Raw genomic sequence first — 72,089 nt, 5'->3', positions numbered from 1 at the left:
CAGTTATCCTGTTCGCAGCAGTTTTGGAGCCCTTCCTAGCTCAGAATTCTAACTTTTTCTCTTACTCCGACGATTTGAAGTTCTATATGAGCTCAGATCATCCTCATCAGATTCATGATATCAACAAACAAGCTCCTAGGTAGATATCGAGCTTTGAAAATTATCTGGCAAAAATTGGGTTGCATCTGAACCCTTCCAAATCAGCTCAACTACCGAAAATCAAAAAGAGGGTTAAAAATGATCTCCAAATCTTTGTTAGTGGGGAGCCAGTGCAAAAAGTGACCTCCCATACTGACCTTGGCCTCACCTAGGATGTTGGGCTCACCTTTCAGTCTCACTTTGTCAGGATGAGGCAAAAGTACGCGGCTCTTTGACCAATGCGTCAGGAGCTCGTGGGTGTGCATCAGCCAGCATTGCTTGCTGAGTACAGAGGCTCCCTGTTCCTCTTTATGTCATCTGCCCTTGCCTCATACCTAAACACCTACCTAAGTTTGGAATACTGGTTGCTCAGATGAATGAACAAGGTGGAGGGCCACTCTCTTACTATCTCCAGATCTATCCACCAAGCAAACTTTGGCACCACTTTTTGAGACATCTCATCATGACAAGAAATGCCCTCACGCTTGCACTGCTTATAACGGGGCGAATTGATGCTCCACTGGTGTCCACATTAATCTCTGGCCCAAAGAAGGTAAAAAAGGAACATCCCGACTGCTGTCACCCTCTGCAGCTTTCGCTGACAAATATTGATCCTCTGAAAGACATATTTCTAGCAGATCGCCGTAGGATCTTTAATAAATTTGGCATTCACCCCGATAAGTTCTGTGAAGACAAGCTCTTTAGAAACGAAACCCTGAAGAAATGTTATCAGATAATGAATCTATGATGTTCACCTGATCCTGGACACGACAAACTACTGCGTTTTTCTTCCTTTACTTGCCTAACTGTATATAACAAAAGAGACTGTGTTTTCTTTCTTGTTTGTAGCTACAACAACGATGTTGGCAAGATGTTTTGCAGAGGGCAACGTTTCAAATGAAAGAGAAGATACAGCTAGGGAAAATAGACTAAATAATTTCAAGGGATGTGATAACGTAGTAAACCATATAGCCTTGACTGGTCTGTAATAATTGTCAATAAAATGGGTGAACAGGCAACGAACTCATGGCTCAAACCGGGAATGTCCTTCGAAGATATATGAAAATTGAATCTTCTAACAACCCTTATTTCGTAAAATTTGAAAATAAGAAAGATTGCAAAATTTAAAGTTACAATTTATTACAGAATTTAAATTAGCAAAGTATCACATAAAACTAAACAAATATTAATCAGAATCTAAATGTGTCACTTTGACAATACTTTTTTCTTCCAGATGTGTGTAGATGACTGTAAGAGACAAAGCTCTTTGACTTCGTGCAAATGTGTTGATAGAACCATTTCGTTATCCTTGACGAATGATGAGTACTGTTCATTTGGTAAGTTTCCGCTTGTCAAACTTCTTAATCCTTTAGAGAATTGCTAAACGAAATTTAAAATAACCTAAACGGTATAGTAATTTACCACTTCACAAAAATACCGTTTTAAGGGTAATAAAAATTGGCCAGGTGGATGGCACAGTTGGTATAATCACCGTCCTCCACACACCGGTCGGAAAAGACCTGAATTAGAACCCCTTCAATGAGGCGAAGAATTCTTATGGGTCTTTTTCCCAACATGGCCCAGTTAGTCGATCTCAGGAGAGGGTACCTTAGTATTTATTCCAAAAATTCAGGTGTTTCTTTCAGCAAAGAGCAAATCGGCAGCAACTGTTGCAATTTACAGACATGCTATATGTGGCTGAGTCACATCACCCGGATATGCATATCCGGGTGATGGTTAGTTGTATTAGTTGGATGTAATTTGGTGAAAACCAAACCAAATGTCCACAATGCAGTCAGATGGTGACAGTACAATGGAATGTGAATTTGGTGATGCATATCCGGGTATTGATACATATGGATGCCATATTTGCCACTGGTTATGCGGAAGTTGTTTTGGACTCGTTTCATTCCTTCATAGCAGGAGTGTAGTCATCTAAGAATAGGCTCTTCCAACAGTTAATGCGCCATGCTACAAGGTCAAAGTTGTGAGAACTGCTTCCAGGAATGTGAAAATGAATTCAGCCTACTGCTTCATCAGTCACTAAATGGGTGCATTTGTGGATTTAGATGGAATGTGCTCTTCGGAGCAGAGAATCTCTCAATCCAATTTGCAACAACTGTGGATAGCAAATGAATCGAATGGATTAGAATGCCTGTAACATGCTTTCAATGCTTCGTATAGTCCAATAAAGTGGCCCCTCAATTAAGTAGAATCCAAAAGTTAAGTGGAATAGAATATTTTCCCAATTCTAGGTCTAGAATCGACTTCATGTTCAGTTATTATTTCCAGAATGTTTCCGGACATTTATTGTAATCCACGTTATCCGAATTCCATGGAAAAACATTTAAATGCAGAGGTTCTAATTTGGTACTAGATTCAGTTCTTTCTTTCAAGAAAGGCGCAAATATTATTTTAATCTTCCATAGGAAGTTTAAAATATTTGCCGCCACCAAAAAGGATGGTTAAGGGAAATTTCTCTTTATATGCCAAACCCTCACATTATTTTTTCTGGAGGTAATGTGTGGAATTAAGACTTGTACAGAAAGTCACTTCTACCCCTAACTCAGTCCGCAAGGTATTGAGTTGACACGTGAGATCACTAACCATCAACACTTAGGTGGTGAGCGATATATTGTAAATTTTGCATTCTCTTTAAAAAGAAATGGACTGAAAATATTCGCAATACGAGTATATTCAAGGATACTGAGAGGTAATTATCTCTTCTCTCTCTTGTCAGTTCCTGCATATTTATTAGATATGCAGGAACCTTGTCAGTAGGAACAAGGAGGTGATTATTCTGTTGTGTAAGGCAATAGTGAGGGCGGAGCAATGCATTCAGGCCTGGAAACTTCATTTCGAAATGAAGGTAGAGTGTAGAGGAAGGTGCAGAGAAGTGCAATAATATTGGTTGAGGGCAAAAGTGGTTCTCTTCCCAAGAAAGACTTCAGTTCGACAAATTATTGGAATAAGATGGATTATGTAGATGATATTTTTCACACTGTTTTAAAGGTTACTCCCTTGTATCATTCTGTTCTGTACTACTCCTCCCATGGTTAATCTCGTGTATTTGTGGTATAAAATCTTAACATTTTTCACAACTTTATGGTTATTCCTTTATGAAATGCATTCTTTGTATTTTTGATTTGCCTGTTCTATTCCCTTGCAGAGTCAGAGTGCCTGACAGCAGAAATGAATGATCATTGTGCATCTGTTTGCCAGCAATCGTGCCAGTAAGTAAACAATGTGCAACATTCTCGTAAATTTAATAATTTCAAAATTAAAATTATACAGTTAATGAAAGTGGCTTTTATGTTATTATCATAAAGAACGATGACTCAGATCACAGACAGAATAACCTTGTGGGACTGTCATCCTCCCTAATTTATATTCGCTGAATTATGCAGTACATATTCTTCCCTCATTTTAGACACTTATGATCTCAGGATTATGTAAAATAAAATACAGTATGAACCAAAAGTCAGGTTGTCCTCTCTTTTAGTTCAAGATAAGATTTATACACATAATGAGTTTCTGTCATCACAGAACAACAACAATTAGCCACTACCAGAATCCTGCCTGTTATGGACCATTGTCTCTCACGGGCCATGAAAGAAATCACCATCACTAAGGAACAGACAATTAATGTTATCGACACCTTATCAATTAAAGCTACTGTTGTGCCAGACGGTTCCCCCTATTTGCGATTAAAATATCCTCAATTTATATTGTTGAACTCCTTTTACATATTTTCCAACGCACACTGCAAAGTGAGACTGTCCCATCTCTTTGGAGGACATACTATGTCAAACCAGTTCCAAAAATGAAACATCCAAAGTTAGCGACTGATTTCCGTCCTATATCCATCGGATGCTCCCTCCCGAAAATCTTTGAAAAGCTGTTACTCCCTGCAATAATTGACCACTGCCTCGGTGACAGACCATCACATCTACACACCTCGCTGCACCACCTGTCTACAATAACAAACCTGCTTGACACGTTGGTCGGATTCAACATGCCATCAATAACAGATCTCAAATAGACATCATCTTCCTTAACATAAAATCAGCTTTCCACAATGTGTAAATTCAAACACTGCTTCATTTATTAAAGAGCTACTGCAAGGCAACCGCCTCACTAATCTCCATCCTTCGCAACCTCCTTAACGAAAGGATTCTGCTGATATCCCATAGTCGATACCAGGCTATGACAATGTTAAGAAGAGGAGTGCCACAAGGTGGGGTGTTATCTACCACACTCTTTGCACTTATCTTACAACCATTTCTAGCAAGGTTTACAAACTTCAGCTCTTACGGTGATGATTTGAAGTTGTTCGTCATCTCTGATGACATTAAAAGCGTTCAGGAAATAATTCAAAACACTTCTGAACAAATTAATCTACTTGTTGACTACTTAGATATGGCAGGGCTCCAACTAAATCAGAAAAAATCCTCCCAAATATCTGTCACCAAGAAGCGGAACAAAAATGATATCCAAGCTCTAATAAATGGCAATAAAGTCACAAAAGTTTCATCCTACACGGATCTTGGTCTCACCTGGGACGAAACCTAATCTTTGTCTCACCTGTTTTCCTTTTTGTCTATATTTCATATACACAAAAAGGAAAACATATGCAGCTTTCTGGGCGATCAGGCAGGAGCTTGTTGGCTGCCAAAATACGTCGTAATATGCAAATATATTGAAAGGTGCCTCACATCCATCGCTTTGTACGTGTCTGAGCTATGGTCCTCAGCCCCATCAAGTATCGTAAAAAATACCTGGAAATTGAATAGTGGGTTCTGAGGTGGTTGAACAAGATCCATGGGGAACCTGTTCACCATCTCTAGGTCTATTCTACATACAAACATGAACATGACACTGTGGAAAATCAAAATTCTGGAAAAGAACCTCATCACTCTTGCCAAACTGTTAACTAATAGGATTGATTCTCCCAACGTGCAAGAAATAATCTTAGCCTCAAGCACCCACCCAAGAGAGCGACATAAACAACGGTATAGATCGACTCTCACCAACCTTGTCCGCCTTAGAAATATGTTCCAAGCAAACATTATGGAACATTTCAACAAGCTGCAAATTGACCCCAACAAAATTGATCCCAACTATTGGATGACAAAAATTACAGAAAGAATATCCTGGAAAAATTGCATAGAGGCACCGAACCTCCAGTGAATCCTGACAAACACGATCAAGTCACTCCATCTACCAGTCCCTCACTTTCCATTGACAGACGCATAAAATTCTGTGAAGTTCAAGACTTTGGCTATCTTTTGATAGACTGTAAACTGAATTTCTATTGTAAACTTAGCGTTATTCAATGTCTAGTGGACCACGTTGTTCCCAGGCAGCTGTTTGACCACGCTGTCAATATGTTGTTGATGTTACTGCCCATATGTTATTGATGCTCAGATTCAGCTACATCATAACCTTTAAATGGTTAGTTCAAGTTCAAACAAATAAAACATAATGACTTAGGAAGCAACGACCTTTGACCGCGCGGCTGGGACAGCATCTCCGCCCCCACCACGAGGACGTAGGTCATCCCATCCAGGAAACCGTTTTCCAAAACGATCAACAACTAGTTGATCAACAAAAGTCAACCGTAAGAGCATATAGTGTGCATAGTGTATGCTCTTACGGTTGACTTTTGTTGGCTAACTAGTTGTTGATCGTTTGTTTGACTGTATGTTGGTTGTTGATCGTTTGTTGACCAACTAGTTGCTGACTTAGGAAGCAACGACCTTTGACCGCGCGACTGGGACAGTATCTCCTCCCCCACCACGAGTTACAGTCTCCACCACAAGGACGTAGGTCACCCCATCCAGAAAACCGTTTTCCAAAACGATCAACAACTAGATGGTCAACAAAAGTCAACCGTAAGAGCATACGAGTAAGAGCCATCTCATTAATCACCCACAAAGCAAGGGATCCCGTCACCGACCAATATCTGCTACTGGCTACATCCGGGCGCAGCCATCCCCAAGTCATGCAGCAATTACACGGGATATTCTTCCTACATACCAAAGGTAGAAGGTCTCTTCAATCTGTGACAACTCAGGTATCGTAATCCGTGCTTCGTCTCACGATATAAATTGCTCTGGAATAGTCTGGACACTTCTTATCCACAGCGGAGTGCCCAGAAGAACATTTTTACCTCACACAATTCATACACTTTGGTGACTCGTCCTTTTCGCTGCACTCCTTAAAAAAATGTCCACTCCTAGCGCAGTGACCACACTTAACATAAACTACACAGTACCTCGCCACATGGCCGTAATTAGTACATTTGTAGCATTGAGTTAGTTGGTCTCAGGTGAGGGTAACATGGTTTTTTTCTATAGGAAACGCGGTTTTTTCGTCCAGAAAACAGAAAATCGACTCGGAAGCACACGCAATTTACAGACATTATACACGGAACAATACGGATCCAATTTAGCCATCTCAGACTATAAACAGAACAAAATTATATCAGCTAACTGTTTCCTTCTATTGCTGGAAGAAATTAGAATCTTTGGGACAGAGAAAGTGAATTCTTCGATTGAAAATTTGGTGAAATCATGATAGCATTGGAGTCAATGAGTTTTGTAAACCAGCTACTGGTAAAACGATTAAATTGAGATGACCATAAAGCTCATTACAAACGAAGGATTCAATTTTTTTTCAGCCCTTAAAATTTCATTTTCATCAACAAGTAAATGCAAGGGAAAGAACTGATAATGATAGGAAAATTGAAAGATTCCAGACAGGATGCCTTTTCGGGAAAGCTTGGAAAGTCTGCATTGGTAGAAGTCCCACAGTCTGGATTATGTTATGTGACTTCAGCAATATATCTGAGTAGTAGTAATCTTTGAAACCCATGTTTCTTTCTCAATCTTCTGCGATCACCTGATTTAGGCAATCCGTTATTGACAAAGATACCTCAGGTTTTGAGTACACCAATTGTCTCTTCTGTATGGTATGTAAAGATAGTTTTTTCTGCAAACCTTTATATTAAATTAACTGAAGGAAAAAAATAGAACTGTTCTATTGGTCTTTCATTTCAGCTCAATCACTACTGCTTAAAAATTTACTGTTTTTCTTTTTTTTTTTCTTCAGCTCAAAGAAATATGATTTAATGATCCAGGCTACTCCAGTGAAAGGACTTATGGTAAGCAAACAAAATTTGTTTGCAATTATATAAAATGTTTTCTTTTTCAAAAGACATGCTCACTCCCTTGATATTCAATTAAAGGTTTTCTTAGCTCAGATCTATTATATTAAAACCTCTTCTCATATCACATATACTACACTGGACGTCCACTTTATTATTTTCACCCACTTAATAGCCCTCATTCTCAGAATTCTCGCGTCTAGCACAGTGCTAAGGGCGTAGAATATTAGACATCGAATACAGGTAACGCTATCCTCCAAAAAGTATCAGGACACATGTCGGTTTCGCATTGAGTTCACTCTTACCCTTTTCAATAGGGTGTCGGTTCCCTTTTGGCCACTATGACACACTCCATCGTCCTGGACAGTCTTTCCACTAAATAACGATAGACTGTTATAGGTTTAGGCCTATATTCCTCCTACAGAATAGTGGCCAATTGAGCTTCTAATATGAGACGAGTTAATTCGGCCCTCGTCCAGTTCCAGATCATTCCACAAGTGTTCCATAGAGTTCAAATAGGAATTGTGGCCGAAACCACCACTATGGAACCGAAACGTTTGGTTTCGGTTCCATAGGATTGAATTGTTCAAAATATTAAGGTAGATGCCACTTCGAGAGCAGACATTGTCGAGGCACCCTCCGCACCACAATCTGATTGGAACTGGGCGAAGAGAGATTCGTCGCTCCAGAGAACTGATCCACACTGCTCTAGGCACCAATTATGGATTTCTTTGTGTTATGCGAGGCGAGACCTCTTGGTTTGTGATATTTGGCTGATGCGCTCCCTGCTGTGCGTTCGTACAGACTACAGGTTCCTACTTTCTTAATCTCCTACTTTTGCAGAGATATCTAATGACATTGTCGCAATACGCTTCCGAGTACCCTCTGGTCACTTCAACTGAATTTCTGTCATGTTCCTGTGTGTGTTGCTGGATTGTGCATCGCCGATAGTCGACTTTAAGTTGTTGGAAATGGCACGAATCGACAAGGCAACAAAGTGCCATCCGGCAGTAAGACAACGCCCATCTCAAAATCAGCCAGGTCCGCTGTATAAGCCATGACGAGAACAACTTTTGTATCTCATACGCCTTCTTTATATAACAATCTGAGAATGAAGGACGAGTGTCTAGATACATTTTAGAAGGTGGTGTATACGCTTTAGAAAATTAAGATTTATTATGTTTACATATTTCACTCTTAATTAGTTTTACTTCATTTTCAGTTTTCTGATCTGAATGTAGATCGCGTCTTTAGATTGTAAGTATATAATTTTACTTTATTTCTTTCAATCTCTCGCAATTTGTTTAAAATCACTTTATTTTGAAATAATTCTCAGCCAACCTTAGGGGACAGATCAAATCAAATCAAATTATTAAATTAGGGCCACCCATTATTTCTAATATATGTATTTTGTCTATAAAAATTGGGTGTGTTCTCTGGTCGATTTGTCTGTTTCGCTGGACGAAAAAACCTTACTATCTACGCCTGAGACAGACTAACTCAGAACCTTAAGGGACAATATAGTCACCCCCATTCCGCATTATTTAGAAAAGGCCTCAGTTCGAACTTCATCGTAGAATATTTGTGAGTTATTTCAAATAGTAACCGGGTTTGTTGGTTTCGTCAGCTGTTTCCCAATTTCCCCATAAAAAATGGAGTTTTTCATCCAGTAAGCAGACAGACTGCCCACAGAATGTGTCCAATTTAGTAACATAACAAACCGATGCCTCATAGCCTTACTTGTTCTTGCGAAAACAAACAGAAAAACTATTTTTAAATAAATTTACAACGAATCCTCAGATATCCACCTGAATTATCTTATTTTCTGTAAGTTAACTGCACGAGGATTATATTTTCCTCGTTCACTGGTACTACTATTGTAGAAAGAGTTTTAAAAGTATTATAAAATGTATTTTTCAGAACGAGTTTGCCCACCATCCGGTTGTCCTTCAAGGATTTCGAACACGTGCTGTACTCCTATCAACCAAAGTATCCGGTAAGGTTCATGTTTGGGTGTTCTATGGAGGAATCTCATGGAATGTTTTTCTGTCTGTCCATGTGTCTGTTTGTGTGTGCCAGAAAGCGAATCCCAAGATTGATATCATCTTTTGTCTTTACATTTTTATGGAGTGAACACATTTAGTGGCCACTTTATTAGGTGCACTACCCTTGTCGTGAAATGTGGAACACAATATTCCAGTTGAAGTGAAACAGCTTAAAACTCGGCACACGGGCTACTCCTCATTCCTAGTAATATGTTCACCCTCTGCCTACCAAAAAGTTCTTGATCCTGACTTCTGGCCCACAGGCATATTTATCAGACCTTTCTCCGATGAAAAATTACCATCCCGCTGGAAACCCCCAATTACTCGTCCTCTACGATAGCAATCACCGAGTCCAAAAACCCACCATTTATGTCCCACAGTCAGGGTTTTCTCACAAAAATGTACGCAGTATTGTCAAAAATTAGCTCCTCTGCAGAACCTCCTCCTTTTCGATGAATACGATATCATTTTTTAACCAGGAAACTTGGCTTAACTATGGAAGACAACTTACTCACAAGGCCGCTCCTCACCGTTACAGAAATATTTGCAATGGACATCAACCATCTTGTGAGTACACAAATCAGTGACTCACCAGCATTTGAAGTCATCTCTGCCATGTTTGTAGTCCATGGTGTGAGGACTCAGGTTGTGGCTGTTTATTTACCTCCAGATCATAAACCCGATACAAGGGATGAACTTACTACCTGGATTATAACAGATCACAGGCCTCACACGTACACCTTCGTTTTAGGAGACTTCAACCTGCCCTCCTCAAAGCATGATGTGGCTATGAGTGACCTCGTACGCTCCTTTTCATCTCTATGCCTCTCTCTGACCCATACGCGACCTACAAGACGACATCAAAACCTCGACCTTCTATTCCATAACCTGGACAATCTCACTCTCACAACGTCGGTTTTTAAGTTCATCAGATAATCTTCCAATTGCCTTTGATTGCGAAAACCTTTGCTATCCCCAACAACTAGGACAATATAACCATAAATAAACTCAACTGAGGATCTTCTCAATAAAGGATATAAAACCACATATCATCATACAAAGATTAAGATCTACAGATTGGATCCCAAGTCGTCGCTAACCATCCTGATCGAACACTCGCCAATTTAGCTCACTTGTTAAAAGACATCACCAGTGAAGGGGCTTCCAAATCCGTCCGCTTGTCCTCCAGGACCAAGATCAGGTTCACCAGTGACGCGAAATGCGCCTTCATCATGAAACAGAAACTATACTGGAAATGGAAAAAGACGCAAGACCCAGCCCACTACCAGCTCTATAAAAAAACACAAAGCACATTTCCTACGCATACGGAGAAAAGCAGAGAATGATTGGATCTCCTTTAGAAGAAAACTAGGGAAAAGAATCTACACCAACAGTTCCCCATGACCACCGACGTCTTCCTCGAGTGGATCAAGTCACTCGAAACCAAAGCCCTGCCTGCCCCCATCCCTTAATACAGATTAATCCACCATGAAACCAAACACCACTGGATAAAATAGCCATCTCCGGGGAACGCCTGATTGAAGTCATCAACAGTCTTCCCAACAAGTCCACCACTGGCCCTGATGGGTTCCCTGTTTTTATGATCAAATTATGCAGCACAAACATCATCGACCTTCTGCTTAATGCATACAACTCCATCCTCGCAACAGGAGCTTACCCTTCCATCTGGAACACATATTATGTTTCTCCCATCCCTAATTCAAAAACGCCCAACGATTACAGACCAATTACTGTAGAATGTACCTTTCTCAAAATCATGGAAAAAGCCATCCTTCCTATTCTTACCCAAGGAGGGTGAGACATCAAGAGACTCCTCGACATCAAGGAGGCTTTCGGCAATCTGTCCATCCACGCACTATGCGCCATACTGGGTGATTACTTCAAAATCTCTAGTTATCTATTAGATCTTCTTAAGAAGCTCTTACAGACCAGGACCCTATGGATAAGAGATTATAATAATCATCATCAAATTATATGCTCCAGAGGACTCCCCAAGGGAGTGTCCTCTCTGCCGCCCTCTTTGACGCATCGTTAGAACCATTCCTTGCAAAGCACGCTAACTTTACCACGTATGCCGATGATATAAAGTTCTTTGTTGTTACAAAATGCCACCAGTCACTCCAGTCTACCACACTGATCTCCAACCGACAGTTACAACAACTTTAAAATTAGAAATGCTACATTATCCATATTGTGAGATGCAACAACTTGAGATGCTACATTATCCATATTGTTGTATTTATGTATCTACGATTATGTATTTATGTACTCAGATGCTGTTTTAGGCCACTCAACTCATCTGAGTACTCTGTACATGGATTGTAAATAATATGGCAATATTTATTTATTCATTATTATCATGTAGCCCGTGTCCTCTAGCTGGATAGCTGCAAAGGGACATTTCTTTGGAAATAAATTGATAAATAAAGAGCTCCCTCAGTACTACCATCAAGTGTTCGTGCTGTGCCACCTACATGGTAGGTGGGAAGATACTTTTAGGGATGCTGCGTGTGTGCAGTTTAGTACGCAAATGGGCAAGACGAAAGATTTAAATTATTTTGAATGTGGCGTGATAGTCAGCGACTAAAACCAGTTAAATAAGAACCGATTACAACGTTGAACCAACTAAGCATTAAAGTACGCACAACGTGTCGTGCCTTGTCATAGATTGGGTATAACATCTGACGCTGGAACCGAGTTCAACCGCTGTAAACAAAAACAAGAAAGTACGGTTGCAATAATTACAAGAACTGCAAAGCTAGACAGTAGATGGCTGGAAAAATGTTGCCTGGTCTGACGAATCCCAGTTTCCGCTGTTTCACGCTGTTGAGAGCACCAGAATATGGCAGAAAACAGCATGAGTAATGGACCTATTATGCCAGGTAGAATGCAGGATGCTCTTTGTGGTGCAATAATGTGAGAATAGTTTAGTGGTGTTCATTGTCCCTTTTAAGAAGAGTGGAGGAACATTTGTTTGCCACATATTATCTGAAATGATTCCGCTCAGGGCATTCGTGGTTGCGAACAGGTTCTTTTGACAGGACAATCGCCATATCTCAAGGCAAGTGTTTTACAAACAGGTTCCAGGAACATGAATCTAGCTTATGTTCCAGATTCATGTTCCAAATAAGATGGAACGAGCCCTTTGGAATAGAAATCGGAACCAACCAACTTCCCAACTTGCAATAATTGTGTAAAGTAGTTGGGTCAACATGGACCGGTAATCCCTATAGTAAGCTTTCGACAAGTTCTGGAATCCATGCCACTACAAAACAACGTGTTCTGTGGGCTAAAGGGGGGAGGGGAGGGTTCTATTGCTATTAGGTAGATGTGTTTAATAAAGAGCCACTCAGTGTACATTTGTGAGAAAAATGAAACCGAATTACTTTCAATCAATCCAAAATGAAATGCGATTGATAAATATGATTATTGTTTATTGATAAATGCTAATAAAGTATTATTAACCATGGGTTTCATTAAGAAAATGTGGTGATTGATAAACATAGCATTTGCATTTCTCTGATAGAATATCTTTTGTTACAGAGCGTGGAGATCTTCAGCTACCTTGGTGGATACATTGGCATATGGCTAGGAATGTCCCTGCTCAGCGTGTATAATGTCGTTGAAGATTTTTTCTTAACATGGAGAAGACGTTCGTCAGAGAAGAAAAGAATTAGAAGCACGAAGACATTCGTCAGAGTACAAAAGATTTAGTATTAATATCAGTATTGGTATTAGTATTAAATCAAGCAAGGAAAAGGCATTTCTCTGTATCTATATAAAAAAAATAGATTTGAATATAAAATCTTTTGTTCGAAGAGCTTGAAAAGACGAGGATTTCGCCTACCTGACATCATTAGTGGTTTCGTTTCTCTTAAAACACTCACATAATTCAGTGTCTCGCGATAATGTAATTATTCCATGCTTTTTTCTTTGCTCAATCAATCCGTTAACCTCTATTGTCATCCTTTTCCTTTCACTACAGAAATCTCTTTGAACACCATCCATTTCAGGACATTGAGGTAACTATCGTTATTGATTCTTATTTTGCCAAATTTGGGATGTGGTTTGGGTCTTTGTTCAGAACCAAGTCGAGGATGAGTCTCTGCTGCTTTAATAGTAATAGTAATAGAGGCGCGTGATGCAAGAAAGCAAGCGTATGAGCTTATGTAGCATCAGCCAAAAAAAAAAAAAAAAAGATTCACACAACCATTCCCTCTAAACGTTTGTCCAGTTCCTCCTCGAATTTATTTAAGCTATCAACTTCCACAACGGCAAATTTCCTTAAGGCAAATTGCCGCACATCTATTCTATATCTGTCTTTCCTTAATTTGAATTTATGCCCCCTTAGGTTTGTAATCCGAACAAGTGGAAAAATCCCATCAGAATTCAGCGTGCTCAGCCCATTCAAGGCCGTATACACCTCAATCAGATCACCGCGCAGGTGCCTAGTCTCCAGCCACTGCAATTTGTAGAACTTAAGCCTCTCTTGGTAAGAGGATTCCTCCATTCACCTCACCAATATTGTTGCCCTTCTCTGTACACGCTCAAGCAAATCTACATCCTTCCTAAAATGAGGCCTCCAGACCTGTACGCAGTACTCAAGGCATGGCTTCACCATTGCCTTATAAAAATATTGGTTTCCTCGAGGCATATTGCCAGTCTATAATGCCTCATGACTCCCTCTCCCAACTGAACAAGTTTTTCCCTTGGTATCTGACTATTGATAGCTTTTGCAGCTAATTCAATATTAATTTCTGTGTATAATACATTTACAAATATTGTTGTATTATGGTTGAATTACAGTAATACAACCACAGTGAGGGTGCATTGTGCTTTTTCCCTTGTCACCAATCAGCATAGTTCCAATACCTCTCCAAGAATCGTCATTCGCAATTCTCTGAATCTTTAATCACCTCAAGGACATTAGCAAAAACCCACCTCCTGTGTTCAAATGAATTCCATCTTTACGAAAGAAATTTCTCTTATTAACTAAGACAAGCCATGCTGGCAAAAATTCCTACCCACAAGCTTTGCGTAGCCTCAGTCCGGAATTAATCCAAAAGGCTAATCACTTATTCCCTCCTATCATGTCTTGGCAGAATTGCAGACACAAAATCATTTTGTGTCTTCTCTTTCCAGCATGACCTCATACTTCGGGGAGATGGGGGAAACCCCTGATGCCGTCAGACAATTAACTTCATGACGAAGTGATCAGTTCGATTATGTTTTAAGTCAATAGTACCCACATGGATCGAATAAAGATCCCCTCAGTACCACCATCAAGTGTTCGTGCTAATAGCTAATTAAAAGCTAATAGCTGGTTGGTCACATCATCCATTTTTGCACCGAGCAGACATACTCTAGTTCTGTTCCATCTATCTTTTCTGTTCCACCATAAAATATTTCCGGTTTCTCTTAAAATTGACTTCCCTAATAACACTAACTCCTGTGGAACCAGTGTTATGTATTGAAAGATCACATCCTCGGGCTGGACTCGAGAGAGAGAGAGATCCCTCGATACAGAATCAGCCAATTAGGTGTCTATCGAGCTCTCTCGGTTCGATTTTTCTCTAGTCATCAACTCGTGTTCTAGGAGACTCAATCTCGCTAACGGTACACCACTTTTTGATTCTTTTTATTATTTATTAATAAATTGTTAAAATCTTTTAAAGAATAAGTGAACGTTCGCATGATCTAGCAACGTGGCCCTGCCCCATCAACTAAAATATCGATGTAATTTATATACATTCCAGCACGGATAAGGAAAATGTGAATTTGTAATCTGTATTTAAGTGATATCCAATATGATGTAGAAAATCACTAGTTGTTTAAGATTCAATAAAAAAGAGCACTTTTGTCAGTCATATTATAAATATATATTGAATCTACATGCACGAGAAGAAAGACTCAACATTTGGGTTCGCGCTACGAAATACACTCACCAAGTATTTACATGCACACGAATCAATTCTCCAGTTGAACAACCTACAGCCTTTTAACTTTATATTCATCTGAGGATTATATTAATTAATTTTCCATGGGCCAGGATGACCACAATCTCTCATTGAAATAAATGTCATCTGTGAGTTGCATCATGTTTCTCAGCATGCAAGAAATTATCTGAGTATTCGATGGAAGAAATCAAATTGGATAAATGGATATTCTTGTGGATGGATCATCCATAAGGCTTTCCTCAGTTACCAGCCGAAATATTTGTTTCATCTAACAAACAACTGAAAGAACGTCATTAATCGTAAATTAGTATTACATTGGTGTGCAAAACTTAAGGACCAACACTATTTCTACAGGTTACAACCACAAAATCTTTACTTAAAGTACTCTTTACTGATGAGAGTAGATTCAGACTCAGCAGGGATTCTGGATATCACTGAAAGGGTTCGATATGGCGGTCAAGGTGTTCTCGTCTGGGGAGGCGTTATCTTGGATGGATGTACACAACTCCAGATACTGGAAGGCGGTACTGTACTGAGGTAATCCTTCCCCATGTGCGTCTGTTCCGAGGTGCCATTGGCCCCGAGTTCGTGTTTATGGATGATAACGCCATACCCCATCGCACTGCAGCTGTTGATATGCTTTTGGAAAGTGAGGACATTGTTCGTATGGATTGGCCTGTCCGTTCCCCTCGATCTAAATCCCATCCAACACATGTGGGACGCTCTAGAGAGACGCCTAGCGGTACGTCCACACCCACCAGAAAATGTTCACCAGCTGACGATGGCGCTGACAGAGGAATGGACGATGTTACCGCAAAAATTTATCAACAATGTTCTAAGTGTGAACAGGCGGTGCATCGACATTAGAGGTACCCATATCTCCTACTGAGGACCACCAATTCTCTTTGTTCCATCTTTGGCAGTGATGCATCTGTATCATGGCAGCCAGTGCTATGTTGCCATTTTTGAATAAAGTCCCTCTGTACCGTTTTGTTTCCGTTGTTGTTTCCTTCATTATTTCTGTACCTCAAGGTTCCTTTGGTATGCTTTTTCCATATCCAGGCCACTCCTATGAGAAGCTACAATTGAAAACCTGACTGGTCCTTAAATTTTGCACACCATACAGTATTAGCAAGGGCCACATGGTGCAAGAAAGCCCATGGCTTATGCTGCAAAGTTAAAAAAAGAAAAAAAAAAGAAAATAATAATAAGAACGGAATTTTTAAAAAAATAATGAATAATAAAATAAAAGAAAATACAAAACCATGCCCCTCCTCCCGTAGTAAACTATCCAGCTGACCTCTGAATTTCCCCAGACTGTCAGCCTCTACCACCGATGTAGGTAACTTGTTCCAGTAATTTATAACTCGCTGGCTAAAATAAAACTTCCTGCAATCCAGTCTAAATATCTCCCCCCCCCCGTAATTTGAAATTATGGCCCCTTAGTTCTAGAGTCATTTATAACCGTGAAAATTTCGTCCTCATTCATTTTACTGATGCCTCTCAGAGCCTTAAACACCTCAATCAAATCTCCTCTAAGGTGTCTAGTTTCCAAACTCTGCAACCCACATATTCGAAGTCTTTCTTCATAAGGATGCCCTTTTGCCGATCTCACCAGGCGAGTTACCCGCCTTTGGACCCTTTCAAGAAGCTCGATGTCTTTCTTTAGGTGCGGTCTCCATACTTGAACACAGAATTCGAAGTGCGGTCTAACAACAGCCTTATATAATGGGATTACGACGTCCTTATCTCCACTAGCAATTGTTCAATAGGAAACCATGAGCCTTCCTTGCAAGCTGTCTACAATGCTCGAAGAACTTCATGTCTGACCGTATTATATCACCCAAGCCCTTTCCTCCACTACCGGCTTTAGTTCAGCTCAACCAGGTGTATAAGTTATTTTGGGATTACCGTTCCCCAAGTGCAATACCTTACACTTTGCTGGATTAAAGCATAGCTGCCACTTTTCTGACCATCCCTGAAGTCTATCTAGATTACTCTGAAGAAGCTCTGCTTCGCGGTGATCATTAACTACTCTACCAATCTTTATATCATCTTCAAATTTAGACAACACACCCTCTATCCCTTCATCGATGTCATTTATGAAAATCAAAAACAACAGTGGTCCTAATACTGATCCTTGGGGAACCCCACTTCTTATGTCAACCCAATCTGAGGAATAACCTTTTATCACAACCCTCTGCCTCCTGCTCTCAAGCCGTTCAGTTATCCATCTAGGGATGGATTTTCCCTTTGATTCCCACCTGTTCCAGCTTATAAAGTAACCGCGCATGTGGAACTGAGTCAAATGCTTTGCTGAAATCAAAATAAACTATATCGAAATTATTCCCTATGTCCAGGTCTTGAGTGACCCTGTCAAAATAGTTAACTAGATTAGTTAAATATGAATTTCCCTTTCAACACTGTGCTGAGTATCCTTCAGAATTCCTTTTCTATCTAAATGATCCTGAATTCCACCCTTGATCATTGCCTCCACGATTTTCTCTACTACTGAAGTTAGACTAACCGGCCATCAATTTCCCATTTGACTCTTAGAACCGCCCTTATGTATTGGAGATACATTTGCACTTATTTGTTCTGTCATTTTGTATTACATGAATTTTGAATCACTCCGCAGAGCTCTTAGCATATTGGTTCATTTGTTCATTAAGGGGAGGACGGCAATCCTATCAACTACGATGCAAACCGATTAAAGTTTCTTTGGCCACATCAATATTAATCACACCCATTATAAGAGACCTGTCAGGACGAAATCCGTTGTGGGATTAGTGGAAGATTCATATCAATCACCAAATTCTTTCGTTGCAGGTAACAGGTAGACCGTCGCTTTGTCTGACCAATTTCACTGGACACTATGAGGCAGTGACAAAGGAACTGGATGCAAAAAATTATTTTGATGTCATGTACTTGGATTTCAGCAAAGCTTTTGATACTCTTGCACACCAAAGACTGTTGTACAAATTGGAGCAGTATAGCATTGGGGGATTACTGCAATGGGATGGTTGAATGGGAGAAGACAGAGTGGTAATCAATGGACGCTTCTCCTCGTGGACTAATGTTATTAGTGGGGTCCCTCAGGGTTCCGTGTTGGTCCATTGTTGTTTTCTATATTCATTAATGATATTGATGAAGGTATATCAGGACTAATATCCAAGTTTGCAGATGATACAAAGGTTGACAGGGCGGTTAATGACAGTAATTACAGTGTGACAATTCAGCAGTATCAAGAAAAATATTTTAGGATGGATGTAAAGTTGGTGGAACGAGCACAGAGAAGGGATGTGAGTTGGTGAGGGGAATAAAAGGGAGTGGTCTTACCAAGAAAGGCTTCAGTTCTACAAATTGCAGTGTCTAGAGACTAGGCACCTGCTGGGTAGCTTTATTGAGGTGCTTAAGGCTTTGAATGGTTTGAACAGACTCAAAGCTGAGATTCTTCCTCTTGCTCAGCCTACGCACAAATTCAAATTGAAGCACAGATTCAAATTGAAGAAGGATGTGCAGATTTTTTCCTTCATTCAGCTGGTGGTTGATTGCTGGAAGAAACTTCCATTCATTGTTGTTGAATTGGCTGGTTTAAATAAATTCAAGGAAAAACCAAACAAACGTTTTGAAGGGATGGATAGATGAATGTTGCAGGTTTTTTTTGTAGGATATGAAGATATTATCACCATTGAGAATGATGAAAGTGGCGTCATTATTTTGCCAGTGGCATTGATAACAGGTGTGAACAGGTGCAAGCGAAATTCCAAGTGGAGAGATGCAGTTCCCTGAAGTTGCCCTGAATCACTTCGTGGAATGCTTTTCCGAAGTGGACAAAGAAAAGTTGAATCACAAACGTGATGAATGAGCATTTTTCTAGAAAAGTGTCCGAACCAGATCAAACAAAAGAAAATTGCCTGTAAACCCCACCCAATAAAATCATTCGTGAGGTCCAGGATCGTGGAGGAAAGATTGTGGTGAATGCCAAAATATGATGGTTCAATCAGGTGGGAGAACCTGGTTCTGGTAGTGGCTAAGAATTCTTTCCAACTGTTAAGTACGGTACGGTACGTGTGAAGTAAGGTTCTGGGAAAGTGATGGTGTAGGTTTGATTTTCAAGAAATAGTGTTGGATCGCTTTTTTGTAGATGATACCAATGACTGGATTGCCTTACTGCGTTATTTTTGACACCTCCTGTGCTGATGGAATATCGTGTATCATAGGACATTGAGCTCTGTCATGAATGGCAATGTGTATGTCTCATTAAAAAGATACAACAAATGTAAAAGTGCAGAAAAGAATTTATTGAGAAATGCCATTAAACTAAACAAGGGTTTATTATTATCATTACAATCTTATAAATCGTTAGTATAATTGCCAAGAGAAGGCTTCTATGCAGCAGAGATGGTATAGAGACAACAGATTTGTATCATCAGTTATACATATTTAGTTTAGAGGTTTTGAACATCAAGTTGATTGGAAAAAAAATATAAAAAAGTTGGAGAAACTCAAAATTACTTCCTACAAGTGGTGAATTGTTGAATTTCCAACAGCTCGAACTTTTACTGTTTTACTTCGTTTCCGTGACCATAGTCTGTTCCATGCTATGATCGCGAAATTCTCCAAGATGTCATACACGCTGAGCAAAGAGAGACCTAACCATATGCCGATGTACCCCCCGACGTAGCTGAAGATTTCAACGTCCTAAAACAAATAATATTTTCATAAAAATGGCAGATATTAATATTCTGATTAATGTATACAGTAAGATAGAAATTTACAAAAAAAAAGGAAATAATATAGCAAATAACCACACTTTTCAACTGGACTTCCGGTGATATGATACGAGGGACTTCAAGATGTTTGTGGTATTGCAGTTTGGTTCAAAAAATCCTCCTCGATCTATGTGGTTGTAGAACTTCGGGTTAAAGAGTTTTTCAGCATCGCTGGAACATGTGGTCCGATTAGTTTAATTAAGAAAATTATCGTTGCAGATTTTGGAGGATTTGTTTGCGAATCAAAGATAAGCAAATATTGAGCGAGATGCTGGAGTTTTAAATTAATGGCTTTAGTGATTTGTTGCTGGTTATCTCTTGGGTGGACTGTTAAAAGTTTTGTCACATTTATAGTAAAGTATGTCCGGTCTAGTGGTGATGAATGGAATTATCTCCTGATCTCTGACCTTGCATCCGGACATTTCTGTCAGTTTTTAATACAAATGCAATTTTCACAAACTGAATCCTTGAACCTTGATCAATTGAATCGATAATGGATTCAAGGATTGAATCAGTTATCTAGCTTTCACTCGCAAAATCCCTCTACTTCCTGTCATACAGCCGTTCTTTTCCTTCTGCATTCCTTTTCTACAGATATGGAGACGATGTTCTTTTGAACGACCAAAGTTGAATTCCAAGCTCTTTTTTTATTTCGTCATTTCTTTGCTCAATGTTCGTTTTTGAAACCACCTTCTCAAAGAAAAAGGGATAAAAATGTTTTATAGTTTTGTACCAAGTTTAACGATGCAGAAGGTAGAACCGAAAGAGATAATCAACTGAAAAATATTGATACGATCCTTACCGAATACTTTGGCTGATAAGAATACTGCACGTGCTCGGAATCTTTGAAAGACACTCGGATGAGGGGTGGTTTCTGCCTGAAAAATGCAACAAAATGTCAGCATCGAGCATAAATTGTATCTAAATGAGGTTTGATTGAAAATAAGGAAACGTAATTTACTTACAATCTGTTGAAATCCAAAGCATTCGTCTTAGAAAACTGAAATTAAAACCAAAATTAATGAAACAGTAAATATTTTTCTCATTTCTTATTAATAATTTGTCTTACTGATTTGCTAAGTTGGAGGAAGACACGCTCGTTTTAATACATTTTTCAAATATACTCAACTCTTAAGGTACACATCAATGTGACATGCAGTTGCTTGGGATGATCGTTGGGTCAAAAGAGGAGCATCTCTGGAAGCGAGGATGAAGAAGACAATATAATGGACAAATTACATGACCTCTGCGGTTTGAGATTATTCGGTGTCAAGGTGCTTGAATCGTGTATTGGTTTGAGAAACATAATACAGTTACCCCCTGCTGTTGCTGAATCTGGAACCTGTAGATCAAGTGAAGATGGTACAGAGAGGATTATGAAACAATTGATCAGCAACTACTCCCAACCACCCTCGGGAATTCTAAGTCATTATCCACGGTGGGTGCGACCAAAAGCAGCAAGTAAAATGTGTAGGGAAGTCCTACCTCTTGTTCTTCTTGAGAATTGTGTGACTTAGGAGTACCGCAATGGTGGTAATTTTTAACGAAATAATCCGGGAGTTACAAAAAGCTGAAAGAGTTCATTATTGCAATATTAAGATGATTTAAATGGTATTTTTTGTCTTTTGAGAAAAATAACACCAATTTCCATAATTGAATTCTTAATTTTTTACCTCTATTCCTTTCGTCACAGTTGCCTGGATGAGCAGATCGTATCTCACTGAGCTGAAATTTGAAAAGATACGTCTCAGTTATTTCATTTAATAATGTTTCTGAGCAGAAGCAAAAGTTAAAGAGAACGTAATACGAGCAGAACCATTAAATTTTTAGTTTAATCTATTTTATTTTAATAGATTTTAAGATTTTAATCCAATTCTTGAAAATAAAAGTTCCCCATTTTCTAATCAGCCTTCAAAAAATAAGGTAAAATTTGAAGGATTCGTAACCTTTCATTTCTTAAATTGACGTCACCAAAACAGAAAAGAAATATTTTCAAGGTCTCTCACAAATTGAAATCAAAATAAAAGATGGCAGGAAAGATATTGAAAGGTGACAATTGCAGTTTAACATTGAAATATGGGCTGATAAATGGCAACAGGTTCCAGTTAGGTTTTTTCTACTTACTGGCAGGATTGCTGACAAGTAGTTGCACACTGTTGGTTCTTTTCAGTTGTCAAACAAGTGGTATCTGCAAGTAAACAATCTGTTCTTTTTTAAATACTGCAACAATTTCAAATTTATATACAGATGTCAGTAAATATTTTTAAAAAATCATTTGCAATTAGCATCAACAGATAATTAAACAGAAGGTATGCAAATATAAGTTGTCGCATAGTGTGAACTCAAGATCCTTACTATCAAATAAATTTACTCGAAGATGTTTGGGCCAAACCTTAACCGTCTAAATCTTCAATAATAATTTTTCCCTCAAATAGCGACCAGCAGTAATTTAGCCATCAGTTTGCGGCACTCTCATCCCAGTTGTTACCAGCTATAAAGACCTCTGCTTCCATTTTGATCCAATCTGAGATTTGATGCTCACACAGAGTACCTCCGTAAGCGATTTAAAACCTAATGCTGAAGAGCAAAATAGCACTTGCTCGATATCCTACTGTGGCCATATCCTGTTGAAGATGCTGCAACCACTATCAGATATCTACAAACTACAGTGTACCCGGCTGCTAAAACCTGCTTCGCCCTCGCTTCAGACCTCGTATGTGAATACTGGATCCTGAAATGGGCCACAAAGTAGCATCGCCGCTCTCCTCAATCGAGAACCACGGACATAGCTGAACAATTAAATGTACCCAGGGTCCCAAAGCTAATTGACATCAGGAGCTTAATGACTACTGTAAAAATGTCCACAGGAGTGATAGATCCCCCGAACATCTGGAACTTTCGTCAGTTGCAGAATCCTTCGCTATCCTTGAGGTCTAACCCCACACTAATCCTGAAATACAATAGTCTGAAACTTTGTGATAGTTTCCTACCTGCCCAGGCACTCCTGCGTTTTGGTGTCAACCTGTAGAAAATGGCCACCGATTACAAATACTGTCGAATTCTCCTAGAGTGAGTCGCTTCTGTTCAACTGGAATAACTCCTGCCTAATCTTGTGGCTGAAACTGTTCCCGAGTTCTAAATGATGGCATCTGCCATCTACATCGCTAATGCGTGCCAAGCTGTGCTTTTAACAGCAATAAAGATAATTCATGTTATTTTAAATATTGTACACTTTCTTGGGATTTCTTAGTCAGCGCTGTCATGGAGAAGACAGGTGATATTGCCATTTTCAGAAAGATTTGGAGAACGTTTAGAAAGAGCCACAGTGGAGAAGATATCTTTCTGTCGTATAGAACCAACTTCACCCGAATGCTCCATTTTTGGCCAGATTACGATGGATTCTTGAAAGAATCCATCGTAATCTGGAGAGTTTCCTCGCGTAAATTCTCCAGATTTTTTTCCATCTGAGAATGTCTGGGATACATTGGAAAGGGCAGTTCGACTTCGTAGTTCTCTACCGACCACAATACAGCAGCTGGAACTAGACTTCTTCAGACACTTAGTGGAATTCACGCCACGACATGTACAGACAGTAATTCGGATAAATGGTGGCCCTACTAATTTTTAATAAAGTGCATACACTGTAATCAGAATAAAAAATTATTTATATTTTGTAAAATAATAAATAAAAAAATTTAAATTTTTACATTTGTCTTAAATTGTCTTAAATTTACCCTGCAAGCGTTATTTTTAAGTAAAAATTGGAACGAGGGACTTCCCTCTTTGTCAGTGTTTAATAAACTGAAGAGAAACTTACCAAAAGGACAATATTCGTCAGGTGTAATGTATAAAGAAATAGTTCTGTCAACACATCCACATGACTCCAAAGATTTCTTTCTTTTACAGTCATCAATGCACATCTGAAACGAAATTAAATAACATTCATCACTCGAAACGTCCGAGGTTTGGGATTTTTAATCTCCCCATGAACATCTGGAAAAGGGACCGCTAGAGGGGAAGTGTCTGATGGTCTGGAGAGGTATAATGCGAAATACATGAACAAACTGCCAAAATGGAAACTGTGATAGCCGTGAGATTCTCTGAGAATTCCTTAAAACCGTCTATCAGGAATTTCATAGGTGAATTGGGTCTCTAGACCGGAATCCAATTGAGAATGTTTAAGGCGCTCTGAGAAGACGTATTTTGAGTCTTTAACCATACCCAGAATCTTATATGAGTTACAAACTGATCTTTTGGGAGAGAACTCTGGCATTAATGGAACAGAGTCATTACAAAGAGTTCAAGGATTCACCGCGAAGAGAGGATGAGATCAGAAAATGGCGCAGAATACTCTTTCTGCAGACCTGGTCACTGTAAATTTTATGAGATTAGCAACTAGTGGAAACATGCATCCGGAGAATTTGTTGTAAAAGAGCAGATCAGCGAGATGAAAGTGCTTTTGAGCAACAGAGTTTGGGGGAGGTGGCTCTGTTTTACTGTAGTGGTAGCCTCCTAGCACTATTAAGTTCAAACAGTCGACGACAGAGATTGGGCGATAGCAGTTCTGATTTAAGGTGTGAGTTGCCCATTTGAGGAGCCAAACTGCTGAAAAATAGGTTTTATCAGAGGAATTTAGTGTGATAATTGCCCTGGCACTTTCAGAACCAACTCGGCTGTTGAACATTCACTTCAACGTCACCTTTAGCGATTTATAGATTGAGATTTTAATGCGTATCCACATCATTTTTTGCCCAAAATAAATCTAGAGAACTTCCACTACCCTCTTATACTCCATAGATGGTGTTCTGTACCCTTTCGCTGACGAATGATACACTTTTGAATTGGCACGGCTTCTGAAGTAGGCCAAGCAACCTTGTTGGTTGCTTCTAGAAAAATCAAACAAAATCCAAAATATACAGGAAAATGCTTGTGAATTAATTTTTGGACTGCCATTCCAACGGATCCCCATTTATATGGTGATCATCCCACTTTCCATCAAAAGATTGGCAACATCGATTATTAACGGTCCAAAATACAACACAATTGCCTAAAATTATAAAGAGGTTTTTGACACAGTAATGTAACTCATTTACCTGTTGTGTGGGGACACCACTTGGGTCCTTGTGAAGCGAACTGTAGTCAGAACAGTTGGTGTCATAGGGAAAAGGAAGGAGCTGCTTTTCTGTCTGAGAAATAAAGAAAATTAAATTTTCAAACTTTCTCATTTTATTACTACAAACAAAAAGTATTAAGTCAACAAACCAAAATGTCTGCTTTACCATTTCTGATAAACATGATCAAGAATCTAGTTTTCACTCACCACCCTTGGCATGACCCTGTAGGTCCTTTCGGGTTGCACAGAGAATCCATCTTGGAAGGGATTTGCAAGAATTCTCGCGTCATGGATAGATACGTAGCCGGTAATAGGTTTGTTTAGAAAATCAGCATATTCACCCGGTTCCAAATTCACTTTTAATTCGATTTCTAGAAAAAGGAAAAATTATGCCAGTAATGGGGATCCTTATTGCAATATCTTCTGGTCTACAATAACCATTACATGTATTGACGGTGTATTTGGCTTGGCCAAGGGTATGGTCAATTGACTGAATTACCGTTTCGACAAAGAAAATGTAATAATCGAGACAACTGTTAAAATTATAAACACCTACAAACAACCCAATATATGTGACATCAATGATTAAATTAACTCACCTGTGGATGTCGGTATAACCTCTGGTACCGCATCTTCTTGTTCCATCAAAGAAAACAACGTATAGCAGTTGTGGTGAAGTTTGGACTGCACGATGGGAACGTACCTTATCTTCGTCAAACTACACCAATGACATATTTAATTGCATAATTATATGTACATTTAAAAGAAATCTGTGGAAGGAAATATAGTAATTTTGTTAAGTTTCTTTTCCTCTTATAACAGAAGTCGTGTACCCCAAATACAACCAGGTAACTAACTGCTTAAACATCGAATTGGAACTGGATGAAATACCACCGGAACCAGGGTCTGCTAAGTTGTTGTAGGGTTTTAGGAGCATCAGAAACTGTGGTCGATTTTCTGTTTAGTGCAACATAAAACCCGAGTTTCCGGTATAAAAAAAAACCATGCCCCCTCGCCTGAGACCAACTAACTCAGCCACGTAGTCGAGGAACTGTTCAGGATCGTGGCTTTCTGGAGTTCCGTGTGTGTTCTCTGGGATGCCTATTGTTGCTAGGTTCTTACGGAGGTTCTTTGGCACCATGCCTGTTGTTGACACGATCAGCATGGTCATAACTTGTTCCATATGCCACATATCTTTGACTTCCTGTCTTAGGTCTAAGTACTTTCTGATCTTTTCCTCCTATATTTCTGGAGGTTGCTGGTGTTGAGCACTGCTGTGTCGATCAGGTAGGTAGCCCTTCTTTCTTGTCGATGAGGGTTATGTCTGGTCTGTTGTGCGGGATCGTCTTCCCCGTTATGATGGCACAGTCCCACTACTTACTCGTACTTGTAATACGGTAAACTAGCTTTGATCAGCTGGTGTTTTTGCCCTGGCCTCTAACGTATTGTCTTGGCCACCTGATCGAGTCTGTGAGTGTACTGTGTCTGGGTGATCAAACTGTATCCTGCGGTGATGTGATAGATTGTTTTTCTGTGACCAAGTGGCATCGTCGACATGCGTCATCTCTTGCTCATGGATTCATGGTGATGTATTTCCTGTAGTTCCTGATGTTGATTGCCTGTCCTTGAATAGCGACCATGATCCTTCATCCTCCGTGAAGGGCATTCAGTTCGTGAGCCAAGCGTTTAAAGCCATCTTATCAATGTAGTGGTGGAGGTCATTGCAGTTCTTGCCATTGGACGTCTTCTTTGCCAATTTTTCTGTCTTTGTTTCTTCTATCTCTGTGAGTGTGATACCCTTGTTGAGGTTGAGTATTATTGTTCTGTCTTTCTTATGGCTACGTACAGTTGATTGGTGCTGTTTTCCTAGAGGTAATCCCGTATGTTCTTAAATGCCTTTTTCTCTTGTTCACTAAGAGAAACTAAGGTCAGTTAATCCCCTCCTTCTTTTTTACTTGCTATGGCCAGTCTCTCTCTCTATTTCGAACACCACCCGGAGTCGCCAACTCGATCTCTTAATCTCCTTCAGCTCGATGTTTGTCCTATCTATGATCCTGAAGGATTACGTTAGTACTGGGACTGTGTCTGCGCGGTAGCACAGTGGTATCGTCACCGGGTGGAAAAGGCACGGTTTCGAATCCCGTCGATGACGCGAGGAACTTTAATGGACTTTATCACTCCGCGGCATAGATAGCAAGGTTTTTTCCCCAGAAACTGGGGGTTTTTTCGTCAAGCAAAACAGGCAAATCGACCAAAGAACACACGCAATTTACAGACATAAGACACACAGCATGGCATATGAATTTAAATATTCGGGTGGCTTAATATAATAGTTTGGTTTCGGACATATATAAGAAATTATGGGTGGCCCTAACAATATAGTTTGAGTTTTTTCAGTACTGGGACTGCATAAGTGTTTATGGCTGTAACCATGTTCCCGCCATTCGGCTTTGATTTTAGTGGGCTTCTCAGTCTCTGATGGTATTTCGCAGTGAGGTAGGCTTTGATCTCCTTGTGTTCTTATTCATGGGCCTGCCTATCCCTAGATATTTGTTGTCTCTCCCTCTGTAATGGCTTTAATCTCTTCACCGGTCTTAAGCTGGTAGTTTCGTCCAGATGGATGCTCTTGACGAAATCCATGGATTTTGCATTTGTCTAGGCAGCCAAATTCTATCCTGATGTCAAAGTGCTGAACTCTTCGATGATCTGGAGGAGCTGTCGAGATGATTCTCAGTTGCGGCATAGAGTTTGATATCATTCATGTACATCAGGTAAGAGAGAGAGGTTGTACAGGTTTGCCTTCCCTTCTTCTTGGGTATATCCGTACTTGCTGTTATTGAGTATGGTGGACGGTGGATTGAGTGCTAGACAGAACCATAGTAGGCTCAGGGCATCTCCCAGGATGACTGCCCTTCTGATGGGTATCAGTTTGGTCGTGCTGTTCTCGACCTTCATAGTGATCCTCCATTATTCCATGGTTGCTTCTAGGAAGTGTGTCAGTGTCGTGTTGACTTTGTCGATCTGCAGGGAGTCGAAGGCCTTGCGGTAGTCAATATAGGCCGTGTTCATGTTGCGGTGCGTTTTGTAGGCTTGCACCCTAACTGCAGCGTCAATGGTCAATTGCTCTTTGCATCCTCTGCTCATCTGATTACATCCTTTCTGCTGCGCCGCCATGATGTTCTGGAGCTCCAGGTGGTCTGATATCTTCTTAGTTATGCAACTGGTCACCGAACTTATTCATTGTTGGAAGACAAGTGATTGGTCTGTACATTCTGCGTTTGTGGTGCCCTTGGCCCTCAGGTAGGTGATTCCTTGAATCAGAGACTCTGCGATTGTGCCAGATTGCATTATTCTCTGGGTGAAGTGCTCTTCTATGTACCTGTGTGTTTAACTGAACTTTTTATACGACTAGTTGAGGATATTATCATTTCCTGGGGTTCGCTAGTTGTGGGACTTCTTGATAAACTGTTGTATATCTTCCTCCCGAATCTTCCATTCTGTCATCTCTCGCATATTCTTGGATTTCTTCCTTTCTAGATCAATTCAGGGTGCACGGCCGTTCTGACTAACTTCAATGCTCCACAGGTTTTTCCAAAACTCATCGAGTACATTCTGGTTGGGGTCCGTTGCCTTCCTTCTCCTCTTGTTCGACTTTTCTGTAGAAGGCTGTTCGGCTGTCATCAAATGTCCTGTTGTCTGCTTTTCTCTGAACACTCTCCCTGTAACGGTGAAGTCTCTTGCTAAGTGTGAGGAATTTTTGCTTGAGGATGTCAAGGTATTCTTCGATTCTCTGATTGTAGATCTCGTGTTTGCTGTGGATGTTGTCTGTCTGCGCGGTTAACACAGTGGTATCGTCACCGTCCTCCTTTTCCGGGTGGAAAAGGCCTGGGTTCGAATCCCGTTGATGTCGCGAGGAACTTTAATGGGCTTTTTTCACTCCGTGGCTGAGTTAGTCGGTCTCAGGCATAGATAGCAAGGTTTCCCCACTCCCAGAAACTGGGGTTTTTTCGTCCAGCAGAACAGGCAAATCGACCATAGAACACACTCAATTTACAGACACAAATACGGGTTAATGTATTCACATACGGGCAACCCTAAAATAATAATTTGAATTCGATTTGTAGGTGTTGTCTTGCTTGCCTTCACTTTTTGATCAGCTTCTTACTTCTGTTGGTATTGGTCAGATATCTTCACCCTTATCTCTTCTACCTTCTGCTGTAGCCTTTTTTCATAGGTTTGTGGTTCCTTATCTTTTCATTTTGTGTCATGTTATTCTCTGGTTGCCTTCCGTTCATCCTAGTGGCTGCTGGAGTGGCACAGTAAATGGCTGCGCCGATGGTGTCTAGTAATACTTCCTTTTATTGAGATAATCTGGTATTATTCGCGTATTGAGGTAGTCTGTGACTTGTCAAAGAATTCTGTTGGGTCTCTGTGAGGTCCATTTCCTCGAATTCTGCTAGGGCTTACTTCCACTCTTCTTCTATTCTGATATTGTGATCTCCTCTGTTTCCACCTTAGCTGCTCCGGATTGTAGTTCTTGGACTTGCTGTTCCTCCTGCAATTCTTGTGTTCATATTCGTTGGTGTTTGTTGTTCTTCACTGACACTCTGCTTAATTTTTTCCAAGATTGCAGGAGTGATCACGTTCTTCTTGACGATGGTCCAGCTCTGGTCTGCTGTTCGGTGACCTAAATGATCGGGAATCGTTCCAACCGCTAGGTGTGTAGTTTCGATCTGTACATTGTCATGTCTGCCTCTCTCTTCGTTGCTGCGTAGTATATTCGCATAAACGTATTCATTTAAATGCTGCACTTCATGCGTTGGCTTTTACTTTTACTTCACTAGCATAGTTGAAGTGGAAGTACTTCCAGTTGGTTGGGCTGGAGAGTTTTGCCCTACAGTTGTGGTAGCCATACTGGGGCAGCGCCACTCGCTCCACTGTCGTCCACAGGAGATTGTCTCTTACATCTCACAACGACCCCTGTGCCTAAGTCCTGAACGCGAGTGACTTTATACACACACACACAATGCAGTATATTCAATATTTCTACAACGCATCTTCATCTAGCTATGGCAGTGGGCCTGTTTAAGTTTGACATTCACTAACATCCACCATTGGTGGTGGATGTTAGTGAATGCCAAACCATAATCTGGTGCCATTCTCTTCCTCTGCCATCACTTCGACGTTGGAGGAAGACGCTCCAATGACGCAGCTTTCGCGAGTTTGTTCTGTCCTCCGCGATTTTTTTTCCCGCGATGGGATTCAAACCGGGGTCCCTTTGTAGAAAAAGTTCGCTTCCCCCCATGAATCAGGCTTACTAATAATCAATAATAATACGGATTTCGACATTTTGATTGATTTCGAATTTTATTAAAAAGATGCACATCTTTGTGTTAAGATCATTTTAAAAATAAATAAACAATAGGTCCAGAATTAGATAGCACACGCTTACTTGCAATGTTCCTGTTCCTGAGATTTTATAAATGTGCATTTTTCTATCATGGGCGTCTTCTGATGGCCAAACGTCTTCATTTCTTTTCTGGTTATCCCTTTTGCAAATTCGTTCAATATCGAATAGTTATATGTGAACTGCAGTAGATAAAATTAATGTAAATTATAATTATAATTATAAATGCCTCTGATATAAATACATCTGAATGATTACCTCAAGAATTATTCTAAAAGGTTACCAAAACACATCAAAAAGGCTTCTTAATTTTTAAAATTGAAAGAAAGAGAAACAGCAGAGTTTGTAACTTCTTACCTTTTGGTGTCCTGTACAGAACGAAGGTAGAATTTTGCAGGCTCGATCGTTCCATGCAAATGAATTATGGCATACATCAGGGAATCTGTTACAATACGCAGATCTTCGTAGTCTTTAATACAACGTCAAAAGAGCACTTATTTAGTAAGGAATTCATTTCACTTATTTGCATATCTTAATAAATAATTTAAGCATAGCTCACCGAAATACACAGTAATGGAATATAAACATTTCAATATACCCCGAGTAACCACTTTAGCCACGCTATTAACTACTTAATAACTTGTAGATCCTTCTTTAGCCCTCTGAACAACCTGGATTCGTCGTGGCATGCACTCATAAAGTGTTTAAAGCGTTTCACAGGATACCTTCCGCAATCAGTTTTTTCAAATTGGATCGTTGCAAATCTCCACTTCGAAATGCTCGTTCCACCACAGTTACTCAATTGGATCAATATCTGGTGACTGGGGAGGCAGTTCAGTAGATGGAATTCACTTTTCTCTTCTTGGATCCAATTCTGGTCTTGTGACATATTTCATTGTCCTGTTGGAAGGATCTATTAACACATGGATACGTTTAAACCTGCTGATAATGTGGCATGAAGGGATGCTCCTAGTCAGAAACAGTTTCCAGATAACTTGTGGCATATAAATGTTGTCGCACTGGCATCAAGGAGACCAACGTACACCACGAAAACGCTCTCCACATCGTTAAACCGCTGTCACTGTGATGGCGGTTTATCTAAGGATTACGGACTAGGGATGAGCCCACGGACTCATGCTGATTTTGCCATATTCTGGTTATCTCATCAAGGAACCATAATTCGTCTGAGCAGGCATTTTTTAGTCCTCCGCTGTCCAATGTTGCTGCTCTGATCTCACTGTAACCTACCTACTTTTGATTTGCTGAAAGAAAAAGGACCCGGTTGGTTGTCGGCTGAAAAGTGAAAAGTCCTGCTGGGTTGCTGTTTTTGCGCCTACTACCATGCTACATTCAAAATCATTTAAGCCTCTCGTCTTGCCCATTGTGACTAATGAACCTCGAAGAACATTGTAGACTCTGTGAAAAGATGTGGAAGAGCAATAGTCACCAACTTGCTGATAAAGTAGCCATCTTTTTATCCGTATATCTTCCCTTCTCCCAGTTTAATTATCCTAATTCTTAAATCTGACTCAACAATTTTACCTGTCGATATAATTCTTGAAATCTTTAGATTAATAAAGAAAAAACACAATATATTTTAATAAGTTAAATGAAAACTTCTTCGCCATCAACCATCTTGTAATACCGAAGTAACTGAATGGTGAATCACTTAGAATTGGTGAATGGGTGATATCGATCGATACACTTAGAAAACGAAGTTTTCTAAGTGTATCGATCGTGGCTGAGATAGTCGATCTCAGGCAAGGGTAACATGGTTTTTTCTCCCGAAAACTTGGATTTTTGTCGAGCAAACAAAAAACTGACCACACAACATGCAATTTACAGATAGTACACAGGAAGCAAAATGGCCTTAGTCACCGATTCTCCTAAAACCCCTCTACTACTACAACAGTCTTCATGTGTGTGTTGCAAGTAGCATGAGTTCATTGCCTCTTCATGTACAGTGTCCACTATCCAGGCAGGTGGCGCAGGTTGCTTAATATGGAACATATTTGGCTGGCAAAAACTATAACCCCTATGGACCAACGTATCACTGGTGGGGTCTTGCTGCAGCTCTTAGGAGACCATGTGTTCCCTGCCATGTTGCATTGTTTCAAGGACAGAAATCAAACCTTCGAAGACGATAATACGCGCTGCCTTCAGGCCCGCACTGTGCACCAGTAGTTCAAAGAACATAGTGAAGATATCACCCATCTTGATTGGCCTCCAAAGACACCTGACCTCAATCCAACTGAACACCTGTGGGATATTTTGGAACGGGAAGTGAGGCGTATTGACATGCAACCGTCACCTATTCCTGCAATGTGGAATGGCTTTCTGGCTCCATGTCTGAAGATCCGGGAACCCTCAGATACCTAGTGGGGGGCCAATGCCTAGGCGAATAGCAGCTATTATCCGTGCGAATGGTAAATCGATTTGGTATTAAGTGGTGGTGATTATTCTGTGATAACTGTGTATATTACAAGAGAAGTAGTTTCTTTCTAAGTTCCTTACCTCCTTTCAAAGTAAAACAATTCATTTCGATGATCAAATTAGAAAATAGTTTTAAATCCTCCTTTTAGAAGACGTATAAGTGTAGTTTTCGGGTAAGTCGATTTTACAATTTTAAAAGTTCATAGGCATCATAACCGAGAAATTATTCTGGGTATTCATACTAGGTATTCTGAGTATGCACTCGGGTCAAAAAAAGTAGACGAATTATTTTAAAATAGGATTTCTCACAAATTACTTTAAATCACAAAAAATATCCTAATCTAATATACTTGGTACGTAAACTTACACGTTTGCATTGCACACAGTGATTGCAGGGAGAGCTACCTCCGTGGGTTTGGATATACCCACAGTCATCACACTGGGATAATCCAAGTATGTGTCCAGGAACTTCGAAATTTGATAAAAGAATCCCGAGAAGCAGGTCAGAAAAAACATCAGTTTAAAGACTTTCTTCGGATCATTTGGGATTAACTTCATTTTCTTCTTTAAGTGACATCTGAAATATTAATTATAATTATCGCTCGTGCCCAGAATTCATTGAATACCTGTCAGCACAAATTTTAAAAGACTTACGTGGCAGAGGTGTGCCTGAGGCTGATGACACAACAGGATGGTCTTCTCTTCCTTACATCATCTGAATTAAACTGGTCGCTCAAAGTGGTGGTGGGGCAACAAGAGACCGTTCTCATTTACATAACTGATAGATAAAATCATTCGGCTGAGAGAAAGCGCGAGAGATCTGATGTCTGTAAACACCATCACCAAGGAGACGACTGCGTTGGAAATAACAGTGGCCAATATATCGCCTCAATATTAGTAACTTTCGTAACGTACCCGGGAAGATGTGAATTCATTAAAACTGAACGATTTAATGTTTTAAACCTTTGTTTTATGTTTGTGCAAGCCTTAATGTGATTTCAGAGAAATGACGACTGTGACTTAATGGAATATCAAACCAAAAAGGTCTATTGATTAAACCTCACGATGTTTCATGGAAACAATTCATCAGTCGAGACCATACCCAATGGAACAACAAATACAAGTTTACAATTCGTTATTGTTTCTGAAGAAACGCTTCTGTAAATGCTTCCATGCAAAATATTTGTTAAAATATTTTCCATTTTGGGCAGGATATTAATTTGGAAACGTTGATTAGAGAAGCAGCAGTCAGTCCTTTGCAAGTGATTCTCAAGACCCAGATGGCAAAGTTTCTGTTACAAACTCAGGTCTTTTCCACCTGGTTTCGGGAGGACGGTGATTCTACTAACTGTGCTACATATGAGGGCTGCTCCTGTTAGAGAATGTTTCACGATCATGAATGTGCCTAAGTTAGAATGGCCGTTGGTAAGTTTCGATTTGAACCCCTGTATGAAACACCTGTAGGATTAACTAGACCGTCGGGTGACGAAAGGAGCACGTTCCATATCGATACTTAACTGATCACACTATTCTGAAGAAATCCTGGACTATTCCTTGTGCAGTCTATCACTCCACCATCCTGGGAATGAAGATAGAGAATGTCGTAGCGTACAAACGGGAACCGCATTAAAAGGAGTAGCATAAAAAAGGGATATGTTATTGCAGTTAGTTAAAGAGAAGTCAATATGAAACCGACTGGTGTCCGGATACATTTTGGAGAGCAGTGTTTGGACGTATTTGGCCAAAATCTCTTTATATGTTAATGCACAGGGCTCGTATCAGGTTGCTGTCAAGGTCTTTTAGTCTTACTAGCATTAGTTGAGGCATATGAGGCAAGAAAGCAAGCTTATACAGCACCAGCCAAAAAAAAAAAAAAAAAACCCCTTCCCATTCCACCCATCCAGTCACTCCAAATATTTGTCTAGTTCAACTTTAAATTTATTTAGGCTATCCACTTCCACAACGAAAGATGGAAGTCTGTTCCACCAATCAACTACCCGCTTGCTAAAGGCAAACTTCCACACATCTATTCTACAACTGTCTTTCCTCAGTTTGAATCTATGCCCCCTTGGGTTTGTAATCTGAGCAAGAGGAAGAATCCCATCAGCCTTCAATGGATTGAGCCTGCTCAATCCATTCAAGGCTTTATACACCACAATGAGATCGACTCGCAGGTACCTAGTCTCCAGAAGCTGCAATTTGCAACCAGCCTTTCTTCATAAGAGCACCCCCTTTGTTCCCTTCACCAGGTTTGTTGGCCTTCTCTGTAATCGTTCTAGAAACTCTACATCGTTTCTAAAATGAGGCTTCCAGACCTGTATACAGTACTCAAGGTGTGGCCTGACCATTGCCTTATATAGAGGGATAATCACCTCCTTTTCCCTGCTAGCAAAATCCCTACAAATATATATCACACCTGCTCTGGCAGCCCGTCTGCACTGTTCAGAGAACTTCATATCTGATTGCATAAATCACCCCATGTCTTTTTCATTCTTCACCTCCCTGAGTGTAGTACCACACAGTTGGTAGTACGTTTCTGTTGGGTTATTGCTACCCATATGCAGCACTTTGCATTTGTTAATGCTAAACTTTAGTTGCCACTTCTCAGCCCATCTGCCTAACTTTTCTAGATCCTGTTGCAGTAGTATACTGTCTTTAGTGTCATTAACAACCCTGCCAACTTTGTATCATCTGCAAACTTGGACATTAAACCTGATATACCTTCTTCAATATCATTGATAAATAACAAAACAACAATGAGCCCAGCACCGAACTCTGGGGGACTCCAATTACATCATTAGGCCGCGTAGAGCAGTGTCTATTTATTACCACTCTCTGCCGTCTCCCACTCAACCATCCCTTTATCCATTGCAGTGCCCTTAATTCCCAAGGTAATGGGAGTGCTGTGGCTCAGGGGAGAACTGAGGGGGGCAGTTGCCCTCTGAATCACAGCCTTTTAAGATGCACTGTTTGCTGGATGTTTGCGGAGCAATCGGGTACGGGACATGATACTGCCATGGGGGATGTCTTTGTGTGTGCACGATGCAAGGAGTGCAAGGAAATTAGGCGACAACTCAGTGTTGTTATGGGCCTATATGAGACCTTGAAGGACAGGGTGGATGCCCTCCAAGGAAATAAATTGAGGGGCCCATCAAGCTCTCAGCTGCCCACGTCAACGCCAGAGCTTGCACTTGGTCATCTTGCAACACAGAGGCAGCCCCCAAGGCAGAATGCGCTGGTCCCACAGGAACTAGTAGTTGTTGGTGACTCTATTGTCAGGGAAACGGGGAACATGCTTTGTAAAAAGGACAGGTGGAACAGGACCAGGATATGTCTGCCAGGGGCAAAGGTTGATGACGTTGTAGAGCGGATATCATCTTTTAAGGGCACAAAAGTTGATATAGTGGTACACGTTGGCACTAATGATATTAAGAGTAGGAGACCAGCGGAATTACTTAACAAGTACCGGTCACTGTTGAAAAAAAGCCGTGAATTAGGGTTGAATTTGAAAGTGTGTGCAATTCTGTCCAGACACGATAGGAGGGAGTATATGATGAGAGCCCTGTCGATCAATTCGGCCCTGGAAAGATTGTGCAAGGCTCAAGGGGTAGAATTTTTTTCAGCCTGGTCTGTACTTGTTAACAGGAGAGATTGCTTCTACAGGGATGGGATACACTTAAATAGAAAGGGTGCAAGAATATTTGCTGATGCTATCGAGGCAGTGTTAGGTGGGTCGGAAAACTGCTAGCTTGGGGGGGGGAGACAAAGACTAATAGATTAACAGTAGCCACTGGCAGAGGTGAAAGAGATTCTTGCACTGCTTCTATTGGAATGAGCAGAAGCCTGAAAAACAAGATGCAGGATATTTCAGAGACTGCTGGAAGTCATTGCGGTACAAGTAAACACATGGGTTGTGTTAGGGTGGCTAAGAGGAAGAACAGGTGCATGTATACTTGCGTGTACACCAATGCCAGGAGTTTGGTAAATAAATTTGATGAATTTGAGGTATTGCTCAAAACATCAAACGCAGATATTGTTGGGATATCAGAGATGTGGTGTCACACAGATATAAGGGATGCAGAACTGCAATTTGGGGAGTACAACGTCTACAGCAAGGCAACGGCTACAGCAAGGAAGTAAGACAGGATAGGAAGGGAGGAGGGGTTATGCTATTAGTTAAAAAACACATAAAATCCAAGGAAGTGAAGCCAGTCGACATCGCTGGACAGTGCAGTGTCGAGTCAGTTTGGTGTGACATAAGCATTGGGAGATCAAAATTGAGAGTAGGAGTGTGCTATAGGCCTAATGACTCTGATCAGTATAATAAGAAACTGTTCGGAGAAATAGAGTGGGCCAGTAAATCAGAGAGTCTTATAATGGGAGATTTTAATTTCCCAGATATTGACTGGAATTTGTGGGTTGGTCACTCACACACTAGCAAGGCTTTTGTGGATTTATTGGATGATTGTTTTCTACATCAGCATGTTCAGGAGGCAACTAGAGGGAGTAATACTCTTGACCTGATTATCAGTAGTGATTCTTCATGCATTAAGAATCTGCAGATAAAGGAACCACTAGGTGGCAGTGATCACAGTGTGCTGAAGTGGGATTTACTCAAGGAGGTAACTACCATCAGAGGCAAAGGGAAGGGTTTTTGCTTTCGTAAAGGCGACTATGATGGTCTGAGACAGTATTTAAATTCTATACAGTGGGACCAACTGATGATGTTACCAACAGCAAATTCAAAATGGGAAGCATTCAAGGAACTAATCTTGGAAGCTACTAGGCTTTACATACCAACTAAGAAATATTGTTCAAGGTTTAGGCCTAAATGGTTGTCAGATGAACTAATGAGACATGGCAGAGAAGAAAAATGCATGGGATACATACAAATTAATGGGTGACATGGAAGCCTATGATAGATATAAGTTGGTCTGTAACCAAGTCACAAAGCAGATTAGGCAAGCAAAGGCAGATTATGAGAAATCCTTGGCAAAGGATGCAAAGAAAAACAGAAAAGAGTTCTTTACATATTTAAACTCAAGAAGGAAAGGGATGAATCAGATTGGTCCACTGGATGTTGATGGTTCAACAGTTGAGGATCCTGCTCAGGTGGCTAACAATCTAAACGAGTATTTTGCATCTACATTCACACATGAGGAGTTATTCAGGAAGGGGAATGTCATAGGTGAAGTAAACATTGACAGTGAGCTAGATGATTTTCTAATAACTGAGAGTAAAGTGGAGGAAAAATTGTTGAGGATAAACATAAAAAAGGCACCTGGGGTGGATGGGATCTATCCAGTTATATTAAAGGAGGCAGCAAAGGAAGTAAGCAAACACTTAGCCATAATTATGAGAGCTTCTTTGGACTCAGGGGAGGTACCCATGGACTGGAGATGTGCAAATGTAACCCCAATTCACAAAGGAGGATCAAAGGCTGACACAAGTAATTATAGACCTGTTAGTTTAACTTCGGTTCCAGGAAAATTAATGGAGGTACTGGTTAAAGAAGCACTGCAGGATCATCTGGACAAGAATTCAGTTATAGCTCAGACACAGCATGGTTTTGTTAAGGGCAGGTCTTGTCTGACCAATTTGATTGGATACTATGATGTAGTCACAAAAGAACTGGATGCAGGGAATAACTTTGATATTATATATTTGGATCTTAGAAAGGTTTTGATACTGTTGCGCATGGAAGACTGCTGCACAAATTGGAGCAGTGTGGCATTGGAGGCAAATTGCTGCTATGGATAAAGGGATGGTTGAGTGGCAGAAGACAGAGTGTGGTAATCAATGGACACTGCTCAACGTGGACTAATGTTATTAGTGGAGTCCCTCAGGGCTCAGTGTTGGGTCCATTGTTGTTTTCTGTATTTATAAATGATATTGATGATGGTGTATCAGGCTTAATGTCCAAGTTTGCAGACGATACAAAGGTTGGCAGGGTTGTTAAGGACACTACTGATGCTATGCTGCTGCAACAGGATCTGGAAAGGTTGAGCAGATGGGCTGAGAGGTGGCAAATGAAGTTTAACATTGACAAATGTAAAGTACTACATATGGGAAACAGTAACCCCAGATCAACGTATCAACTCTGTGGTACTACGCTGACAATGGTAGAGAATGAAAAGGATCTGGGGATAATTGTGCAGGCAGATATGAAATTTTCTGAGCAGTGCAGACGGGCTGCAAGAGTAGCTCATGGTGTTTTGTCAATGATATACAGGAATTTTTCTAGCAGGGACAGGGATGTGATTATTCCCTTGTATAAGGCATTGGTCAGGCCACACCTTGAGTACTGTATACAGGTCTGGAGGCCTCATTTCAAGAAGGATGTAGAGCTGCTGGAACGAGTACAGAGAAGGGCAACAAGATTAGTGAATGGAACAAAGGGTTGCTCTTACGAAGAAAGGCTTAAGTTTTGCAAATTACAGTGTCTGGAGACTAGGCACCAGCGAGGTGATCTGATAGAGGTGTATAAAGCCTTGAATGGTTTGAGCATGCTCAATGCTGATGGGATTCTTACTCTCGCTCAGAATAATCACCTGAGAGGGCATAAATTCAAATTGAGAAAAGACAGATGTAGGATAGACGTGAGGAAATTTGCCTTTAGCCAGCGGGTGGTTGGTTGGTGGAACAGAGACTTCCATCCCTTGTAGTGGAGGTTTATAGCCTAAATAAGTTTAAGGCTCAACCGGACAGGTATTTTGAACGAACAGAGGGGTGAAGTGGAAGTGGTTTTTTTTTTTTTTTTTTTTTTTGGCTGATGCTGAATAAGGTTGCTTTCTTGCATCATATGCCTCTACTAATGCTAATGCTAATTCCATACCGCTCCGATTTGTGCAGCAGCCTTTCATGCGCAACAATATCAAAAGCTTTCCTGAAATCCAAGTATATGATATCAAAATAATTTTTGCATCCAGTTCCTTTGTGAGCACATCGCTGTCTTGTCTATGTGATCCTGTATTAACCTTTCTAACTAGTGACTCCATTATTTTCCTCCGAACAGAAGTTAAACTAATAGGTCTATAATTATTTGTGTCACCCTTTGAACCCCCTTTGTGAACTGGGGATACATTTGCACATCTCCAGTCCAGGGGGACCTTCCCTGACTCTAAAGATGCTCTCATAATTATGGCTAAGAGTGTGCTTACTTCCCTTGCTGCCTCGTTCATTATAACTGGATAGATTTCATCTGCCCCGGGTGCCTTTCTTATGTTTAACTTCAACAATTTGTCCTCCACTTTGCTGTCAGTTATTACAAAATCTCTTAGCTCCCTGTTAGCGTTTGATAAACTTCTGGCATTCCTCTCCTTGAATAAATCCTCATGTGTAAATGTAGATGCAAAATACTCATTCAGTTTATCAGCTACTTGAGCAGGGTCATCTATAGTCCATCCATCTATGTTAAATGGTCCTATTTGATTCATCCGTTTCCTTCTAGAGTTTACATAACTAAAGAACTCTGCTATTTTTCTTTGCGTCCTTTGCCAAAGTTTACTCGTAATCTGCCTTCGCCTGCCTAACCTCCTTTGAGACTTGATTACAGACTAGTTTATATTTGCCATAGGCTTCTGTGTCACCTGATAATTTATATGCATCCCACACATTTTTCTTCTCTGTCACAAGCCTCATCAATTCATCCGACATTCGTTTAGTCCTAAACCTTGAATAGTATTTCTTAGTTGGTATGTAAAGCCTAGTAGCTTCCAAGATTAATTCTTTGAATGCCTCCCATTTTGAATTTGCTGTTGGTAACATCATCAGTTGATCCAACTGTACAGAATTTAAAAATTTTCTGAGACCTCTGTAGTCACCTTTACGAAAGCAATAACCCTTCCCTTTACCCCTAATGGTAGTTACCTCTTTGAAGAAATCCCACTTCAGCACACTGTGATTACTGCCACCTAGTGCTTCCTTTATCTGCAGATTCTTAATGCATGAAGAATCACTACTGATAATCAAATCAAGAGTATTACTCCCTCTAGTTGCCTCTCGAACATGCTGATGTAGAAAACAATCATCCAATAAATCCACAAAAGCCTTGCTAGCGAGTGACCAACCCACAAGTTCCAGTCAATATCTGCGAAATTAAAATTCCCCATTATAAGACATTCTGACTGACTTGCCCACTCTATTTCTCTGCACAATTGTTCATTATACTCATTAGATTCATTAGGCCTATAAAACGCATCTACTCTCATTTTTCCTGTCCCAGTTCTTATGTCACACCAAACAGACTCAACATTGCATTGTCCACCAACATCAATTGGATGCACTTCCTTAGATTTTATGTATTTCTTAACTAACAGCATAACCCCTACTCCCTTCCTATCCTGTCTATCCTTTCTGTAGACATTGTACTCCCAAAATTCCAGTTCTGCATTCCTTATATCTGTGTTACACCACGTCTCTGACATCCCAACAATATCTGCCTTTGATGTCTTGAGTAGCACTTCAAGCTCATCAAATTTATTAACTATACTCCTAGCATTGGTGTACATGCAAGTATACATGCACCTACTCTTAGTTGCCTTAACACAACCCATGTATTTACTTGTTCCATGATGACTCCCAGCAGCTCTTGAAATCCCCAGAAACCTGCTCTCTAGGCTGCTGCTCATTCGAATAGAAGCAGTGCAAGAATCACTTTCGCATCTGTCAGCGGCTACCGTTAATCTTTTAGTCTGTAAATCCCCCCTCCCCACTAGCAGTTTTCCGACCGCCCTAACACTGCCTGGATTACATTAAATTAATGCTTCTGATAGAATAAGCATCGTCCCATGTCAGCTCTGTCCCATGATATTTTACTTTGCTTTGAATTTTTGATTCGAATGTGTAGATTTGAATTTTTGACTACTATTTTGTAACAGTTGATTTGGATAGTCATAACTTGCCTCATTCACAGATTTTCAAGGAAATTAACTGCTTCGGTACTTCTCCTTATTTTTTTTTAAAAACCCCTTCGATATGTTGACCTCCACTGCCTGCTTTGGAAAACCAATGTCTGATTATCTCTTTCTTCACCTTTCGTCCAATTGAAAGCGCGGTCTTTGAACAACTTATTCAGAAACACGAATATGCGATAGTTGTGGGCTGCATGCCAATGGTTAGAGCTCGGTGTTGCAACTCTTTCCACCCATAGCTTCACCTGGATATCAAGGATAGAGTGATTTCTTTGGCTTTGTCCTGTAGCAGAACAATCGCTGAGCTGTGGGCCCATCGTAATAACTCTGTTCTTTCACTGCAGAGATGAAAGTTGCTGTGGCTCCGAGTGGGAAAGGGACCATCCTTGTCATCAACAAAAATTGAACATAAATTTTGCCTGCGCATTGCATCAAGCGAATCTCTTTAGTGAAAGGGGTGTTGGGATGCTCTTCAGGTCCTAGTAAGTATAATAAGCACACAGGGTGCATGGTTTCTTGTCAAATGAGACAAGAAACCATGCTTCTTGCATTCTTTCTTAGAAATTTACTCATATCCAGTTTCTAAAAAAGAGTGAAAAATCCCTCTCTTTCAATTATCGCCCATTGAACTTACTGTACTCTTGAAATAGTGGAAAAATCCTTCAAGCTCCAACTCTTAAGCTATCCCGAAACCTTCCAGCAGCAGCTCAGTAATCGTTAAAACGGATGCCATCAGTGTAGATCCACTGGTGATATACAATGGAAAAGTTTCTTGATATTCAAGAGTTCTAAACAGGCCCCCATCTCACGGATTGCTGACTATTTTTTGCAAATGAAATATTTGCATTTCATTTGCATACCACTCGAAATGCATGGAATATTTTTCCTGCATCCCGGGTGGTGCGCCCGAACCTCTCTCAACCTTTTTAACGCCATTCAAAAGAGGGAATGAAAGTTAATTGATGATCTATCTGTTACAGACTCTCTCCATCTCCTACAATCGTTTCAGTGTCTGCCTGAAAAAAGTTCAGTTTTCTCCTCCATGCCTTTTCAATAGATACTTCTGTGGACACTGCTCTTCTGAATTACATCTGCAATTTTGATACTATTATAAACCAATCTGAACACGTGCCTCCAGCTGTTCGAGTGGCGTGCACGAGGCAATGTGTATGCATGGTGTCATGAGGTTTACACCACACTTTCAACTTACCATTGGTGCAAAAAGTCTAAATCGAGACTTGACAGACTACATGACCTTGTTCCACTATTCTGCAGTCCAGTCTTGGCGTTAGCGGCTCTAACCAGTCGAATATTTCGATTTTTTACAGAAAGAAATAATACGAACAATCCAGGTTCTTTTTCTATCAAATACAGAGAGAAAAAAAAATCTTTATTGCAACTTAATGAATAGAATGTACATACATAGACTTAAGTGAAGTTGCAATTGTCCCATCACGGCCAACAGCCAGGGGCTCACATCAGAATAGACAATTAGTTAATAGATAAAAGATAATGCACATAGATAATAGATAATAGATAATAGATAATGCTCACATCAGAATTGATGTGATGGGGAGACAAGCTTTCCAGTTAGCCCATTTAAGTAGACAGAATTCTGCAGCGAGGATTGGTTTCTTCGTTGTAGTAGTTTTTGTGATGCCCACACTTCAGCAGCATAGAGGAGTGGAGAATAGATTACTGTTCTGATGAATTTCTTAATTAAACGAGGCTCCATAAATTAGTTGTTGTTCAGATGCCCATCGGAGAGAGGCTGCTCTGGAAGTGAGCTTGTCTAATGAACATGAAACTGGAGTTTTGGGTCAAATACTATTCCCAAATCCGCTTGTGTAGGAGTGGCAGATATTACAATTCCATCGAATGTTGGGGCTATTATTGTAGGGGGTTTGTCTGAGAGAGAGAACACCGTTAGTTTTGTTTTTTGTGGGTTCATCGAGAGTCCATACTGTTTGAGGTAAGAGGCGACGTTGATGAGACTATCATTAATGCTTGCTGTAGCTTCAAGGTGATTGTTGGAAGCAATAGGCGTTTGAATCTTTATATCATCTCCATAGGTGATGATCTTCTCATTGTTACGGACAAAAGGCGCAATGATGGCTGTAAATAATAAGCCAGATAGGGCTCCTCCTTGCGGAACACCAGCAGAAATTGCATTCTTGTGTGATTGTGCATAAGCATCGACTTGTAGTACCCTATCATAGAGGAGTGATGCTATGAACCAGAGGATATTACCTTGGATTAGATAGTGGTCTTCCAATAAGCGGAGGAGCGCCGACACGTTGATGGCGTCAAAGCCAGCTTCAATATCCAGGTACGTGATTGCGAGTTCCTCTTGCTGGTCAAAGGCGGACAATACGTTGCATATGGTTGCTAGGAGGTTCGTCACTGTGGATCGTTCGTCACTGTGGCGCCACAGATCCACATGGCGTAGTGGATCTGTGGCGCCTTATCTCTAAGAATCTGATTCATTAAGGTGGGCAGCATGGTTTTTTTCCAGTATTTTCAGGAGCGTTGAGGAGTTAGATATCGGCCGAAAGTGCCTGGGTACAGTGGGGTTTCGAAGTTTCGGATGTGGTCTAACAAGGTAGCTATTCCGGGCTTTAGGAAAATTTCTTGTGGTTAGAATTCCGTTGAAGATGGACTTGAGCGGTTGGAGGATGAACGGACTGAGGCATTTTACCATGAATTGTGGCACTTTGTCGGCCCCGCAGTTGCAGTCGCTGAAAAGGAGTTTATCGCTGCTGTCAGCTGGTGTGTAGAAATGGTGATGGAAGGATACCACAACCATAAAACCACCACCACATAATCCAGTTGGAAATGGATCTTTCTTGCTAAAATTTTATTTTTCAGTCTCTACACACTGACCGTTTTATTCTGATGTACTGTAAATTCTTGAGGTCCAGTTCTTGTGCGCCAACTTTCTGCCGCGTTCCTTCCTTTCAGTACAGCATTCTCTTTTTGTCTTCCACTCATTGTGTACTTTTGAGATGGTTTCTTTCGATACACCAGTGATTTATTTCCTTTTCTCATTTGTGGCATCCCTAAACATGCTCGAACAATAACATCCATCTGAAAATGGGAAAGATCACCTGTCCTCTCCACAACCGAAACAAAGAGCAAACGAAAATAATTAAATCCTCTGAACTAGGGGGTCACTTATTTGGATTAAGCGTTTGCCCCTCAGATTCCTCCAGAACTGTATCCTATGAACTCGCCGAAGTTCCTCTTCAGAATTGGATCCTATGAACCAGGGTGTCACTTATTTGGATTAAGAGTTGGCTCGTCAGATTTCTCCACCGTCTTGAAAAATGTCATTATTCCGAGTAAGTTGACATGGTGGGACCATTCTAATTTTGTTGCATCTGGCACCATCACCAAAACAAAGCACCTGTGTCCAACTGACCTTAGTAAATGAGAATCTACTGTTATTTCAGAAACAGCTTTTTTTATTCACTAAAAACTTATATGAACTTGCTAGAAGAAGTAATCTCTCAAAAACTCCAAACTTATCAATAATAGTGGAATCAATTTCGTGGTACCTAAATCCAATCAAACTGAATGCATCCATTCAGTTTGATGGTTCGGTGATGAAAATACATACGCGTTAAAATAATTGCCTTTTCGACTAATGCAACTTGTGTTTAGAAAAAAATAAATTGATTTTACTCTTTGGGTACACGCACCACAACTATTAATGACTTCTTATTCGTTTTAAAGAACTGCCAACTACTCGTTTTCCCATTCACAAAATTCATCTGATGATGAAACCATTTCTGTTGATTGATATTCTCTAAACTTCGGTCGATTTTTAACTTTTAGGGCATTGAATCTTCGATTTTAACTGAAAATGTAAACAGACCTTTAATGTCTTAATGCAGTTATTTTCACCACAACAGCAACCTCCCAAGTGAGTTATCGAAATGATTGGCTGTTGATGGCAATCTCTTCTAAAGAATGTCCATAAAACTTTCTGCCATCAATACAATCCGAACGGAGATTAATAATTATTAAACTATATCATATTAATTGAATTATTAAATTATATGAACTAAGGACTATCCTCTGTTTTTAGCTCGCAAAAGTGGAACAGATTTGAGCAAATTCAATGGAAAAGTTTGGTGAAACTCTAGTTCTTTTGATATTTCGAAGGCTCTTCATCGTGTTTGCCATAAATTTTCTAAATAAGTTCACATTAATGGGTTGCAACTGTTTTTTGCAATTAGGTATCCAGTTTTCTTTCTGACCGCTCAAGATAGCCAACTAATCACAGATATGCACTACTCTCCACAAGTTAGAGGGCACCTATTCATAACAGACCAACGGTACTACCAAGCTTTTACCAATTTCGCCCAGAAGCTTTTCATCCGCAGAAGAGCAATAATAGCCATAAAAAACCAAACTTCTCCTGATGATGACTAATGTCTCCCTGTGCACCTTTCTCCTAACCTGAGGATCAAACTGGGCATCCTCAAACTGGGCAAACTGGGCTTTTGCCAACTGAACCTGAAATTGACTTAAACCGGACACGACTCTACCGATTGTGATTCTACTATTATCCCTAACTAGGACTTATAGCGTCTTGAAGTATTGCCCTGGACTAACCTTCTTCTTCGTCCACCTAAATAGACTGCTAACCCTGGAACATCCAGGGTAGGATTCCCTTGCTAACCCAGCCACATGACTGGATAGGATTTCACCTGACCTGGGTAGGATGGTGCTAACCCAATCATCGGATTGGGTAGGATCCAATAGTTTAAGACCACTACAATGCCAATAGGCGATCATGGCTTTTCTTCCCTCTCCCCCTTTCGCCTGGTGGAGCTAATGTTCCACCGATAACTAGGGGATGCCTTCATCAACATCCGCTCACCCTTATTCTTTCTCCCTCTTTTTTTTCTCTCTCTCTCTCTCTCTTTTCCAGGCAGAGAATAATGGACATCCTGACTCACCTCCTAGCGGTGTGTATGGGCAATGGGGCTCTGCGGCCAAAAAATCAGAACACCACAACAGAACCCAACATAATACTATTCACATATAAATATGAGCTTTATTGTATGATTCACCAGTACACGCAGGTACCACGACTTTACAATCCCTTCAGAGTAGTGCACAAACCTTGACTTGACTATACTTCACAGGAGTACTTATGGCGCAGTTGTGGGAAAACACCGGTGGCGCCCCCTCACGAAACACTATGTATTCCCATGTTTTTCATATTAGAAAACTTTATATTAAAATTTATATTGCTTCTCAATTATTGGTCTAAAGTAAAGACCAATTTTCAAGGTCTCATAGTCCAATATTGGCTTGCTGATTGTGTAAAATCAGATCGACAGCAGGCTGCCCTATAGGGACATTATTTAGGAGGCTGTTTGAGAAATCTTTTATGTTTTTTCAGTTAGGTTTCATTTATATATTTTAGTGAAATTTATTTTTTCCAATATTTGTTCGTTGATGCAAAATATTGCCACTTGAACTTCGAAAATTTTACAGGGTTAATAACAAGAGTGGTAAATAAAATCATTTGGCAGATTTTCACCATCAATAAGAGTATCGATATAATTAAGCGCCAAATATCTAGTGCCGTGAAGCATCAATACATGTGGTGTCCCTAAATTGCATGATCGATTTACCTGGATGAAAAACCAGAGCTTCATTCTTTGGGTTTTTAATGTATTCCTGAGAAAAAAAACAACGAAACAAAGAAGGGTTTAAAATACTGTGGACACTCTGGACATATTTGTCCAGGGTATCCATAATATTCTTTCTTTCTATTGCGGATTATATAGATTTGTAATAATTCATTTCTTGATGAAACTGGCCTTTCGAACAGCAATTAAAGAAACCTTTCCACGCGACTATTTACAATATTTGCTGACTTTTTGTTAGAACTCTTTTTTATTTGTTTTCATCAACAATTCATACATTGGGCCTGATGTAGTCCCGTTGATCCACAACAAGGTTAGCTGGCATATCAGACGTTGTTGCAGATTAAGTGTACCTTCAATAATAACAAACTCTCTGCAAAATGCACTTCCTTATATATTCGCATTCCTGACATCGTGATATCGCCCTTCAAAGTCCACATCTACGATTTCGTTGTTCTAAGGTACACCGAGGGCCATTGCAAGAGCCCTAAAACGAGATAGCTGGCATCTTGAGTCGTCCTAGGATCAACATCTCGGAAAAAGCCAGTGATTTTGAGTACACAGTGATTTTGAGTTGCCTTATAGTAGGATTATGACCTCCCTATCTCTACTGGAGAGAGTTCGATGAATCATCGATAGGATCGATGAATCACCGGGCTTTCCTGACTGCCTGTTTACACTGTTCAGAAAACTTCATATCTGTTTGGTTCACGTTATGTTTAAATGGCCGAATTATGGTGATCTCAGATTTAATCTTAATATGATGGTCAAGAGTATTATAGAGTATCGAGTAATTTTTAAATTTGTAGACAGAGTTTTCAAAAGAAGGAAATCTACACGATGTACACTGAAAGGAGAGAATTCATGGGATCCCTGGTTCCTGGGCAACGTGACGCTGTCACCCCTCTCGCTAGTGTACTAATCCACCGCTTGTCGGGTATATAGGTACACTGCATTCATGTAGATGCTAATTCGATGTCAGTACGGATAAATATTGTGAGTTAACCGACTTTGAAAGAAAGATGATAGTGGGTGCCCGGGTCACTCTATCGCGGATGTGGTGCAGAAATTGCACTGTCCCCATTCGACTGTATCAAGAGTGTATCGTGAATACGCCATTTCCGGAATAACATTTCATCGTGGACAGCGCTGTGGGCGGAGAAAGGTGGTGAATGAACGTGGCCATCTGTCTCGCATTGTTTTAGCCAACCGGAGAGCGACAGTGGCACAAATCACCGCCGACTTCAACCAGGGAGGTGTCAGCAACGTCTGCTCCAAGACCATTAGGCGATCATTGGCTGCAATAGGTTATGGGAGCCGCCGACCCACACGACACAGGACCGTACGCCTCAACTAGGAGAATGAACATCGGCACTGGACCTTGGATGATTGGAGACGGGTCTCCTGATCCGATGAGTCCTGTTTCCAGTTATTTCGAGCGGACGGGAGAGTGCGTATCTGGCGTAGCTATGCACCGTCATGTCAACAAGGAACTGTACAGGCAGGTGGACGGTCAGTAGTGGTCTAGGGCGTGTTCAACTGGCACACGTTGATACCTCTGGTACGTCTAGACGCATCTCTGAACGATCCAGGTTACGTGCCCATCCTTGCAGACCATCCGCATCCCTTCATGCTCATCGTGCACTCACAGGGCGATGGACTCTTCTAGCAAGACAATGCGCCTCCCCACAGAGCCGTGGTGACTACAATACAGTTATAGGAGCATTCCGCATATTTTGCCACTATGAAATGGTCTCCCTGTTCACCGGACATGCGCCCTGTGGAGCATCTTTAGGACGCTGTGGAAAGGTCCATTCGAGCTTTGGATCCTCCATTCAGGAATGCGACAGACGGAATTATGGACAGGGGTGCAGCAAGCATGGATGGAACGCTTTCGTGAACTAGTGGACTGAATGCCTCGCCGTGTGACTGCCCTTATCCGGGCGGACACCAGAGCAGCTCTCGAGGCCACTGGAAATGAAGCACTACAGATCTTACAGGACCCGGCGACTCTACACAAGCTCCGGATTTCTCCACAGAAGACACAATCCATACTTCTCAAAGGCACCCTACAAATACCAAGGCCTCCTCAGATAAAGGTACAAGGGAAAACCCTCAAGCTGGTAACTTCCCTAAAACACCTGGGTATCATCCTGGATTCAAAGCTCTCCTTCTTCCCGCACCTCTCATACCTTCAAGAAAAAATCAGACATTATGCAGCCTTAATCGTCCGAGTAAGCAGGTGTGACTGGGGTCTGAACCGGAGAACACTCAAACTCCTGTATAACGCTATATTCCTCCCTGTTATTACATACGGATCAGGGATTTGGTACCATAGAGCAATAATTGTTCGCAATAAATGCAAACTGGAAACAATTCAGCGAAATATAATGCTTGCCATTACTAGGGCCCGTTGCACAGTAAGTTCTGCGGCCCTCCAGGTTCTTGCAGGTGTCCTCCCCCTTGACTTGGAAGTTATCCGTCGAGGATTGCACTACTGCCTGTCGCGGGGAATCCCAGCTACCATCTTTGGAGATACCATCGACACCCGCACTGACTGCAAGCAAGAAAAGAAAAAACTTTTCTTTAAGAAAAAACTTGGAAGTTATCCGTCGAGGATTGCACTACTGCCTGTCGCGGGGAATCCCAGCTACCATCTTTGGAGATACCATCGACACCCGCACTGACTGCAAGCAAGAAAAGAAAAAACTAGCCGCCATGCTACTACAAATCTGGCAGACAAGATGGGAGGAGACGGACAAGGGCCTGATAACTAAGAAATTCATCCCGGATGTCAAACTAGTTTATCCAAAGTCGCCGCCTTGGTTCTCTCCTGGCCTCTGCTGTACATATATTATAACTGGACACGGCTCTATAAATCATAAGTTGACTACCTTGGGAATCATCAATAACCCCTACTGTACATGTGGAGAAATTGAAGATTGGGACCATCTTCTTTATAACTGCCCAATTTATGACTATCTTCGAGGAACACTGTACACCAGACTCAAACACATACCTCAGGGACAGGAGCACCTGTTCATTTCTGAAGAACAATATTACAAATCATTAACGGAGCACGCACAGAACCTCTTTTCTAGGCGCAGGACTCTACAACCAACTCAAGCCAGGGATACAAACCTGTAAGGGACTTACTCAAACTTGAAATAAAAAATCTGTACTTGACCGTTTTACCAGCATCGACTTGCTAACCCTGGAACATCCAGGGTAGGATTACCTGCAACCTACCCACATGGTTGGGTAGGCTCCAGTGGTCTCCGCAAAATATAAGTCACACTCAGCACTCTCGCTGAGTGGCTTTTCTACCCTTCTGGAGTTATCCCCTCCCCCCTTTTCTCCTGGTGGGGCATATGCTCCACTGTCAATTTAGGGGATGCCTTCACCTACATCCCCTTACTCTTACTTTCATCCCCCATCTTCTTCCGTACACCCTGTACTGCCGCACTCTACCTTATTTTTTATTTATTTTTTTTATTTTCTTTATTTTTTATTTTATTTATTTATTATTTTTTTTATTATTTTTTTAATTTTTTTTTTAATTTTTATTATTGTTCTTTATTTTATTTTTTATCATTATTTTTTTATTATTTAATTTATTTTTATTTAAAATTTTTTTTATTTATTTCATTATATATTTTTTAATTATTTTTTAAATTATTATTATTTTTATTTTTTATTTATTTTTTTTTTAATTGGTCTCCGTTCAGGAAGCTCAGGCGACCCTGACGGAGAACTGCCAGAGAATAAGGGCAGCCTGGCTACCTCCTAGTGGTGTGTGCGGGCAACGTGGGGTTCCACCAGGGGCCCTGCGGCCAAATGCCAGGACACCCAACACAAAACTACGTATACAACACAGAACACTTTCCTGGCATTTCTTCACAGTGTACATATGGCGCAGATGTGGGAAACCACAGGTGGCGCCCGACCCTAACACTATGCGTTTATCCGGGCGAAAGGTGAGTCAACCCGTTACTAGGTAGGTACCCCATGATTTCTGTCCACTCAGTGTATATAGAAGAATGGTTGAACTCTGTAAAAGTGAAAGAAATTTATATTATCAGATTAATTAGTCCATAATTGTGTAAAAAGTATGTATATTGTATAGATACAAACGTGTAAAATGTATGTAGACATAAATGGCTGTGAACTGTAAGATTTTATTGTTTGGTTAAATAAATAAAAAACCGAAACGTTCTTCCTAAAGAAATCGAAATATCGATATACTTTATACTTTTACCAAGAGATGGCAGCACCACCCGACTGCGCTCTGTCCCATTCCAACTGTAACTCGATAATTTTGGCCATCATAATCAAAACCACCGTTTTTTTTTTTTTTTTTTTTTCTTTTTAAGATTCAATAAACAAATAAGACTTTAGTGACTCATATTTAATAACATATATCACATCTACATGCACTGGAGCCAGACTGAAGAGAACACGAACCATAATATCACAGTGCTGATTTGAGCCGTCCCTTTAAAAAATATCTGCGTTCACAAATACAATCACTTTTACACCAAATATTTACATTCACACCACAATAATTTACTCGATGGTATATTTACACGCTTCCTACCAATGGACAGGGTGCTGCTGCTGCTGCTGACTTCACTAGCTGACCAAGTGTTCCTTTTGAGTTCTCGACTCAGTAAGGGCTGCAGCCAGTTTTCTGATAGGCAACCACTCGGGAGGAGGAGCACTCCCACTAAAGCTAAATCTCCTCGAGTGCAATGTACAGTGGAAGTTCAATTCACTCACCAGATGGCGACAGAAAAGCATATCAACACGAAACACTAAATGCGTATTATACCATCTGGATTTCTATGTTTGTATATTTTTCACTTTTTAAAATGAAAATTCGTTAGAATTTTCATTTTTAAAAATATCTGGGTGGCGTATTATATTTTTTGTGCCAGCGATCCATTTAGATCCAAAGAAAATCCTTTGTCATCATCCTGGTCAAACCAGCGATCAGGTATCGCAGTACACTGTACCATCCATGCGAAGAGTGAGGTGGTGGTGGACTCTTGGTCTTTCGGGAGGCTTGGGTCGGTACTGAGCGTTTTCTACCATCTTTTCTTGGGAATCGCTGGCGTATGGAGAAGCCACGACAGTGTAACTCTGATAGATGGTTCCAGCGGCAGTGTACATGATGGAAGTGGAAGATGGATGCTCCGAAAAGTAAGCCTGGTCCTCGTGCGGCCGTGGAGTGGGGTACTGTCCAGAATACTCAAAGCTGAAATAAAATAAAGATCATCAATGGACGCATATTCAAAGCTGTAGAAGGAGTTCTGAATATTAAAGACACATTCATTATGAAATATAAATAAATGTTCAAACAAATACGAGTTCCAAAAATATTTGTATTCACTCATAAGTTCTGATAGAAATATAATTTTGTTTGATAGCTTGAAATCTCTATAGCGACCACGCAAATTTTGATTTCGATCCTGACAATCCATTTTTTTTTCTTTGCAGATCTGAATGGAGTGAAGTGTCACAATGGGTAAAGTAGAATACAGATCAGTGATTCGGTTCCTCTTCCTGTAAGGGAAAACCCAAGAAGAAATTGTCGCTATTTATGGGGCACACTTCCCAGTTTACAGTATTGTTGTACATTGGTATAAACAATTCAAATGTGCAGAACCTCAGTGCTTCATGAAGAAATCCCACGATGCCCAGCAACTGCTGTAACAGAAAGAGTGTCCTAAATATTGAGGCATTAATCCTGGAAGATCGCTTTGGTGATCTTCCAGGATTAATGATTAAGATATTAGCGTCGAAGAACTACCTGCAGAGCTCCAAATTAGTGTAGGGTCTGTGGAGAACATCATCCATCAACAGTTGCATTACCAGAAGAACGAAAGGGCACAATGTGCACATGAAATGTCGTCGATGTACCAGGAAAGGCAAGAGGAGGCTAGTCAACTAGCCTGCTGTTGATTAGCCGTGTTGACAAGTCGGGATTATATTGGTGTATAAACTTGGATCCATCACTATGATCCCGAAACCAATAAATGTCAAAATAATTGAATCATGCAGAATCCCCCCCTCACCCCAAAAAAAAGTTAGTAACCAAGCGCTGAGAAGGTGATGATGTCAGTTTTTTTTAGGATCAACATAGTGTAATACTAACAGATTATCTTCAAAAGGGCTGTACTTCTAGTTCTGACGGCAAAGTATTATTCCAACCTCCTCATAAAGCTATGTGCTACCATGGAAAGCTGTCAAAAGGTTTGTGCCTACTCCAGATTACGCCCCTGCACATTCCTCGCATTATACAGTGAGGTGCACCCACAAATATGGGTTTGAAATATTTCCAAATCTTTGCTTATTCCCTGGACCTTGCACCCTTGGATTTCTTCCTCTTTCTTGCCCTGAAGTCCTTTCTTCATGGACAACACTCTGCGGCTGATGATGAAGTGACTGCTGCCGAGTCGTGCTCTGAAGGACAGTCAGAGGACTTCTTCAAAATTGGCCTGCAGAAGGGGCCAAAATTGAAAGGTGTCAGAAATGTGTGTTGTCTGGTGACTATGTTGGAAAAGTGTAATACATGGTGTTTGCTTCAACCTTCTACACAATTACTTCTGGGTGGGTACATATCTATTTTGAACTCCCTCGTACTAGAGTTCCCAACATAATTCTTTAGATCCATAAATATTTCGTAATTATAAGCTATATTTGAGCTTTGAGAGGCCCATAGGTTGCTGACGCTTGGGCTAACCATAATCTATAAAAATTGCACCAATTCTCGAGTTACAAGCATCTATCCCACCTTTCAATTTTATGTTCAGCTAAGGATTATATTACTCAATGTTCCATAAACAAGGACTTTCTTAATCTTTCAACTGAAAAAAGAAATACCACCTACAAGACCCATCATAGTTTGTCCAGTACGAGATTATTTGCACCAATGTTCAATGAAAGAAAACCAAATTTTTCCATCCACAATGATATCTAAATTAGTATCCGAAAGATTTGTTTTCAGTCTTTCGGATGGTAAGAATCCGTCAGCAACTGAAAGAATTTCATTAATCCGAAATTACCCAAGATCTTTTAATACTGTGATAATGTTATTACAATAAACAACATATTTTTTCAAGTGGTCCATTGTACATCTAGGGGATTTATCGTCCAAACTAATTTTAAAAGCGAAGGACAATCTTTCACATCGATGGAAGCGAATGGACTAAATTTAAAACTGTAAGACCTCGAAGCCTCCAATTGAAATAACAGTTCCAGTTAATTTCCATAGCCAAGTCATCCATTTTTCTTAATATATGAAATCGGGAGTACCTGGGAAGGTGATCGAAGGCGATCGCCTTCCTGGTGCCAAAGTGCACAAATATAGCATCACACACATTTCTGACCTTTTTGAAGAGTTTTGTATGGTCACAGTGTTCCACGGAGTTGAACACTGTGGTTCAACTTCGTGCAACACTTTCCTGGAGCTGCTCTACACAAGATATTATACATGGCTACTTCGGCATTGGGGTTCAGATGACACTGGATTCTTTCAACAAGACAATGCCGCGTGTCACAAATCCAATTGCATTGTACAGGAATATTTCGAAGTTCATGTGCAAGCATTTCGTGTGCTCCCCTCGCCCATCAACTTCACCCAACCTCAATCCCATCGACATTTGTGGGATGCAGCAGCCATCCAGCTGATCCATGATACCTGAAAATATCTTCCTCGGTTTCGTGGATTCGATGACACGCTGTGTGCAAGCAGTTATCACAGCGAAAGGTGACCCAACACGCTCTTAAGTAAGTTGTCATAATGTTTTGGCTCATTAGTGTATTTCTGTAAAAAATTATGCGGGTAGGGGCTTTCGCGAAGACCTTTTTACACAAGAAATAACTTTATTAACTTCTCCAAAATTCTTCTGAATTGCTTCTGAAAGTCTATCTGATATTGATGGCTTCGTTACAAACAAACCGTTGTGGATGAATCTGTGTGGGTGTAACAGTTAACCTAACAACGACTGCTCTGCACCGAGGTATACCGTGTTGTATCCTATTGGGTTGTAGGGTCAATGTGGTGTTGTTTTTCTTTGTACAACCACATTGACTCGTTCTGCACTGCTTGCTGGCTTTCCTCCTACAGATGACACCATGTTTATTCTCCTACACCATGTTTATTCGGCACAACAGTGCCGAATAAACATGGTGTAGGAGAATCTATGTCCTTTAAAGAATCTATGCTCCATCCCCAGAGTCAGAAGACAACCCTATTATTTCAATAAACTTGGGTAACAGCGAAATATGTAAATATTTGGTCTGATACGGGTGATTCAGGGTTAGGCAGGAATTCATTCCTAACGTGTCTGGCCACATTAGAAATGAATTCCTAGCAGAATTTCAGAGAAGAATGATGGGTGGATGTCGGGTCCACGTCAATTCTTTGCATGACAATTCGCCGTATGCCTCCAACCATCACAGAAACCACAGGAAAGGAAAGCTAATGAAAGCAATTTCCTGTTTTCTTTTATGAAGAAGACAAAGGGAAACCTGAAACCCCCTCAGGTTTTTTTAGAGGAATTTTTATGGGTGGGTGCTTGGTTCCCTCCCCACCTGGTAACTCGCATTTCATATGAAGCAAGTAGGGCAAACATATGTGCAATTCACAGGCAATATATACAGAAGCCTCAAGACCTTAGTTGTTTGGTGCAAAAATAAACACCCTTTTAACTAGCGTCCCCCATCTTTTGATGTACCATCCCTTAATCAGGAGCAGAGAGATCCGCTACGGGCTCCGGTGAAAACATCTCGCTGGACCAGAGCTGTTGTTGTTGTTGTTGTTGCAGGAGCATCAGCCACTAAGGCCATATTGCTCCGTGTACACTGTTTGTAAATTGCGTGTGTTCTGAGATAAGTTTTCTCTTTGCTGGACGAAAACCCAAGTTTACGGGAGAAAAAGCTAAGCTACTCTCGCCTGAGAACGACTAACTCAGCCACATTGTGAAAAAGGCCCATAGAAACTCCTCCCGTCATCGATGAGACTCGAACTTAAGTCATTTCCACCCGGTGCAGAGAGGACGCGAAACTTACCAAATGTGCCCACGAGAGCCATGTAGGAGACTCAGAGTCCAATTCCAACACCCTCACAAACTCCAGGGAAGCTTACCCTAGCCTTAACTCATCCATGGTACTGGTCACAAACAGAACTTCAGAAGATGCGTGTTACCCAGCCGGCATCCATTAACGATTTCTACTTTTTGGTCTCTGGAAAAGCCCCCCCCCCCCCGTGTACTCCACAAAAAATAGGATGTGCAGAACGGTATCGTGATCACTAAATTCACTATTTACCCAAAGAATTCAACGACTCATTCACCCAATTCTCCCAGAGAAGTCACCTAATCGTGGTATTCATCAAATTCTCGTAGCCGCCAACTGTCTTTCACCAAACTGTCCTAAAGAATTGTCTTGCAATGAACTAAACTGTTCCCGAAGGTAATAACAGTAGGATATTGTAGTGGCCAGCACAAAGCTCAGTCCTCAACCTGACTCAACCCTTCTTGGGATGAAATGGGAATTTAAATCGATATATTTAAAAATTCATTAATTTAAACATTATATGGACTATGACAATGAACTCGTCCCAAAATACTCACTGTGTGTCTTCAGCAATAGGTGTGGCAGCCTGTCGCGAGGAATCCCTTATCGTGTTGTTATCTGGGAGCCTTCCAACGCTGTTGTCCTGGTTCACAATGACATACTACAACAAGAAACAAATAACAAAAAACACCTTGACCTTTTATGACTGTTTTTGAGGCGAGTGAAGATAACTGTGAATTTTAAAACGTGCATTAATAACCTATTATTGAAATGTGAAAGATTTGAAAATCTTTTCAAATAAACTCAAATTGAAAAGATTTGAGTTGCTCTTCGCAATGGTTTTGAGGTAAAGCACCTTGAACATCGGAAAAATTCTCCATCCGAAGGCTAAAACATATTGATGCAAATATGCAAATATTATTAAGAATTTACAATAAATATGCTCTTTGTTTGTTTGTTTGTTTGTTAGGGATTTATTAGCCCATCGGCAACTATGGCCATAGTGCGCCTCAACAAATATGCAAATATTCTTAACACCAAGAAATCTAAAGAGGATCAACTAGTTACCTGAGCATTTGGCTGACAATTGTAATGTTTGTCAGTCCGAGGGGTCCCGTGTGACCAGGAGCGTCGGACATCATAGTTTCCTCCCTGATAGAAGCTGCTGAAAAAATCAAAATGAAGGCATCATTATGATGAGAAAAAAGCATGATACATCTAACCAATTAAAAAATATCTTTAGGACCTCTTAAGATAAAATTACATCTCGGTTTTAAAGAAAAAGATATTCATACCTCTGATAATATTCTCCAGGCATCCAAGAGTACCCTGCTGAAGCGAGTTGTTCATCCTCCTCGACAGATGGCGCTAAAATATGAAGAAAATGCAGTGTACAATGATGGGAAAAAGGAGGAGGAATTTAACTATCAGAGACCAATAAAAAACCGCAATCAGTAACACATTGAGTCATCAAATCTCAACAGAAATTAATTTCCGGACCTTGTTAGGTGGTGCCATCTTCGTCACCTACTTTGGTTCTACAGACTATTTGTGATAGAAGCAAATATAACATCTTACCAACGGGCACATCTTCGCAAGTCCTGGGCGTTGTTGAAGACGGTACTTCTTGAGCTGGTGGACTTCCAGCGGTGTCTTCTGCTTCACACTGGTATTGTTCTGGCAGCACCACCCCTCCATATCCTTGGTGGTCCACGTCCAGCCCGAAAGGAACGTTGCAGTACTCTGCAGATAGGTAGAACGAAATCAGTTCTTTACAATGTCTACTTCTTACCTTATACTTTGTATAGAAATTACCAAGAGCACTTACCTCCCAAGGAAGCATCAGAGAACTGAGGTGGACTATCAGAAGATATATTCGCGAAGAATTCTTTCACTTGGTCGTCTGTGTGAATGGTCTCCACCAGAAACAGCACGTAGTCGTCAAACATCAGGCGTAGCAGGTGGAAGGACCCTAAAAGAGTAAAAGGAAATTCGCAATGCCTCAAAAATACTTGAAATGTAGAAGACATCATTCTAGCATACCCCAACTGTTCATTGGACAAGTCTACGCTTCATTCAAACGATTTTGATAAGCAGATGTAAACAGTTAATTAGACTGAGCTTTCTACAACTAGATTTCACAAGAGAAATATTTACCAAAACTGGGAGAGCTGTGCAGGGTCATATCTCGAATGATGTGAGTGCCAAATGCGGACCACATCAATAAGAACTGTCGGGCGAGACGCCTTACAGAAATCTTTCTTCTGAAACCGGGCTGGAAGAGAAACAAAAGCTTCATGATCTCATTAGAATATTTGTTTATTATTCCTAAAAAGGTTGAAAAGATCTTTATTAGATTCATCTTAATTTCTTATTTGACAACATGAAAAAAAACTTCAATTATGGATGTGCATTCCTACATATCCCGAAATTCAAATCCTGAAGGTATCTATCGACTTTCAGGATTTGAATTCAGGATAACTTCCATCAGTACGTTTTAAATGGATTAATTTTTAAATTGATTAAAACTTTTTCTTTGAATTATGGAGCTTTTAACCACCAATTCTCCCACCCTTGAAAACGCCACTGCTTGGCATTAATCTCTTATAATGTGAAACTAACTCAATACTGCACTATCTTCCAATTTGTAAGGTATGACCTCTATGGTTTTAATGTCATTAATAACTCTCTGGGGGGATATTTTCAACAAGGTTCCTGGTATGTGGAGCCTAGAATCTTAATCTTACTATTTGTGGTCCAACGAAACAGGCTATATGAATAGAGCTGCAGCCACCTAAAGGGGAGTTTATCGATTAATCGGGTATGTCCACATCTGAAAACATATTACAAACTTGATTGTGATCTGAAAGAGCCCATAAAAATGCAAAAGACAATATCCTTCGAGATGTAAGGGACTCATATCATGTACAGTGATATGAGCTCATTTTTGTGCTTTTAAGGAATTCTTACAACCTATTTATAACATTCAAATATTTTGTGAACTCACCACGACTACACATTTGTTGACCAGGGCCTCTAGCCATTCTATGTAATTATCGATCGGGACCTCATCTTCCAGTAGAGATTCGAAGTCTTTGGACACTGAAAAAGAAAATTTCTGTCGTAACTCAAATTACAGACAAAAGGAGAGTCGAAAGCAGACTCGGGTGGTGATAACTTACATTTCAAAACGAGTTCAAACGTTACTCCAGTTTGGTTTTGTTCCATATTATACAGTGTTTCTCTGCAGATGGAATCCAGGTCGATTTGTCTCCAGTCGTGCAGCATTTGGCCTGTAATGTCACTGTTGTGGACGACCATACGAGATGCTTGGGCTAGGTGGTTGAGCGACATCTGGCGACGAAACACTTGAGCAAACCTTCTGGCCACTGGAAACATTCAAAAAGCAATTACCACTCTCATTAGTAGAAAAGAACAAAATGAATGCAGGGACCGTGGAAGAACAAAATGATTCAGAAAATATGTTTAAGTGACTCACTTTCTAATTTCACCAGGCGTAAGTTTTCTGGCAGGTGTCCCAGAGCTACCCTCAACCAGCAGTCAAGTTCTTGCACAAACTTCCTGATGATTTTAGTCAGGCTAACAAAAAATAAAATAAAATTGTCAGTAGAATTTCATTGGATGTAATTATTGCAATCGAATTGTGGTATTGTATGTGGTTACCTGTCAGGAAGGGTTTGGAGGACAGATGGTAGCAACACGTTGGAGATGGCCTTGTACAAAATAGCGTCACAAACCCCGACTAAATTGACGAGCACGTTGCTGTTCAGAACAGAGGCCAGATGAGGGGGCATCCCCTGCCAGAAATGCAGCAAGAAATTTTGCACCTGGAGAAGACATCAAGGGAATTTAAAAAATGAAAACCAGCTTAAAAAATTATGGCAAAATTTTCAACTCGAAACTATAAGTGATATAGTTATATTATTAATATGCTTATAGTATTAGTTATAATTATTACAAAATGATAATATACAGGAAGCGGACAAAATAATAGAAACCCTTTGATATAAGCTACAGTTATGCACTAATTAGTGTTGGGCTAACCTTTGCTTTTAAATCAGCTTCTATTCTACGTGGAATGGATTCGAATAAATTTTAAACTGTCTTAAGAGGAATATTGGACCATTCTTCAGGGAAAAACCTTTCAATCTCCTTGAGGAAGTCTGCTTCTCACTCTTCTCTAAATATGCCCACAGTGGCTCAATAATGTTTAAGTGTGATGATTGTGCAGACCATAGGAGATGCTTAGCCTCAGCTTCATGCTCCTCAAACCACATTTTGCTGTGTGTATTGGAGAATTATCACCTTGAGACATGGAATTGTTTATGGGAAACAATGTTTGCACCATGGGATGAACCTGCTCATTCAGAATATCAACGTAATTAGTGGCAATAATTCAAGATAATGGAGCTAAAGATTGATGGACCTAAAGAATATCAAGCACAGGATGATGGACCTAAAGAATATCAAGCACATGATGCGCTTCCTTTAGCATTCGCCAAACGTAAACTCTTCCTGATGTCTGATAAATTCTCCTGGCACCATCAGAGTGCTTGCAGTGTTGGTTTCGATTTTTTGCCTCAATTCATCCCATCAGACTTTGTTTTTCCACTTGGTGCAAGAAACATGGCATCCACGAGTGCACTGAATCAAGTTCAATTTGGATATTTTCTTGGGTTTAAGCAATATTCCACTGCGATGTTTAATTCGTTTTGTGATTGTTACTCAAGATTTGAAAGGCAGTGTATTTGAAATGTTCTTCAACGATCTTTGTTGCTAATTATATAAATTCTTATTTCATGATTCCAATTTGTCGTATCCCCCAATTAAAAATTAAAACTGGGAGATGTTACCTAAGACTCCACAAGACGGATATAAACGTTCAAAGATCTCAACATTTGAATTTATACTTGAACACTTGAACAAAAAAATATTACCTCGTCAAAACTTGCGCGAATTACAGTGTCCAGCACCCTCTGGCAGTGGGTTCGATACATCATAAGAAAGGTCGTTATCTGAAAAGAAATACTCAGTTTATTGTAAATTAATAAAAAACACATTCCACATACATTTTTGGTGAAAACTGATCGGATTTATTGGTACAATTAAATTTTATTTTAATTTATTTAAAAATAAAGAAATAAATGGTATTAAGAATACTATGATATTACTATTAACAGTAAAGGCACGCACTATCTCAACACATTATGACCACCCTCAGCCGTTCTTCTCACTTGGTGACACATGCTGAGAAACTGGGAAATTTCATACAGCAAGTTCTTAGCATGCGGTCCCTATGGAGTACTTGATCGTCATGGGCAAGGGGAGTGATCTGACGGACTTCAAAATGCACTCCCTCCAGAGGATGCACAATTCTGTCCTAATATAGGACGTCAGACAATAGTAGACAATGAAATTAGTTGCCACTGGACCATGATGACTGGGAAAAAAGTAACTTTTCAATGGATCACCTTTCGTTAGATAGAAGATACTGCAAACTTTTTATGAATAGAAAGCATAGAATCACTCCAATATCCTGGTCCAACAAAAACCTAATACCTTTAGACCACACTCTAAATGCTAAAAACTACCTATCCATTGCGACTAATCAAGTACATCCCTTCATGGTAACTATCTTCTCGGATGACAAAGATATGTTCCAAGAGGGCAATGCGCCCTGGCACGTTGCCAGTGTTGTTCGAGAGTGGTTTGCAGAACACGAAAGTCATTTCCAACCTTAGCCGTCGAATTAGACGGATATGGATCCCATAGAGCATCTCTGTGATTACTGGATAGACAGATCCGACGTTTGTATTCTCCACCATCGACTAACTAAGGGACTCAATCCTTGCGAAAAGGTAGAATATACCTTTTGCAGCATTCAGAGGTCTTTTAAAATCCATGGCTCGTCGTATGGAGGCAAAGAGGAGGACTATTAAGCAGGTGGTCATAATGTTTTGACTGGACTGGTAATAATATTAAAAAATTATATTTTTAATCTTTATTGATATTAAATGCAATATTATTTATTATTAGCTTTCTTACTTTTTCTAAATCGACAGTAGGGGGAAGGTTCAATTCTTTGATATTGGGAAACTCTGGAAGTACAGTGCCCACACGTGACCGAGGCGAATAAAGTGGTATCTGTGGAGATAAAGTTCCATCAGAGTCTCAAATGACATTGATAATTTTAAATACGGAGTTCTGAATGCAATTGGTAATATTCAAAAACATCTGCACCTACTTGTTTCACAATCTCCCTTCTTGAATCGCAACTGAAACAAAAAATAAAATTAGTTGCCATGGTGATAAGGTTCCATCGTGTAGAAGATGACATAAAGTATTCATTCTTTATACATAAATCGCCATAAATGTTTTAAATATTAATCAACTACTAACGGGATGAAAAACTGCAGATTTATGAGTAGATGGCGTTCTTTAACATACCCACAAAATTTAAAATTTCCAGAGGGTCCACAGAAATATTAACGTCGCGATATTAAAGTCTCGATAATTCGTTCTTGAACTCCCATAGTGATTTTCCACTCCAGTCTGCTTTCCATTATGAGACGAGCTCACCCAATTACTCGTGAAAAGATCTGCTTCCCATAATTTCGCGTCCAATCAAACCGTCTATTGTACTTTGAAAAACTATTCAATCCTCCATTATCAAAAGGTGAACTCCTAACCCGAGAAACGGAACCCAACCGTGTATCGCTTTATGAGCCTTTAGTTAGGGATGGCCTAACCGCATCCCTTTCTGCCGCATAGTCGTATCAATTTACGGTAAGGAGACGACAAACAATGTTTGGATGTTGCGGACCTCGAGACACAAGAATTTGAAAGCGTAAGCGAACGTGATGCCTTGCGAAAGATGCGTTCGATCACACTCACCCTGGAATGTATCCAAGTGCCGAGTGCTCTTGCGTCTCTTAGCAACGTGCATCAGTCAACGAGGGAAGAGAGAGAGAGGGGGGTCTGTTGGGCAACGGAAACGTGTCTCGCAATTGTTATAATGCACGAGATTTGAGAGCCCATTGTTTTCATAAAGCTCGCATTTTTTTATTGGAGAGGAACGGGAGAGGGGATAGGACAGTTGCGCGTGGAGAGGGGATATTTTTAATAACCAACTTCGAGTTTAAACGCGAATTCCTTAAAAACGAAATAAACAAATAGAATAACGTTGGTTTGAAGCACCAAATGAAAAACCAGAATTCTTTTTATTTCGGAAGACTAAACCTAAGAAAATTTTTTAAGAAAAACATGTTTTATAAGAGAAATGTGGAGATCATCGAAGGCTGTTTTTCTCCTTCTATAACGAAAAATTGAAATAACGTACAGTGGTCATCAAAAGAATGGAGATGTCTGATGCGGACAACAGTTCCAGGACTGATGGAACATTCACGCAATCTCCTGGAGTCTTACATACCACAATTCAAAACACATATGAACATTATAAAATGTCTACTGAGCTCTTCTAACCTCGGTCCACTCTATGATTCGCAAACTCGTCTTCCTCAGGGGTCCCTACGAGATCAGTATGCGACAAGTCCCTATTCTTCAGAGTTATTTAATAATGTATTCATTGAACTGTAAAAGGACTAACTTCTGCCAAGCTGCAACCACCAAACTTCCCAAAATGTAAAAAATGATAAAGTTAAAACGCTCTTTCAACAAATAATATTACAGCAATGGAGTCTTCATACCAAGATCCTTTTCTTTGACATTTCTTATTTGATATACAGTAAAAGCTCGTTTAAACCGTTTTAATGAAATTTTCCCTATAATGAAAATATTTCCAATTCCCTGTCGAATTCCTTATTAATGCTTCAAGTTACGTTTAAACGAAATTATGTGTACCAGTTTTGCTGGATGAAAAACCCAACTTTCCAAAAAAATAAACTTGGTAACTCACCCAAGAGAGTGAAAGGGAGTGAAACACTGCATGTTTGCGTGACTCCAAGATTTCTGTTCTCCAAACATTACAGTTAAAAGCATTATCAGTCGCCATTTTTGGACCATTTGTGCCACCGATTCAAATCTTGTTGAAGAAACTTGGCCAGCCTCGAATTGTTAACCATCACTGCTTCAAACCATCAGAAAACTTTGAGCACCTCTCAATGGAGCCCCACTTATTACACTGGTCACGATGAAGACCATTTATGATAACCCTCTGTTTCCAATTTTTTTGCTGCCTACAGTCCATCGTAGGATCTTACCAATAGCAGCTTTCCACGAGGTAAGTTATCAAAAGCTTTACTAAAGTCTACATTAATTATATCTACATCCAACTGTTTAATGACTACATCATAGTAATTTAACGTAAATATTAATGGTAAAAACCGACTAATATGGAGAACAAACTGCTCGACAAAATAAAAAGAACATGTAGAAAACGTGGTATAATTCTTACAGCTTGTGATGAAGCAACAAAATTTGGTATGGTGTACCTTAGAATAGCGATGAAATAAGGACAAAGCGAGAAATTTCCGACATTTAAAAGGATGGCATAAGAATTACCAAAAAGGTCCATTATAGAAGCCATTACAAGACACTCGAAAATATAGTCACATGACATCAAGACGGCGTATAATACCCTCCAACAGCTAAACAGACCTGACAGCGGTGAACCATGCTCCCTATAAGGGTATCTATAGGATTCTGTGACAACAAATCCCATTCTTCCACCAGCGCACACCTTAACTTATCAAGTGACCGACCAAGGTTGGCAGTCGTGCAATGCGACACCCAAGAGCGTCCCAAACATGTTCATCGGATTTAATTCTATGGATCGTGCTGGCCACGGCAGTCGTTGGAAATCTTCAGTTTCAAGATATTCTTCCACCACTTGAGCTCAATGTGCAGTGGCATTGTCGTGGATCACAAGAAAATTAAGGTAGAGGTTGGAGGATCTGTTATCGGTACCTTATCAAAAACATGACAAGGGGTGCAGCCATTGATCATTATTCCGCTCCACACAAGAACACCGCCTCTGCCTGTGTCCCTTTCTGTGGTATTTCATCTGTCTCCAGATGAAATAACGTCTAGAATTTGTTTGTAGGCTAAAACGGGACTCATCAAAGAACAGAACTGTACCCTATTTGCCAAGGCTCTAAGTCATGTTCATGCACCTGTTTCGACGGTGGTTTGGGGTTAATGGGGTACAAACCACGGACTTCCTTTCATAGAGTCCATTTCAATTGAGCCTTCTTAACTCTGTCCGGGCCCCTGATAGGTAGCACAGTTGGTAGGATCGCCGGATGGAAAAGACCTGAGTTCGAATCCCGTCAATGACGGGAGGAATTTTTATTGGTCTTTTCACAAAGTGGCTGAGTTAGTTGGTATCATGCTAGGGTAGCGTCGTTTTTTTCTTCCCGAAACTCGGATTTGTCGTCCAGCAAACAGAAAATCGACTTCAGAAGACATTCAATTTACAGACAATATACACGAAGCAACATGGCCTTAGTCGCTGATGGTCCTAAAACCTAATAACAACAACAACACCATCTGGTTGAAAATGTTTTCACCTGTGCAGGTTTCCGTCTTGCTATCAGAGCCAGACAATGGTCTGTTCTGGTTGACGCAGCCCTCAGGCGACCTTGCCCAGCTTTTCTTGTAATGGTTCCTGTCTCCTGATCGTTGTTCCAAGATGACACTGCTTGACACATTAAGTCAACATTAAGCCATCTCAAAGAACGATGGGTCTGGCAGGTACCACGATGGTATCGCTACCATCCTCCCCACACCGGGTGGAAAAGGCCCAGGTTCGAATCCTGTCGATGACGCGAGGAACTTTTATGGCCTGCCTTTTTTTCCGTGGGTGTGTTAGTCGGTCTCAGGCGCAGATAGCAAGGTGTCCCCCGGAAAAACTGGAGTTTTTCGTCCAGAAAAGCAGGCAAATCGACCAGAGAACAGAACAGACGCAATTTACAGACACAATACACTTGGGTGGTTGAATGACTTTCTAGGTGACCCAAATATAATAGTTTAAACGACGATGACTTGCCAATCTGAGTATTGGAGATGTGGCTCTCCAACTGAGCAAGCCGAAAAATGGGAATGAAGTGATGTAGTCGCAACCCCTGTTTTTATCGGCACGAATAATTTGCATAATGTGTGTCTCTGTAAGGTGGTAGATCTATTTCTACTGGATAATCGGAATTTGTGTGCCAAGATGGCTATGTCAAATATTCACCTTCTGCGACACTGTTCACAATAAAATATTAAAAATATTTTGTTCTGTTAATTTTGTCGAGCAGTGTATGTTTGTTAATAGAGAAATAAAAGTATCTGCATTTTTGCAGAATGGTTTATTATTGGAATTTCTACTTTTACTGAAAGGGAAGACACTCACTTTGTGGCTCCCTTCTTCGAAAAGGAAATCTGGAAATATGGGGAAGCTTCCCTAACTGCAATTCCATAGTAGTGGTAGCTAGAACAAAAAGAAAAGGAGAAAAAATATGAGCTTCTTTCAGAGTATGAGTGGATTAAATAATAAGAAGAAATAAGAAGCTTTTCTCACCTTTATTTCCACTTTTTTGAAGAAAGGTTAGGCTCGTTCACAGAAACAGCCAACTACTGACCATGGAGGGTTCAAATAGGATTAATTATTAATCTAAAAGATCCAAGTAAAGGACTTACCGAGATTGTCCTCGTGTTCCCAGCCTACGCGTGGTAATCTGTGGAAACTGTTGTCTTATAATCTAGAAAAAACAAATTAATAAAATAAAATTATTGAGTTCATCATATTAACCAAAACTTGATGAGCTGATTTTTAAATTCGAATTTAAGCAATTGATGTGCCTGCTTTTGTTAGTGTTAGGTTTTACGAGCATCAGGAACTAAGGCCGCGTTGCTCCTTGTATATTGTCTGTAAATTGCGTGTTCTGAGGTCCAATTTATTTTTGGTGGGCGAAAAACTCTAGTTTCTGGGAGAAAAACTCACGCTACTTTCGCCTGAGACCGACTAACTCAGCCACGTTGTGAAAAAAGCTCATAAAAATTCCTCCCATCGTTGATGGGATTTGAACTCAGGTCTTTTCCACCCAGTATAGGAAGGATGACGATTCTACCAACTGTGGTACCCACGAGGACTTGAAGTGCATGAGTAAATTATCAGTTACCATTGTAAAATTTTCGATACTTCTGGTATACGTGATTCAATCCAGGCATGGGCGTATTTTTTAACTAACTGTTCCTTTATTCTTGCCCTCGTGGGTAGCACAGTTGATAGGATCGCGGTTCTCCTCACGCCGGTGGAAAAGACCTGAGTTCGAGTCCCGTCGATGAAGTGAGGAATTTTATGGGCCCTTTTCACAACGTGGCAGAGTTAGTCGGTGTTAGGCGAGTGTAGCATGGTTTTCCCTCCCGGAAACCCGGGTTTTTCGTCCAGCAAACAGAAAATCGACCTCAGAACACGTGCAATTTACAGACAATATACATGGAGCAATAGAGTCCCTAATGTTCCTAAAATCCTAAAGCAACAACAACCTTGATTCTTTTTGAAAGAAAAACTGAATGAAATAATATAAATGAGAAATATAATTAAAAATGCATATCATCAGCAAAGGGGAATTTACTGATTCAACAACATTAAACGGGAACCTTATTTTTGGCTTTTGCAACCAATCTCCACTGCATTCCTATTTTTGACCTTTTTAACCAACTCCACGGCTTCTGAGACTCAACTAGAATCACAAATATCACATAAAAATCGATCACAGAATCCAGAAAACCGTTCTTAAACTAAAATGACTGTAGAAGTATACAAAATGTGTAATCGTATAACAAGTATTCGGTAATATCTTTGAAGACACTCAAAGGCCTAGCCACCACAGTGCAATAATTAACCTAAAGTCCACGAAGAACGAGGAGAAGGCCCATGGGTCAGTCCCAATAATTTTTCTTTTAAATATTATAGAAAGAAAATTATATCAAACAATATTAATAATAATGTTAGTATATAAACAATTAGGGAGTCAACTGAATTCCCTCAAGGAGTAACTTACTTTTCCAAAACTAGCAGCATTCACCGGTTGCATGTTGTTCTTGGCACAGAAATCAACGTAGTGAGTGTAAAGCGTACTACGAGGAATGCACACCCCATCGGCCACTTCGTAATTCTCTTCCAACCTAAGAAGACAAAACATATATCGGCCTACACGTCCCCACCTGAATCAATAATAGAGTCAAATTTTAAAGTTATGCAAATGGCCACGTAAAAACCAACAAATAGCCAACTTACAATTTATTTTGCACATTACAGTGTCCTTGATCAACCACCTTTCCCCTTCTACCAACCCTCATCGTGGATAAATATGAATATCGCTCCATTATCAAATTTATGTTTTTGCAAGGCAAACAACCAAGGACTATCCATGAAGAGATGTCTACAATGTATGGGGATGTCATCGTATGACGCGGTAAAACATTAGTGGACACAGTGAAGCGTGGCCGGGAGAGCATCCATGATGAGAATTAAAAGAATGGAAACAACCATCACCATCAACTCCCAAAAAAGGCCAGAGTGCAACCACTGATCTTGCCCGGAAGTGAGGACTTTGTATCTTTCCACACCAGCCTTATTCCACTGACTTAGCGCCTCATTCAACTAGCTTCTTTGCGCTACTGAAGATTTATACGCTTCTTTACTTACATTTATGAAATTAGAGTATAAGATTAACCAGTTTTCTCAATTTACAGTTATATTAGCCGTTAGAAGAAGCAAGAGTTTCCAGAACAAAAGACAAGAAAAAATAGTGAGTGGTAAAGAGGAGTGATAGCATTTGGCTGGTCTTTAGGATATCCTTTTAAAGAGGCAGCTGAATTTGGCAAGAACTGCTGCAAACAGTTAATCGGAGAACTCGATTTGTTGTTGTTATTAAGGTTTAATGGAGATTGGAGGTTGCTTACAATGGCTAAAACGAAAGTTTCCATGGACTAAGTTCAATAGCAAAGCTTAATTAGTTTCCATGGATTATTGATGTCAAATAATTAAGTATCCATGGATTATTGATGAATCATCCATGGATACTTAATATCAATAATCCATGGAAACTTAATTAAGTTTCCATGGATTTATTGATGTCAAAATCAAGAAAGGTAAATGATTGTGTGTTCTTTTATGCAAGGGATGTGTACTTAGATGGAAATTTTAAAATTTAAGCAACTTTCTCTCTCCGATGCCCAATCCTTTGTCCACCTTATTGTGTCATATGGCCTTGAGAAATATTTTTGGTGTAAGCTATTCAGTAAGCACCAAAGAACTGGTGCAATAGTGCACCGGTTCTTTGGGTGCTTTTAATACGGTTTTTCCAAGTACAAGTGTCCATTCACTGGTCGATTTGTATTCTACAGAAATCAGAATAATAATTAGAAATTAGCGAAATCCAAACACATTTCAAGATGTTTCAACTTACCACATTAATGTAGCAGGAGTGGAGTGAGGCCGAAGAATACGGGCCACTTTCTGGTCAGCTAGAAAAGAGAAACATTCTTTTAATTAAGCGCATGGTAAATTAAATGTTTGAGCCGCCCCAGCAATAATTATCTCTGCCTCCTACAGTGGCCTTATACCATCCTCGCGGGTAGCACGGTGGTTATAATTACATTAATGACGCGAGTAACTTTCATGAACTCTTTCAACTCTGTAACTGAGTTAGTGGGTCTCATGCGGGGTTCCTTTCCCTCGGAAACTGAGTTTTTTGTAAAGCAAAACAAGCAAATCAACCAGAGGACAACTCAATCATCCGACTAAGATAATAGTGAAATTAATTTGTGATTAAATTATATTTATGGTTGCATCCTCTGACACACAAGTAAACATCAATGGAACCATAACTTTGTGACAGACTAATCCACAAATAACTTTTTATAGTCCCTTTCTGAGTAAATGTGTACTCACAAAACCGTTTGTTTTTATGGTTCCTTTCTGAGTACACATGATCTCGGATGATAGATAAAACAGAGAGTGAGAAAAAAAGGAAGAGAAGAAGATGGAGAACTACGATAAACGCACTAAAGAGCAGCCCTGGCGTTATCTGATCCGCTGTTCATCCGTTAAGCGTATGATGGTGTTGATATCTTCCGCGCAGACCAACGGCCGAAAGCAATGAGCAACCAACTCCCCTCTCTCTCTCTCCACAATCCCATCGTGCTTCGAATCTCCTCTTCTGTTTACCAAGCCGACAATCGTCCACCGCATGACACAAACCGACCCTCTCCCCCCTGGTGTAAACTCCCCTTTTCTCACACCTCCTATGCCCGTCACACTCCCGTTCGGGATTCATACGAAGCCTTCGGCGATCACCCGTCAGAGACGAGGCATTGTAGCAACCCAATGTCAATAAAGAAGTCAATAGAGGGCGCAGTCTATTGAGCGTGCTGTTTAATACCACCGCAACAGATGAGCATCTGTGACTATAAATCCTCGTGTTGCGAAGGGGCCACACACAGCTTATTTTTACCTGATGGGACAGTTTAATTCCCTCATTTCTCTCTCTCTCTCTCTCTCTCCCTTCTGTCCTCTGGTTCGCAGTGCGCATGGCTTAATCAGGCACTGAACAAATTCACACAATGAATTTGCGAAGATCCTAGAAAAAGAGATATTTTTCATCCTCCAAGAAATTGTATATTGCGCCGTCTGTAAATTGCGTGTGGTGGATTTGCTGTTTGCTGGAAGAAAAACCATGCAACCCTTGCCTGACACCGACTAACTCAGCCACATTGTAAAAAAAGCTCATAAATTCCTCACATTATTAGAACTCAGGTCTTTTTTCCACCCAATGTGGGCAGGATGATCATTACACCAACCGTGTTACCCAGGAAGGTCCTAATGAAATAAATAATCAGTTTACCTCAAGAGAATGCCATCACAAAGATCTATGATGTTTTCATCCAATACCTCTTTTGTCCCTCATATGCTGGAAACTTTTAAGAAATCCTACAAGATTTTTGTTGGAACAGAAATCACCTACTACAAGGACCTAGGACAGTACATAAATATTTTCTGTTATGTATAAAAATCAAAAACTTGAATATTTAAGAAATTTCTAGAATATTCCAGAAGACGATTTCTGAATGTAGTGGACCATTGTAGAAGATTTCTGAACGTAGTAGATTATTTTAAGAAGATTTAAGAAGTGAACGAGAATACTTTACCAAGAGGGAGTACTTTTTCAATATTATAGATGATTCTTGAGTTTTTCAATAATATAAACTGAGGAGTAAAGACTGTGACTTATAAAATCAAACACCGTTATTCAAAAGGAGTGTTGGATGTAACTTTTGTGCGTTCAGGTAACTCCTGTAACGTTCAGGAATCTTCTACAATGGTCCACTACATTCAGGAGTC

General features: G+C 40.2%; 1 protein-coding gene across 1 annotated transcript; it reads right to left on the bottom strand.

Moving 5' to 3' along the window:
* Window positions 1-19,850: 19,850 nt before the first annotated feature.
* On the bottom strand, window positions 19,851-70,207 carry LOC150086313 (transcription factor RFX4-like). The gene is made up of 23 exons (XM_090374858.1): window positions 70,156-70,207; window positions 68,746-68,869; window positions 67,379-67,440; window positions 67,092-67,169; window positions 62,982-63,012; window positions 62,783-62,881; window positions 61,675-61,752; window positions 60,401-60,564; window positions 60,216-60,316; window positions 59,899-60,105; window positions 59,724-59,818; window positions 58,874-58,991; window positions 58,545-58,688; window positions 58,295-58,459; window positions 58,012-58,084; window positions 57,785-57,881; window positions 57,274-57,377; window positions 52,651-52,892; window positions 30,982-31,093; window positions 23,922-24,024; window positions 21,070-21,104; window positions 20,907-20,982; window positions 19,851-20,033 (listed from the first exon to the last, which is right to left on the bottom strand). Exons 1-23 carry the CDS (start codon window positions 70,158-70,160, stop codon window positions 19,851-19,853), a joined length of 2,496 nt encoding a protein of 831 aa, XP_090230984.1. The 5' UTR covers window positions 70,161-70,207.
* Window positions 70,208-72,089: the final 1,882 nt, after the last annotated feature.

The sequence above is a fragment of the Mastigoproctus giganteus genome, chromosome 5, assembly GCF_048544385.1.
Source record: "Mastigoproctus giganteus isolate SK-2022 chromosome 5, ASM4854438v1, whole genome shotgun sequence".
Taxonomy (NCBI): Eukaryota; Metazoa; Arthropoda; class Arachnida; order Uropygi; family Thelyphonidae; genus Mastigoproctus; species Mastigoproctus giganteus.
The sequence above is the reverse complement of the archived record's forward strand: the minus strand, read 5'-3'. Positions and strand labels throughout refer to the sequence as shown.

Bases quoted from the DNA above. Each gene is read 5' to 3' on its own strand.
- LOC150086313 (XM_090374858.1), bottom strand. The intron at 59,819-59,898 runs GTAAGTTATCAC...TTTCTTTTTCAG, and splicing joins GTTTGAACTCGTTTTGAAAT to TGTCCAAAGACTTCGAATCT. The intron at 52,893-57,273 runs GTGAGTATTTTG...ATTTTATTTCAG, and splicing joins CCTATTGCTGAAGACACACA to CTTTGAGTATTCTGGACAGT.